The 72,089-nt window shown below is 36.6% G+C and overlaps 1 protein-coding gene across 3 annotated transcripts; it reads right to left on the bottom strand.

Annotated features, from left to right (window-relative positions):
* Positions 1 to 18,120: 18,120 nt before the first annotated feature.
* LOC104891339 (sesquiterpene synthase 2) lies at positions 18,121 to 69,810 on the bottom strand. 3 transcript variants are annotated; one of them, XM_010677020.3, is made up of 7 exons: positions 69,016 to 69,810; positions 65,707 to 65,977; positions 64,212 to 64,587; positions 44,237 to 44,455; positions 43,999 to 44,137; positions 21,806 to 22,054; positions 18,121 to 18,532 (listed from the first exon to the last, which is right to left on the bottom strand). In XM_010677020.3, the coding sequence occupies exons 1-7, from the start codon at positions 69,130 to 69,132 to the stop codon at positions 18,242 to 18,244; spliced, it is 1,662 nt and encodes a 553-aa protein (XP_010675322.2). In that variant the 5' UTR covers positions 69,133 to 69,810; the 3' UTR covers positions 18,121 to 18,241. The 3 variants fall into 3 exon arrangements, with proteins under 3 accessions (XP_010675322.2, XP_048498810.1, XP_048498811.1); XM_048642853.2 differs by having other exon boundaries at positions 65,788 to 65,977; XM_048642854.2 differs by lacking the exon at positions 21,806 to 22,054.
* Positions 69,811 to 72,089: the final 2,279 nt, after the last annotated feature.

Raw genomic sequence — 72,089 nt, 5'->3', positions numbered from 1 at the left:
ACTAAGAACTTGATCTCCAGGATGACCCAAACGATGGTGCCAAACTTTTTAGAAGAGAGAGGAGCAAAAGCAGATGCGGAAGATGATGAAGGTGAGGAAGTAGATGAGAATGGATAAAGATGACCCACACTATTGCACCTGGTCAGAATTTTCCCCGTCTGAAGGTCCTTCACAGAAAAACCAAATGGGTCAAATTCAACAGATACAGAATTATCAGTAGTGATGAATTGACGAACAGAGACAAGATTTTTAATGATTTTAGGAGCATAAAGAATATTTTTGAGAGTAAGTGGAGAGGATGAATATGTTAGAAAATATGTGCTTGAACCTTTAACTGGTGTATTAGAACCATCACCAACTATAATGTGAGAATTTAAATTAAGCCTATTGACAATAGAGAAATTAATACCTGAATTATTCATAAGATGAGAGGTAGCACCTGTGTCCATATACCAATTCGAGTTCGGGGATTGAAGAGACAATGCATTAAAAAATGTAGGCAGCTATGTGGGCTGGAAGCTGACAGGAGCCAAAAGGGCTTGTTGCTGGGCCGGTTGGGCTAGCTGTGACGGCAAATGAGCGGGGGCCAGAAACCCTTGTTGATGGGAAGGAAGTTGACGCCACTGGGCCTGCTGTGAGGGATAAGAACAAGGGGGAAAATGTTGTGGGGCCCATGGAGAAGTCCAAGAGGGGAAGTACATGGGCTGGGCAGCGTGAATATAAGGCTCACAGCCTTGAGAATTATGATCATTCCCATTATTGTTTTGTTTCCCTTTGTACTTACCTTTATATTTTCCATTCCCATGAGTTTTACCACTGCCATTATTAGATTTTTGTTGATGACCACCACCATGAACCGCCATGGAGGACTGAGTGGGGGATGGATCGCCAGCAAAAAGGACGGTGGTGGGGGCATTGTTGACGGCTTCGGTTTTCTCACGACTCACCCTATCTAATTCAACCATAGAGCATGCTTTTTCGAAAGAAGGTAAGGGAGTGGATTGCTGAATAAGAGTAGCAAGCATTCGATAATCGGAATTCAACTTTCCAACCAGTTGAAGAACTAAACGTTCTTCAGAAATAGGGTGATCAATAGTAGCAAGTTGTGTAGATATAGTTTTTAGTGCTTCACAATAATCACCAAGAGAAGGAAATTGAGAAAGGTGAATATTACCAAACTGATTTTTGAGATGAACCATGCGAGTACTTTTGTTGTCTTGGAAAATGTTACGCAAACGTTCCCAAGTGATCATGGCAGTGGACTTGTCATCCAAGATTTTGAGAAGAAGGTCGGTTGAGATTGTTCCATACATCCATTGACAAACAATCGCATCCAACCGAGCCCATAAACAGGCCTGGCTAAGGCCCTGTGCAGGGTGAGCAACTGCATAGGGCCCCAAAATATAAGGGCCCTATTATATTTTGTTTGCCCAGATATAGAAAAGAAAAATTAGTGGTTTTCATGTTTGATCTCAGTTCTCACGCGTGATTTCTTCCGATATCCAAAACTTCATCTCCTCAGTTCCTCCGACGTCCTGTTCTTAGCCTCCAAAATATTTAAATTTCTCAAGTCCAATTACAGCTATAAATCTCTAATCCCCAATTTCCAATGTGAAAAAAATAGCCTTTTGTAGTTTAATTGAAACTTTCATATTCTTTCTCTAATTCAATTGAACTTGCACACCCTTTTTTTCCACATCAACAAAAAGTGGAGTAAGAAAATGGTGATAGAGAAGAACAAAGTGTGTGGATGAACAAAATGGAGGAAGAACTATGCATGATTTGCTTTTACAAGAGCAAAGTGGAGGAAGAAACAGGGATACTTTCGCATTCTTCATCATATAAGGCAACTTCTTAGTCTTCTTCAATTTGGTATTTTATTGTCCAATTTTACACATTTTTTTTGCAATTTATGCGCATAATGTGGCATTAAACAAAATATTTTACTGTCATTTTGTAATATATTAAATTGTTGAGGATGTTGCTGATTTTATATTTTAATTATAATTTGTTGTTACTGGTGTTTTTTAGGTGACACTTTGTTGGTTTGATTGGTTTTGACTTTTGAGTGTCCTATAATTTGTATGTATTATATGTTGGATTTTTAATTAGAATTGTATGTAGTATAAGTTGAATTTTGTACGGAAAAAAAATTTATTAGTTGTATGAAAATTTGACTTATAATATTTATGGCGTCCGTTTTAAAACCTTTTAGGCCTCATAATTTGATTTAGTACAGGGCCCCTAAATTGCATAAGACGGCCCTGCCCATAAATCATCATCAACATCCGTAGGTTTCTTGATTGTCGGATCGATATGGTCCAAAACATTATATACCTTGGCGGTATTGCGGATAAGAGTGGCCCATGGAGTATATTGAACCTTGTCCACATCAAGAGCCAATGGAATGAGAGCTTTAACATTAGTGACGCTTAGCGCGGGATAGTAATGAAGGATTTATGTCCTCAATTTAAATACAATTACTAATATATAATGGATCGTATTATGGAGATAATAAATTCGTTATATTGGGTCGTCTATACGTCTTGCTAGAGAAAGCTATAGAACTTCGGATTAGTAAGTAATAAACCCGAAACCCAATGTAATGGATCCTACAAGGTCACATATTAAACTTGGATCAACGAAAGAAGCCTAGATCCCAAGAGTGGGCCCTAGGGTGGCCGGCCAAGAGCTAGTAAAGGGGAGAGGAAATTCCACTACAACAAAATGCTTCATCTACGACCAAAAATTACGACCACACACGTTTCTGGTCGTAAATAATTAGCAATAACGACCGGATCTACTAACTAGTTGTAAATAGAATAAATTATCTACGACGAGGTGGAATTCTGGTCGTAAAAGCTATTATCTCGTCGCAAAAAAATGAATAATTACAACCACACGGATTTCTCGTCGTAAATAATAAGCAATAACGACCAGATCCGGTAACTGGTTGTAAATACAAGAAATTTGGCGTAAAAACAGACAACCTTGAAATTTGGCTGAAAAACTTGAGCGGATTTATTCCCGGTCAATCACCAAATTAATGAAATTTGAAATAAAAAAAATTAACTATCTACTCACTTTTATATACATGTACCAATTACCTACCATATTAGATTAAAGAAATAACCCTTCCATTTTTTTTCCCCAAATCAGACATGCCATAGCTACCAAATCTTCTCTCCTTACACCCATCTCTCTCCTCATCGCTGTCTCCCTCCTCACACCCATCTGTCTCCTCATCACTGTCTCTTTCCTCATCGCCATTTGTCTCTTCGTCTTCCTCATATCCTTCATCTCTCATGTCATACTCTCAAATTTAAAGGTTTTTTTTTATCTCAAAATTGGGGTTTGGTTTGGTTTTTTTGGTTTTCTTGGGTTTGTTTGGGGGTTTAAGTTAGAATTTGGATTTTAGTTCGATTTTCGGGTTTGCTTGGATTTTAGTTTGATTTTTGGATTTCAGTTCGATTTTTTGTGTTTTAGGGTTTCAATTTACTGAATTTCTTGGAGCTCAGGGTTTGTTGTTTGGTTTGTTCTTTCAAAATTTGGTTTTGTTTTGGTTGTTCACTCGAAATATGGGCTTGTTCATTCGATTCTCTATTTTTTTCTTGAATTTTAGTTGGAATTTTGGGATATTTGTGTTGAATTTTAGGGTTCAATTTAAGGGGTTTTTGGGATTAATTTGCTCGAGAATTTAGGTTAAATTTGATGTTGCAGAAGTTTGTTGAATGTTCCTGTTGAATTTGGGTCGAATGTTCCTATTGAATCTCAAATTCATGGGCTTTTTTAGTTTAATTTTGCTGAAATTTCTCCTTTTTGGTTTTTAATGTTCATGTTTGTCTGTTCAATTTTCCTGTTTCGTGTTCAATTCTCTGTTTTTATTGTTTCAGGTTGAAGCTGTTGTCCGTCCCGCTGATTGAAGATTGTTGTTTGAAGATTTTATTTGTATTAGGTTCCTGTTTGAAGATACATTTTTAATGTTTGAAGTTGATTGAAGATTTACTGATTGAAGCTGATGTTTTTCTGTTGTTTGAAGATTTTATTTATATTAGTTGTTGAATGTTCCGGTTAAATTAGGTTTTAAGGTTTTAGTTTTTTTATATTTTAATTCTTATTTGTATAATTCTAAATAAGATCCCTGGAAAGTTTTTTGTATCTTATATGTACTAGCCTTTTATGCACGCGATGCGTGCGATGATATTTTTAGGCCTAATACTAAGTAGTAAACAAACTAATAATGCAAGTTAGTATTTAAGTTCACCTCCATTTTGTGAATAAGATTCTTCCATGTTCTTTTTATGTTGTTATTCATTTTTGTGATTTTGAATAGTTTTTTGTTTCTCAAGTCTTATATGCGCATGTTCTTTTATAATCAGTATGATGTTCTTTACTAAATATCGTCATGTTCTTTTTGTTTGTTTTATTCATTTTTGTAATTTATAGTAGCTTTTGATATGAATTTCAGTAATTTCTCTATGATCCCAAAATTGTAACCGAAAAGTATAACACAATTTCAGTTTTTTTTCCTTGTCTAACTTCTAAAGTCTGATTTCACAAATTGATATTTAAGAATTTTCCTCATTTTAATTTTTTCTCCTTTTCTAAATGTTCACACTTTGAGTTTCAGTTATATTTGAAAGGAATTTTAAGTTTTTCATACACAATCTGATTTCGTATGAAATGGTCATTTTTAATTTTTCTCCTTTTCTAAATTTGAACACTTTGAGTTTCAATTGTAGGTGAAATGAAATTTCAAAATTTTCATACACAATTTGATTTTGCAGGAAATGGTTTTCGCAAATTGATGTAAATTTTTTTTTTCTGAAAATGGATTTTTACAAAAGTTGTTCGCAAAAAGGTTTGATATTGTTTTGTTTTTCAAAATTTATTTCTAAACATGGATATTCTGCAAAAGTTTTGGGCACAAATTTTATTTTGGAATTTTAAAAAAAGAACTAAATTTGTAACTTTTTCATCAGTGTCATAAATGAATGAAATTTCATACACATCTTGTTTTCTGATTTTATATGAAAATGAATCAAATTTAAGTCTAATTATATAAAAGACCTTTTCAACTAATTGCTATTATCTCCATTTTTTCAACTACATAACAGTCGACTAATGTGAAATAACTTTGAAGATTAAAAGAATTATGTACCTATTTGAAAGTTCGCAAATCGCCGATGGACGAATGTGTGATATCACTGTCAAAATCTTATGTTTTTCTCAAATTTGTGTTTATAGGTAATTTTTGTGAGTATATAATTGTGAATGGTTATTAAGAACAATGATTTATAATTGAATTTTGTGAATGTTTTTGTATGTATTGACGTCCTAGTATATTAATTTTAATTTGTAAGTTAATTTTTAGTTTTTGTAAAGTTTCCTGATCATTTGAGTGGTTTGTGTGATTTTTACAACGTGATTTTCTCAATTCTATGAGTGTTATGTAAAATTTCCTAATATAAGTGATTTTTGAGTGATTGTAGAAAATTAATTTCCGGTGGCTTTGTTTGACCCCCATTTTGGTATTGAGATTTCTTTTGTAATTTAGAAAGGGAAGGGGGGCAAAAAAGTCAGTTCAAAAGAGGACACTATTGCTCCCCCCTTCCCTTATGTAATAGAGATATTGAGACTTCATGCTTATAGTAGTAGTAGTTTGTAATAATTCCAAGTGTAGGAATATAAATATTGGAATTTCTATATCTAATTTTTTGGGAATTGAAATGGTATCAAATTGTGTTATTGTTCTATTTTTTCGAGTTAAACCTTCAATCTAGGCTTTGGAATGAAATTAGCAACTCTAAATAGTTGCTAATTTCTTTTTTTTTAAATACTTTTATTAAGAAATTACGACGAGAAAACTGGTTGTAGATGATAACTAATTGCGATGAGAAGTAAATCTGGTCGCAAAAGAGCAATTGTGACGAGTGACTAAATCTGGTTATTAAGTTATTTGCGAGGAAACCTTTTACGACGACTGACGACCGCACGCATTTCTCGTCGTAAAAGGCTTTTAACGACGAGAATTGGCCCTTATACGACGAGAAATCTGGACGTAAATAATAGTTTTTCTTGCAGTGTTCTGACCTAAATACTTTTATATATTAGGTTAGGTAGAAAAGAAAATACATCAGTTTTCTATCATTATTTTCTCTCTCCTATTCTCTCTCTAAAAAGTCACGTAATACTCCATAAACGTTAAAGAAGTTTTTTCTTCCTTTCCAACTAGCATTGGTGGAGTGTTGATCCAGGTTGGTGGACTAAGCAGAGGAATCGCATCTGAGGTTCTTTATCTGGATTATTCAAAGCTTTGTGGAATTCACGCCGCAAAGGTTAATTCTAAACTTATAATATGTGATCCTTAATTGTTTATGCATGTGATCTTGATTTAAGTGCTTATGAATTAGATTCATGAAATTCCACTTTACAGTATTTATAGATTCCTACAGTGGTATCAGTTTTAGCCTCTTGCATATAGAATTTTGGTCATAAAGTTTAGTTTATGTATGATTAATTTTAATTTGATTAAGGGGAGGAATTAAATTATGTATTGAATAATTAATTGAAATTGATTAAAAGGAGTTTTAATTACTTGCTTTCTCAATCTATAATAGCCGAAATTTTTCACCCTATAAACCCTAATTTCGAAATTTATAAAAAATTCTGATTTAGATCACTAAATTCCGAAAAATATATTCATGTTATTAATCTAATTTTCATGTTTAAAATCGTTTATGTATGAAAATAAATTCATGTGAAAGGTGTTTTATATGAATTAGTGATTAATCATATGAATAACTGAAAATTAATTAAAATAGCGATTTTAAGATTTAAATTTCTGTATTAAGCATAAAGAGTTATGTTTAATTTGATAAAGATAACTAAATTAATTTTACAATAGGTTGTAATTTTAATTTCCTTCAAATAAAATATAAAGAAAAGAAAAGAAAATTGAAGGGGGAAAGAGGAGCAGCCACGTGGCTGCTCCGGTGGTCAGCCGACGAACAGCCGAATGGGGGGGTCGCAAACTGCCGGCGAGCAGTCGACGTCAGCGCGCAGTGGAAGTCGGCGACTGAAAATATATGCAGCAGCCACGCGTGTGACGTGCGGCTGCGGTTCGGTGTAGTGGGCTGGCGCTGGTGGTTCTGCTACTGGCGTCAGCTCACGGGGAATAAAGCCGGCGAGTTGTCGGCGAGGTCGCCTGAAAAGGTGGCCGATTTCTGGGCTTGCGTGAAGGCTGGCAGCTTCCTGCTGTTGGTCTTCACATTTTCTAAAACAATAAAAAAAAAATTAAAAAAAAGAAACGTGCCTAAGATCAAGGTAGCAGCAGGTTTTTATTTATTTATTTTAGAAGATTTGTTTTGAAAATAGAATTTTGAGAAAAATAAGTGAATTTCAATGATGTTGACTTGGTCATAAATTTCAATCCATAATCTGATTTTTTAATCTAATTAAAATTAATTAGGATAGTTTTAAGGGATAGAATCTTTAGGTGATTATATTACTTAAAATTTTATTTCTTGCTTTAATTAAGAATATTTGATATTTTAATTGATTGGCAAGTATAATATGTGATATTATTATGTGGCTTTTATATTATGATATATTTGCTATGTATGACTAGTATGACCCAAATTAAGATAGAAAATACGATTTGCGTATCATGGTGTATTCTTGTAATTTTAAATACGATCTGCGTATCGTTGAGTATTTTTGTAATTTATTTAATTTAGTTATTATTTAAATTATTTTATCCAATGAAGAGCCCATCAAGAGAAGGCCTATGGAAAAGGTGGATGGAGATCCATGAAGAGTCCAAGAAGGAGCCATTGATGCTTAGTTCTTAGGATTAGGGGCCATACTAGATCATTTTATTTTCGCATTTTATTATTCTTTAAAATGCTTATAAGTTTATTGTATGTTGGTTTATTGATGCGCTAGAGTTCACTAATTCATAACAACATAATAAACTTAGGCCCCGTAAATATTAAGGTTTGCTTTTCCAAACATAAAGTACTTATAAAACCCTTAATTAATAGTAATAGGTCATGCCTCCGCAGGGTGTTATCATTAATTTTGGGATATAAGGTAAAATTGCGAATTTTACAACTTAGTTTGGTTGTCCTTAACAAAATTATCAAAAGCGTTTTGAATTTTGAAGCAAGAGATAGTTAACATGCGATGTTTATCCATCTAAACAAGAGTTATAAAGTGTTATAATTAGTAAAAGAGTTTACTTACCTTGATAATGTAACGTTAAGATAAGGCCTCCGTCTGCTTAGTGTTACATGTTGATAGGATCTTGTAAACACTTATTCATAGGGGACTTTAATTTTAATAGGTGGTCAACCTAGAAACCTTTTACATGTTTTAGGTTGCTTTATAAACATAAAATTGAACTTTGCCTTATTTTTCTGTCTGTAGATATATGTCTAATACAAAACAACACAACTCCGGTTTCAACATTCGTCCTTTTCTGGAAAAGGACAGACTGAATGGTGAAAATTTCCTTAATTGGGAAAGGACCTTAAGACTCGTTCTGAGGTTTGAGGGTCGAGAGGACGTCTTAGATACCCCGCTTCCTGTAATAACTGATGAATCAACTGACGCTGAAAAACGTCGTGCAAAACAGGCTAGTGATAAGTCTATACCAATCACTTGTTTGATGGTAGCAGCCATGGAGCCAAACCTCCAAAAGAGGTTCGAAACCAAGGATGCCTACACGATCATGCAAGAGCTGCGGGCCATGTTTAAAACTCAGGCCCGAGTTGAGCGGTATGAGACTAAAGGGAGATTCTTGAATGTCACTTGAAGCCGGGTCAAGCTGTTGGCCCCCATGTGTTCGAAATGATGGGTCTTTTCGAAAACATGGAAAGACTTGGGTTCCCTTATAGGCTCGAGTTGGCTACTGACATATTCTCCACTCACTACCTGAAAGTTTAATCAGTTCAGAATGACCTACAATATGAATGAGTCTGAAAAGACTTTGCAAGAGCTGCATGGATTGTTGGTCAATGCTGAAAGGAACATCCCTAAGGTTGAACCAAAGAAAGAGGTTCTGTTGGTTCAAAAGGGAAAGGGTTTCAAAAAGAAATGGGCAGGAAAGAAGGACAAAGGCAAGCAAGTTGCCACTGTCGCTGAAAAACCTAAGCCAACCGCCAAGCCAAGGTTGCTGCGGAAAGCAAGTGCTTCCACTGTCACAAGATTGGACACTGGAAGAGGAACTGCCCGATATACTTGGAGGAAATAAAGAAGTCTGGGGCTTCAACTCCAGGTATATATGTTATAGAAATCAATTTGACTTCTACTTCTTTATGGGTATTTGATACCGGTTGTGGTTCTCACATAGTTAATGATGTGCAGGGACTAAAAAGAAGTAGGAAGTGGCAAAAGGCGAGGTAGAGCTACGCGTTGGAAATGGAGCACGAGTTGCTGCACTTGCCGTCGGGAGCTATAGTCTACACTTGCCATCTGGGCTTATTTTAGAATTAAATAATTGTTATTTCGTTCCTTCAATAACTAAGAACATAATTTCGGTTTCAGTTTTGGATTCTGAAGGTTTTTGCTTTGAAATAAAGAACAAATGTTGTTCCATTTCTTACAATAATATGTTCTATGCCAGAGCTAATTTGATAAATGGTTTATATGTGCTTGATAAATCATTACAAGTCTATAACATAGATAGCAAGAAAAGAAATCAAATGATTCTAACCTAACCTATATTTGGCATTGCCGAATGGGTCATATAAACCAAAAGCGCATTCACAAGTTACAAAAGGACGGTATAATTCCATCATTTGATTTCGAATCATTTGATGTATGTGAATCATGCTTAATGGGAAGATGACAAAATCACCATTTACTGGAAAAGGTGAAAGGGCCAGCGATCTTTTAGGACTCATACATACAGTGGTCCTATGAGCACAAAGGCAAGGGGAGGGTTTAATTACTTCATCACCTTCACTGATGATTTGAGTAGATATGGCTATATTTACTTGATGAAACATAAGTCGGAATCTTTTGATAGATTCAAAGAGTTCCAAAATGAAGTACAGAATCAACTTGGTAAGACAATAAAAGCACTACGATCCGATCGTGGTGGTGAATATTTGAGCCAAGAGTTTGATGATCATCTAAAGGATTGTGGAATTCTTTCACAATTAACTCCACCAGGAACACCCAGTTAAATGGTGTATCTGAAAGGAGGAATCGAACATTCTAGATGTGGTTCGATCAATGATGAGTCTTGCTGATCTTCCAATTTCTTTGTGGGGATACGCTCTCGAAACTGCTGCACACACACTAAATAGGAGCCCGTCAAAGGCTGTAGAAAAGACTCCATATGAGTTATGGAATGGAAAACCTCCCAACCTGTCTTTTCTTAAAATCTGGGATGTGAGGTCTATGTAAAGCGGTTACTATCAGACAAACTCGCACCCAAGTCAGATAAATGTCTCTTTGTGGGATATCCAAAAGAGACAAGGGGTTATTACTTCTATAACCGTCAAGAGAACAAAGTGTTTGTTGCTCGTGATGGTGTCTTTCTTGAAAAGGAATTTGTTTCTAGAAAGACAAGTGGGAGTAAAATAACACTCGAAGAAATTCGAGATGAGCAACAACTGGACGTGGCTCACACCATGTCAGAGACGGCCCAACAAGACGAAAGTCATGTTAGGAGATAACGTATTCAACGCGTGAACCTCCTACCGTCCATTCAAAGTTGAATCAAGCGAAAATCTTCAAACTGTTGAAGAGAACGTTTCTCTTGATGTTGAGGCCCCGCGTAGGTCTAGTAGACCAAGGATTCCAAACAAAAGGTTGGTTGATTTCCTAATGACTGAAATTCTGAAATTATGATTTTGGAAAATTCAGAACCTACTACCTACAAACAAGCTTTGACGAGCCCAGACTCTGAGAAATGGCTTGAGGCCATGAAATCCGAGTTAGACTCCATGTCTGAGAATAAAGTTTGGACACTAGTTGACTTGCCTGATGGGGTTAACCCTATTGGATGCAAGTGGGTGTTCAAATTGAAACAGACAAAGATGGAAATGTCTATGTTTACAAAGCAAGACTGGTTGCAAATGATTCAGACAAGTTTATGGTATAGACTATGATGTGACCTTTTCACTAGTAGCAATGCTTAAATCAATTCGGATAATTTCTAATAGTGCAGTTTAAATGTTGGTGATTTGTGATTGTGACTCTAATTATTATTGTGTGAAACCTTATTGTGGTTTAGATGCGTCACATAACTTGTTATTGGATACGTATTTCATTTGAATAAAGTGGTTGCATTAGTAGATCATAATTGATTGTGATATAAGATCATTTTAGTTCAATAATAATATAGAATGTGAATCCTAGTTCTAGGATGCAGTTTGATTTTACGAAAGAAAGGAATTTCACTTTAGAGCTTATCTTAATTCAAGCTTGGCATTACTTAACTAGTTTGGAAAGAATTACTTGTGTGTTTGCAGTTTACTCATTTTGATTCTCAGAGTAGTTTCGAAGTGATATTTGTAAAAGAATCGAATTAGTGTGATTTGAATTTGATGAATAATACTAATTAGCTATGTTAATTCATGTTTGGTTAGATTGGACAGTGTCACTCTTAGTGTAGATGTATTAAGAAGAATTTGCTGTTTTAGAAGACTCAATCTATTTATGGAGTTAGAATGCTACTAGTAAGAAAGAGGTAACATGAGTTCTGTTTATGTTAATTTTAATTTATCAAGATTATTAGAAGGAGTGAATAACTCATAAAGTTTATTAGTGAGGTTAATATGTAGATATATCCGAGTAATGTGATAAGGAGATATCCTATAAACGGATTAATATTGTAAAGTTAGAACACTTATTTAGAGTTACTAAAAAGGGGTTAAGATGATTATTTCTTTTAATAATAGTCACTCAATAAAGCTAGTAGTCCAGTAAAAGTAAATTACTCATATGTTGGTTATAAAGTAAGACATTACTCATTTCTTCATTAATGATTAAGAGTTAGTTAATCAAAGTTAACTTATAAGATATTCAATTTGATTGACTTGTAAATAAAGAATGTGAGTTGGTTGGAGCTCGGAGTAGTTCTAAAATAGTTGACCAATGTTAAGGAAATGGAGAGTATTGAAGTTAGCTTACCTAGTAATGTATCAAGGATGCGCTTTATAAAGAATTTACGTTTAATGACTATAGATGAAGTAAAGTAATAAAGTTAGATTATCAGATTAGTATCTACTAGTTTATATTAATGCTTGAGTTCAACTACATAATAAATATAAGTTGTGAAATACCTTAAAGAGGCCTCAGATATATGTTTGAGTCGTACTCTAAGGACATGAGTTGGACTTGGCCTATGTGATTATGAGTACATTATTGTGAGTAAATACATCGTTGATTCACTAGTGGAAAAATGAAGAAGGGCTGCGCTAAAAAAGGCATGTAGGGCTGCGCTTTTTGACAGCAGCCCTTTCAGTCGCAGCCCTTCACTTTTTAAGTAGGGCTGCGCTAGAAGCTAGAAGGGCTGCGCTAGTTAGGAAAAAGCGCAGCCCTTCTGGGCCAGAAGGGCTGCGCTTTTTCCTAACTAGCGCAGCCCTTCCTACCAAAAAAAATAAAAATAAAAAAAAATATTTTTTTTTTTTTGTCATTTTTTACTCATAATCTCACATTTTCTGAAATTAAACAGAAGAGAAGAGAAACGAAACGAAAATACTAAACCCAAAACAATAAAAAGAATGAAACGAAAATGAAAAAAAGGAACAAAAACTAATATACAAAGAGAAGTATACAATAAGTATACAAGAACATTAATCAAAACAAAGATGAAAATACAAGAAATTATATACAAAGAGAAGTATACAAGAACATTAATCAAAATAAACAAAGAGAAGTATACAAGAATAACATTAATCAAAATAAACAAAGAGAAGTATACAAGAACATTAATCAAAACAAAGAGAAGTATACAAGAACATTAATCAAAATATATAAACAAAGAGAAGTATACAAGAACATTATAGATCTGAAAATACAAGAACTACAACCTAATAATGTTTAAATACATAAAACAAAACCCAAATACATAATTTAAGGGGAAAAAAAAATTTCAGAAAAACTTAAAATGGCTATTTGGAGGCTTAAACGAACTCGGATGGCTTAAAAAGCCTAAACGTCACAGCATTGCGGTGTGTTTGACTCGTTGGCTCGTTCCGCTTCCGAAAAGGTATCACAATAGGCAATCGGACTCCGTCGCCATGTTTAGTGCAAATCATTTCAAGGTTTTTGTCGCAAATGTTTATGGGAGTTTTTGAGAGAGAAGAGAGGATGAGAGAGAAGGAGGAAAGGAATAATGAGGGACGTGAGAGAGGAGAGAGAATGAGGGATAATATATTGGACGAATCCCCGCTCAATATTTCAAAGCCCGCGATTCCGAAATTTCAAATTTTTTCAGAAAGGGCTGCGCTTTTTTAAAAAAGCGCAGCCCTTCTTACCTACAGAAGGGCTGCGCTTATTTAAAAAAGCGCAGCCCTACTAGTGAAGGGCTGCGCTTTTTTTAAAAAGCGCAGCCCTTCTGCTTAGTAGGGCTGCGCTTTTTTAAAAAAGCGCAGCCCTTCACTAGTAGGGCTGCGCTTTTACGAAAAGCGCAGCCCTTCCTGCGCAGCCCTTTATGTTTTTTCCCCTAGTGATTTTGTAATAAGTATTTAGCTAATAGTAACTACTTCATATCAATACTGTCCTAAGAACCTCAAGTTGGGATGTGTAAGTTAACTCTTCCTAGTTAATTCTAGGTGAGAGACCTATTGCCAGTATGGTTGATGCTTGATAATCATTATTATCATTATTGAAATGAGTCTATATAGATATTGGTGAAGTGAAAAAGAATATGAACTATCTATACGCAAAAGTATGCGTTGTATGGAGTTGGTTTAGTAACTCTTGTTAGTTAATTCTAGCTGAGAGACCATTTGCTATTGTTGTTGGTATTGACCAGATATGATTGCTTATGAGTTGTGGTAATTTATAAGTATATGGATTTGCTTTGTAGTTTAGATTAATTTAAGGATAGTTATTAATTATTGTTATTATTGTGAGGTTATTATTGGAGGGTGATTATGGAATTAAATCTCATTTGGAGATCAAAGATTAATGAAGGAGATTATGTTGTTGGAATCTGGATTGCATTTCAGGTAACTTTTATGTTCAGTAAAATTATTTACTCATGCCCATGTGTGTGGATCTTTATTCTGTTTTTGATACTTAAGTTCGTACTATGGCCATAGTTATGAATGTGTGGATTGTGGAAATGTTATTCGATAATATGAATATGCAAATGTTTTGCTGGCTTAGTTTATGAACTGAAAATAGTAAGTGGGCAAGATATGGGTGGAGGATGGTTACTCTTTTGACCTGATACGGTCGGCTACGCTCCACAACGAACCTTGGGGGTAATATTGCTGGGCTCCATAACGAACCTTAGAGGCAGCGTTTGTCCTTTGTCCAAAGCCTGTACTTGCCACTGGTTGTTTAAGAGAATGAGCTATGCCAGCGTTGTAATGAAAAGGAAATGATTTGAGAAATAAAACGTTTATCACGGGCTGAAGTAAAGGTTACGAGTTTTCCACTCATTTTGGAATTGTGTTTGTTTTGTATTTTCTCCCTGAATTTGCAGGTTTGGTATCAAGAGCTCGAGAATGAAGTGAAGCAAGATTATGATGCCGTCCTAGATTAAGGATTGAGCTTGTATCTAGTTAGTTGATTGGAGAACAGTTGTTTATATTTCATTGTATAATATTTTGGGAATTTAGTTCAATTGTTGGTGCAATTAAGGATATTTTTTCGCTGCGAAATAATTTAATTAAGAGTTAATTATTGCTTATGGATGTTGAGTGTATTTCGCTAGCAGCTCGGAAGAGCGGGCTGTTACAGATCTTTTAGCGATTGCTGCATTTCACGATTGCGAAATTTGGCAAATGGATGTCAAAACCGCATTCTTGAATGGGTTCTTGAATGAGGATGTGTACATGACACAACCTGAAGGTTTTGAAGATCCAGACAATCCTAAAAAGGTCTGCATGCTTCAGAGATCCATTTATGGATTGAAGCAGGCATCTCGGAGCTGGAACCTTCGGTTTGATGCGGCAATCAAACAATTTGGTTTCATCAAAAGCGAAGAAGAATCTTGTGTTTACAAGAAGTTTAGTGGGAGCAGCTTAGTCTTCTTGGTTCTATATGTAGATGACATACTAATTATGGGAAATGACATACCAATGCTTGAGTCAGTCAAGGAATGGTTAAAAGTTGTTTCTCTATAAAGGACCTTTGGAGAAGCTGAGTACATACTGGGAATTAAAATCCATAGAGATAGGTCTCGAAGGATGATTGGGCTAAGTCAAGAAACTTATTAAGGTTCTTACAAGGTTCAACATGGAAAACTCGAAGAGAGGTTTCGTTCCCATGTCACATGGCATATCGCTTAGCAAGAGTCAGTGCCTGACTGAGCCTGATGAGTTAAAGCAAATGAATAGCAATCCTTATGCTTCGGCTATAGGGTCTATCATGTATGCGATGATAAGTACTCGACCTGATGTTGCATATGCCTTGAGCATGTGTAGCAGGTTCCAAGCAATCCAGGAGAAGCACACTGGACTGCAGCTAAGAGCATCCTTAAGTACTTGAGGAGGGCTAAAGGCATGTTCTTAGTATATGGGGGGACAAAGTGAGTTGGTTGTTGAAGGTTACAGAGATGCAAGCTTCTAAACCGACAGAGATGACTACCGCTCTCTGTCAGGGTATGTCTTTCATCTAAATGGAGGAGCAGTGAGCCGGAAGAACTCAAAGCAAAGCACTGTAGCAGACTCTACGACAACAGAATCAGAATATTTAGCAGCAGTTGAAGCAGCCAAGAAAGCAGTTTGGATAAAGAAGTTCTTGACAGAGCTGGATACCGTACCTAGTGTTCTGAAAGGAATTGAGTTGTTTTGTGACAACAATTGCGCAAGCAAAAGAACCAAGGTCACATAACAAGTCCAAACATGTGATGAGGAAATTTCACCTCATTTGAGAGATAGTAGACAGGAAGGATGTCAGAATCTACAAAGTTCATACGGATGAGAACGTGGCTGATCCGCTAACTAAACTGCTACTCAACCCAAGCATGAGTGTCACGCTAGGGCTATAGGCTTGAAGCAAATGTTAGAGTGGCTTTAGATTGTACTAGGTTTAGAGAAACTTATTACAATGTAAAGACATGGTTTTGCTATTTATGTTTATGATAATAAATTTTGTCTTATTTAATTATTGGTTTGGTATTAAATAAAATGTCCAAAATATATCTTGAATTCTATGGTTTTGTCAAATATTTGATTTAATGAATGAAACACCATAAGTGAACAGAATTCATAGAATATTAAAGTTCCTAATCTAAGTCATTAAACTGGACATAAATGACTTATTAAAGGGATTAGCATATAAGATTGATTGATAGCGTCGTTTCATGGGCTATGGAAACATAGAGATGTTTAATAAATCATATGGATATGTATAGTTGATACATAGTCGAACTAGACCTACTTAGAAGATTTGTAACTTCGAAATTATATTAGTAGATTCCTGAGACATGAGTGGGACATTACTTAGCCCAGATTGTATAATTTGATACTGTCAAACGTCATGCCGTAAAAGGGGACTATAAAGGCAGCATTCAGTGTGTGCTAAAAGTTGAGTGGGAGTATTGGTTACTAGCTACAAGATTGAAAAGGTCCTCCTATATGAGATAGGATAGGTGTCTTGGCCCCTTGAAGAGTGAAAATTGAAAATGCATGGCCATGCTCAAATGGATCATTTGATGATCATTTGTTTGACAATTTGAACTCGGATTTTAAAGAATAATTTGAAAGCTAGTATGGATGATATAGAAATATGATCATACTATCAAATTAAGACATTAAGAGACTTGAGGAATTAAAACATTGCACACTCGTCTCGGACAAGTGGGAGATTGAAGGATTTATATCCTCGACTTATATGCAATTACTAATATATAATGGATCGTATTATGGAGATAATAAATTCGTTATATTGGGTCGTCTATACACTTGCTAGAAAAAACTATGTATAGAACTTCGGATTCGTAAATAATAAACCCGAAGCCCAATGTAATAGATCCTACAAGGTCACACAATAAACTTGGATCAACGAAAGAAGCCTAGAGCCCAAGATAGGGCCCTAGGGTGGTCGGCTAAGAGTTAGGAAAGGGGACTGACCTAAATACTTTTATATATTGGGTTAGGCAGAAAAGAAAATACATCAGTTTTCTATCATTATTTTCTCTCTCCTATTCTATCTTTCTCTAAAAAGTCACCTAATACTCCATAAGCGTAGAAGAAGTTTTTTCTTCCTTTCCAACTAGCATTGGTGGAGTGTTGATCCGGGTTGGTGGACCAAGTAGAGGAATCGCATATGAGGTTCTTTATCCAGATTATTCAAAGCTTTGTGGAATTCACGCTATAAAGGTTAATTCTAAACTTGTAATATGTGATCCTTAATTGTATATGCATGTGATTCTGATTTAAGTGCTTATGAATTAGATTCATGAAATTCCGCTTTACAGTACTTATAGATTCCTACAAGTAAGCGTGAGTGACTGGTGGAGGGGAGTAGCATCCCCAACCATGGTGAGAAGAAGAAAAGAAGATGAAGGAAAGAAAAAGAATGGCGATGTCGAGCCGAGGTTGAAGATGCACGACAAAGATGGCCTGATACCATGTACGACTTAGGAGGCTTAGGTTTGCTATTAACCTTATATACCAATAGTACAGTATAACCTACGGAACATCATTACCATGCTAACATCAAGACATGGCTCCAAATATGGACACTAAATATATTACATATATTTACTCTAATATTCACTTTAATCTTAATTTAGATATTCTTCACTCGTGCACAACTGTAATCTTTAATAGGAACATATATTAATAATTAAAACTAGTTTATTTTTTGTTTCCAAGTGATCTTTAAAACCAAGGGTTAACTTCAACAACTATTTCCACACCCAGAACAAGTATACGATGTTGGACTATACTATCTTAAGATTCATATACTTAACACCTTAGATAAGTTCCAACCTCCCAACCAATACTTCAACATCAATTGTTTTTCGTATATTACATTTTATTAGTAGTCATTTGATAAAGCTGAAATTTAAATGAGGAAATTTGTAACGTTACAAATACTCTTATATAGCAGTATCTATAAGAAGTGCTTCGATTTTCTCTTTCATGCATTCACTCACAGTGAAGCCATCTGCACCGATGTGATACACATCGTACAATGCCCTTGACATGTTAAGTATTTGCATCAGCAAGGGCATTGGAACAGCAGTTGACCTAAATATTTCTGCTTTCAGATCCTTCCATGCTTCTTCTACTTGTTGCAGAAGCTCTTCATAGGCTTCTTCCTCTGAGACACTAAAGTTTGCCATATAGCATTCGACAGCCGAACTAACATGTTCTCTCTTTTGCTCAAACTGTATGATGTAAAGTGTGTATATGAGTCAACCATCATAAACATAATATGTTACTGAGGTTAAGATATTTGATTACCACAAAATATGTTACTGAGGTTAAGATATTTGATTACCACAATAAATGTTAAAAAGATTGGCTTTTAAAATTCATTTTTCTAATAACTAAAAAAAATAGATATAATTGAGGTTAGCTCCCTGTCCCTCCTCTTTATCTTTTCATGCTTGCCAATATCAATATCTTTAAATTTGCATTTGTAAAAATTAGAAAATTTTGATCTTAAGAAAAACGCACTTAAACCGAAAGAGGGAAGATCTTAAGGAAACGGAGGGAGTAATATATATATATATATATATATATATAATATATTATATATATATATATATATATTGCGTGGAGGTGACACGTGTGTATACATTGTCACGCACGCCTTTTAATATATTTGCATAGATCAGTGTATACGAAAAGTCCCATACTACCTCCGTTTCAAAATAGATAACACAATTTGACTTTTGCACTATTCACACACTCTTCTTTGACCATGTTTTGTGATTTGTATATACAGAAAAATATATTTATGTGGGATCTTGTTGAATTCGTCTTGATATATACTTTCACAATATCAACTTTTATAATATTTACATTTAGGTAGTGTTTGGAAACTTGTATTTCATTTCAAATAATGGAATTCAAATCTGAAATTTAAAGTTTGTATTTCAATTCCTAATTACTATTTTGTAAAGGGGGTTTGATAGAGGAGATAGAAATGGGGGTTTGATGGAGGAGAGAGAAAAAGTATGGGTTTAGTAAAGGAGAGAGAAATGAGTGAAGTTGGGATATAGATACTCATAGAGTTGGATATGTATGAGGAGAGAATTTCAAATGACAAGGTAATAACTTGAATTTCAAATTCTACTAATAGAGGCTTTTGATAAGAATTTGGACAAATTCCATAATTTCAAATTCCATGCCATCCAAACAATAGATTTCATCCAAATCCAGAATTTGAAATGAAATCTTGCTATCCAAACATAGCATTAGGAAATTTGAGATATTAATAGTTAAATTTATATGTTGGCAAAGGTATTCATAGAAATGTGTCCAGTATTTTGAAACATAGGAAGTGTACATGTACATCATTGTCATTTCCTATATGTTTGACAATCGTTTTCTTAATATGAGCACTTTTCTTATTGCAGACATATGTATGATGGACTTTGATAAGGAGTATTACATGGCGTGTTGCCGTTATGACAACGCCTTTACATGTAGTATATATACTAGTGTTTTATATATGCGATGCGTGCGTTGATTGTTTGTGTTTATTCTTAATAAATTTCATCAAAATATAACTATAGAAGTGTGATTTATAATTATTGTCATACAAATTACTGTAATTTATAAAGTTTTTAGAAATTGAAATAAATATTTAGCTGTAAAGTTTTGTAGTCATGTTAAATTTGTAATTTCTTTTATTGAGTAACCATTTTTCTCATTATGTCAAGTTTATTATTGGAATTTTTGACCCATCTTTAAATTAGGAAATGATATAATTGTACAAAATCTAAATATCAAATTATATATATATATATATATATATATATATATATATATATATATATACTACATCCGTTTCTTTTTAATTGTTACACTCTTACTTTTTCTACATAAGGTAAGTTTGCAATCATTGTTGCCCACTATTGGTCCCCTTGTGGTCCCCAACCTTTAATCCCAACCTAACCTTTAATCCCAACATTACCCCCCACCTACCCCATTTAATAAACCGAGCCCTAATTAAAGCCCCCTAATCCCCCTAATCTTCCCTCCATCTTTCCAACTTCTTTTTCAGCTCTCTCTCTCTCCTCCAAGTTCTTGAACATTCTGGGTCTCTCTCTCTCTCCTCTAAATTTGTTAAAACCCTAAAAGATCTGGGTAAAAAATCATCTTTCATTTTCGTAATTATCAATACGCAACATAAATTCGGTTGTTAAAATCATTTTCAGATCTCTCTCTCTCCTCCAAGTTCTTGAACATTCTGGGTTTTGCTCTCTCTCCCTCCTCTAGATCGGTTCGAACCCTAAATAAAGTGGGTTAAAAGTCATCCTTCCTTTTCGTAATTTTCGGTTGATCCACAAACTTACATTTCTGGGCTTGCAAAATTAATTTTCGGGGCTCTCTCTCTACTTGAAGTTCGCTAATTTTGGGTATCACTCTATCTCCTCTAGATCTACACTAACCCTTACATTTCTGGGTTAAAATCGTCTTTTTTTTTGTAATTTATGCTAAACAACATTTGCGTTTTTTTTACCAGTTGTATTCAGATCTCTCTCTCTCTCTCTCCTCCATGTTCTTGAACATTCTGGGTTTCTTTTTTTTTTCTTGGGTAATTGTTGAACTCAGTTGTTTTTCATGAAGAGTTCTTCAAGATCTAAGCGTCGGAGTAGTGGCAAATCTTCATCCTTTCTTTCCATCTCTGTTCCTGTTACTGAATCGCCATTATCTTGGGATTTTGCTCAAGATACTGAAGATTCATATGATATGGGTCCATATTATGCTCCAGATACTCCTGATGCAGAAACTGGTGGGTTGTGTGGATTTTCTCCAAAACTATCCCATGTGCTGATTATTTCTCTCTCCTCCATAATTTTTTATTGTTATTTTGTACTTGTCTCTTTCTACTTTTCAGAATTTTTACCCCCTCTCTCCTACTTTTAACCTTTTGCTTTGGTTCTAATGAAAAGTAAAGTGTAACAATTAAAAAGATTCGTTATATATATATATATATATATATATATATATATATTATATATATATATATATATATATATATATATATATATATACTCCCTCCGTTTCCTTAAGATCTTCCCTCTTTCGGTTTAAGTGCGTTTTCCAAAATATCTTCCCTCTTTTACTTTATTCCCTATTTCTATTTTTTTCCGTTTTTACCCTCTCATGTCTCTATCATATGGTCCACCATTAAATTATTAATTCAATTTTACTCCATTTCTCTCTCCTACTCTAACCCCTTTTTATTTGTTTATTTATATTAACTCCTTTCTCTCTCCTACTTTACCCACCCCACACCTCACACAAAAGGAATCTCCTTGGTATTTGTAGGAACAATAACAAGGAAGATCTTTAGGAAACGGATGGACTATATATAAGTATATATATCTATAGCTAAGGATAAATAAGACATTTCATTGGGGGAGATCATAGCTCCCCTTGACTTATATAATAGAGATATATATGTATAATGTATGGTTGTATACCTTATGTCCAGCCATGTCATCCAAAAGCCTACCATGTATACATGATGCTTTAATAGCCTTCGAATTCTTGAGGATCCATTCAATGGCATCCTTACTTGCGATTTCGCCCATGCCCTGGTAAGTTGCCATGAGCATAAAACAGTAGACCGAGCTTATAGTTGCATTCTTCATGTACTCGTCATATGTTGGGACATACTTTTCATGACACCATCTAGCTTCTTGTAGGTAGGCTTGGCATGAAACTAGTAACTATATGAAAAAATTAAAGTGTTGTCAACTTTTCTAACATATAACTAGTATTTGGACCCGAACGTTGTCCCGGGTCGGTATTGTGTGTCCGAACTTGATATGCATTTTTTCCATTTCCACTAAAATATATTAAGGAAAACTCAACATTTAAAAGGTACAAATATAATAATGTGCATACTTAAAGCATGATTAAAAGCTGGTTGAGATGATAATTGTGTCATGTATAATTGCAAGACGTCGCGTGTTCAAATCTTGTTGCAAGTTAATATTACTTTTGTTAATTGACATGATTTATGTGCACATTGGACAATTTTAGTGGAATAACAGAGGTGTCACGTGGCGTGTATACATTATCACTCACGCCTTTTAATATATTTGTATAGATGACACGATTGTTGGGCTTGGGTCCTTCCTACTTGGAGAAATTCATTTCAGGTTGTGATTTTTTAGGGCAATCATAAATGAATAACATGATTCTTGGCCCAAATAACTTTAGCTTCTTTGAAACGTTTATTTAGTTGAACTTTAGGATGTTTTAACAAATATGGTTGGTATCGGTTGGATCTGGATCAGGTTCATAAAGACCCAAATTCAGATCATTTCATAGATACTAGATCTAGATTCGCTCGGATCCGACTGGCCTAAAAAATTAGGACCCATTTTCATATATTGCTGATTCGATGGACCCGATTCCATAATGTATTTGTCTGTTTTTATGATATTTTGCCCACTTAACTAGAAATTCGCCAAAAAATTAAGCATCTCAATCCCCAATTCGCCGCAAAAATAATTCACAAATTCAATCACCAAATTCAACAATAGTAACACAACTTCAGTTAAATACATTGGCCAAAATGACCTCGTATCTAAAGCAAATTTACAACTTTGAAAATGTTGATAAACAAAATTCACTTCTTCCAAATGTGAAAGTTACGGAGCCTAGTGGCCGTCGTGGCTGGTGGTATTGTATTCATGGATGGTTGTCGTGACGAGAGAGAAGTCGCGGTCAGTAGCTCGTGTTGTGGATGGCGGTTTCATGATGCCTGGTGCAGGTTGAGAAAGAAGGAAAGAGAACGAGAAAGCGAGTGAGAGAATGGTGGCTGGTGGTCGTTCGATTGAATTTCTGACTAACAATGTCACGCAGTATAGTGGATGGCCAGAAAGAGGAATGAGTGTTGGCCGGTAGGCTAGATACTTGACAGACGGAGAGAATGGTGAGGCGTGGTCCTGGTTGGAGTAAGGTTTTTTTAGAGAGTTAGGATTAGAGAAAGTGAATGCGTGATTGTGTTTAAAATTAGACTTGGAGTTTGGACTAGAGATGGCAATATCCAGTGGATCACCCGTCCACCCGGTCCACCCGCCTTAATGGACGGGTGAAAAACCCGGTTTAAACGGATGCTAGACGGGTGACCGGTTAACGGATGCGGGTGACGGATCGAATTCGAGTGGACAATTTTCATCTGTCACCCGACCCGTTAACCCGACCCATCACCCGTTTAGTTCAAAAAAACTTTATTTTTTTTTAGGTCAGCCTAAAGGGCAAAGGCCCACAACCCACTATCTAATTTCACAATCTCACTTTCTCTCTCTTATGCCGCTATTTCTTACTCTTCAATGTAGAGATGGCAATATCCAGTGGATCACCCGTCCACCCGGTCCACCCGCCTTAATGGACAGGTGAAAAACCCGGTTTAAACGGATGCTAGACGGGTGACGGGTTAACGGATGCGGGTGACGGATCGAATTCGGGTGGACAATTTTCATCCGTCACTCGACCCGTTGACCCGACCCATCACCCGTTTAGTTCAAAAAAACTTTATTTTTTTAGGTCAGCCTAAAGGGCAAAGGTCCACAGCCCACTATCTAATTTCACAATCTTACTTTCTCTCTCTTATGCCGCTATTTCTTACTCTTCCATGTAGATCTCACTCTCTCTCTATAATCTATCATCTATCATCTATCATCTATGGCTGAAATTTCAAAGGATCTACTAATGGTTGAAATTGATCAACCTTCGAGAAAGATGCAGCTTCATCATCGCAAGCTTCCAACAAATCCGACGACGTCGCTTTAACTAGGATTCACACTGTTATTCCTAATCTCCTCAACGCGTCTGTCGATTTCTCTCTCTTCTCTTCTTCTTCTTTCTCAATTCGAATTTCGCCGCAATTTATGCATTAATTATTTTGATGTTTATAACAGTAATTATTGTATATTGATAACGTATTCTTGCTGAATTATAATTATTATTTTCATAATTGTTGTTCTAGTGTTGTGTTGTTGATGTTTTGTTGCGTTGCAGTTGATGTTTTTGATGTCGTTTTTTTTTTTTTTATGTTGGTGTTCATGTTCTTATATTTGAATCTAGGGTTTTGAGATCCGAAATCGATTTTGGGTTTTTTGTTCGAACTATGGGTATATGGGGTTAATATCTAGGTTGAGACTTGACTTTGGACAATTAAAGTGAGTCAGGCCAGCTCTTTTTTTAAAAAAATGGATACGCGGGTCTGGGTCGTAAGTCAAATCAAGTATGGGATTTGCAATCTAATGATAAGACCCGGATTCACCGAGTCTGAAATTTTAGGATCCAGATGCAGAAAGACGGATTCCGATCGGGCTTACACAACAAGAATCCACGTCTTTACCGATGAATTTTACCGTCGGCCACCCTCTCCGTTGGTAAGTTTAAAATTTACCGACGGATTTTCCGACGGCTACATTACCGTTGGATTATTGAAATTACCGATGGGTCTTTGGGTGGGTCGGTAATTACCGTTGGCTTGTTAGTTAATGCGTTGGACAAACCGTCAGTAAAAAGACGCGAATTTATCAAAAATGAAAACTACGGTTTTTTAACCAAATACCCCCGACAAATCAACAAATTCACAATATACCCTCAACATTCCAGAAACGCTCCATATACCCCTAAGTTGTCGAAAACGTTCACCAAATACCCTTATTCTAATTGTCGTTAAGTCACCGTAAGCTTTATTTACGATTTTGCCATTGTTAACCCTTAATCCTAATTCCAATCTGACCCTAACCCTAACCCTAACCCTAACCCTAACCCTAACCCTTACCCCAAACCCTAACCCTAACCCAGCCCAACACCACTCCAACCCCCGCAAATCAACAAATTCACAATATACCCTCAATATTCCAGAAACGCACCATATACCCCTAAGTTCTCGAAAACGTTCACCAAATACCCTTTTTCTAACTGTCGTTAAGTCACCGTTAGCTTTATTTACAATTTTGCCATTATTAACCCTTAATCCTAATTCTAATCTAATCCTTACCCTAATCTAACCCTTACCCCAAACCCTAACCCTAACCCAGCCCAACACCCCTCCAACTAGGCCTAACCCCCCCCCCCACCCAGCCCCACCCTTCCCCCTTCATCGCCGCAAACCCCTCCCTTCAACCGCCAGCCTCCCCCCTCCCCGGCAACATCCCTCCCTCTCCCCCTCCCCCTCCCCCTCTTCGTTCACCATTACATCAACTGTTCGCGCAGGGTGGTCGGATTTTCGCGCAAGGTGGGGGATTCTCGCTGGGTGGGTTAGATTTTTGCGCAGGGTGGTCGGTTTTTCGCGCAGGGTTGTCGGATTTTCGCCCAAGGTGGGTTAGATTTTCACGCAGGGTGGTCGGTTTTCGCGCAGGGTTGTCGGTTTTTCGCGCAAGGTGGAGGATTTTCTCGGGGGTGGGTTAGATTTTCACCGCAGGGTGGTCGAATTTTCGTGCAGGGGGCGGGGGATTCGACGGAAAACGAAGAGGGGGTGGGGGAGTCCGGCAAAGAACGAAGAGGGGATGGGGGATTCCGGCGGAGAACGAAGTGGGGATGGGGGACGCCGGCGGTGAACAAAGATGGGGTAGGGGCAGTGAAAGAACTAGCGGTGGGGGAAGGGGAGGGGTAGGGGCTGGGTTGGGGTGGAGGGGTGGTGGGCTGGGTGGGTTAGGGTTTGGGGTAATGGTAAGGGTAAGCTTTAAGATTAGGGTAAGGGGAAGGGTTTGATTAGGGTTAAAATTAGGTTAGAATTAGGGATTAGGGTTTAAATGATGTCAATATTGTAAATAATACTAACGGTGAGATAACGATAGTTAAGAAAAAGGGTATTTGGTGAACGTTTTCGAAAACTTAGGGGTATATGATGCATTTTGGAACATTAAGGATAAATTGTGAATTTGTTGATTTGTCGGGGGTATTTGGTGAAATAACCGTAAAAAGTAACAATTACCGACGGCCTTTGGATAGTACCGATGGCTAGGCCGTCGGTAAAGTAGATCTAAATAAAATTCCCAAATTCGACGACTTCAGTCCATCACTCTTAAACCACTCACGACGCAAACACTTTTAAACCTTTGCTTTCTCTCTAACCGCGACACCGTCGCCGCTCACCGCCGTCACCGCTCACTTCGTCGCCGTCACCGCTCACTTCGCCGCTGTCACCGCTCACTTCGCCGCCGAGCTTCTGCCGCCAACCACTCTCATTTTTCAGGTTGATTTTCCACCTTTTTTAACTTTTTTATTTTATTTTTTATGTAATTAATTAATTTTGTTGTTGAATGAATAATTTACATAGTATAATTGTATGTTATTTGTTATTGTGAATGAATTACTTGTTATTGAATTATATGATATGATATGCTAATTATATAATATAATTTATTGCTGAATTATATATATATGAAATAATTGTATGTTAAATTATATGAGATGACTTGTTGTTTAATTATATTACATGATATGATAATTTTTTGTTGAATGTATTATACTATTTGCTAATTTTTATGTTACAGTTGTTATATTTACTATATATATTATTGAATTGTTCTTGCTAAAGTTTGTTGTAGTTGTAGTTGTAGTTATAGTTGTAATTGTGGTTGTGGTTGTAGTTGTTGTTGTTGTTGTAGTAGTAGGTTTTCGAGTTAAGATATGTAGGTAGAAACTTGTTGTTTAATTATATTTATATAAATTCTTATGTACAAAGCATCCAACATTACACAACACATCAATTTGAAAGATAATTACTATTTGGTTTTATAAAGTATATGATTGTTTAAAAGTGTATGATTTTGTTCAAAGTGTATGAATTATACTAAAGTATATGATTATGATTATTGTATCATTAAAGATTATGATTAAATAATAAACATGATTGAAGATTATGTTATATATTGATTATCATTAATGTATATGATTATGATTAAAGTGTATGGTATTATGAATATATGATTATGATTAAGATTGAAGTCTTTTTCTATATGATTAAATTATGTGATTATATGATTAGGAGTTTTAAGTATATAGGAATTTAAAGTATTAAATTTTAGAAATAACATATACAACACATCAATTTAAAAAAGATAATGACTTTTTGCTTATTTTAAGTATATGCTTATTGTTTATGATTATCTTACATGATTATGAAAAGATTATGATTATAATTAAAGTATGATATTGATTAAACTATGATAGTATGAATATATGATTATAATTACGATTGAAGTATATGGTTATATGATTAAACTATGTAATTATATGATTACGGCTATAAAGTATAGGAATTTGAAATATTCAATTCTAGAAATCACATGCACAACACATCAATTTAAAAAAGATAATGACTTTTTGCTCTTTATATGATCAATCATCAAGGGTATCATAGCGCCAATATGACCCTTATGAAGTATTCATTATTGTGGTATAAGTAGTGAATGTTATGGAATTGATGCTTATTAGTTGTGTGTAGAAGTTCCAATTATGAAAAGAAAGGAGCATAGCTGGATGTACAAGAGACTTGATGGGTGTTGTCTGAGGACTGAGTTTGTCAATGGGGCAGATGAATTCATTGAGTTTTGTCTACAGCATCTCCAATTAAATGACAATGAGAAAATAAAATGTCCATGCGTCTGGTGTAGAAATATGCGGTATTTGGATGTGGACACGGTCAAAGTACATTTGCACAAGAAGAGTTTTACCCCGAATTACTTTGAATGGTTATGTCATGGTGAAAGTGCCACGAGCTCCACCTCCTCTACTCAGTCAAATCCATATCGGGATATGGTTGTGGATGCGTTAGGGAATATTGCAGATTGTGCCATGTTTGAAGTGACAAACTCAGACGAAGAAGTTGAAGAAGAACCCAATGCTGAAGCTAAGAAGTTCGTTCTTTGACCTTCTCAAGGCAGCAGAGAATCCCTTGTATGAAGGGAGCAAGATGTCTGTGTTGGAGATGGCTGCTAGAATAACAAGTTTGAAGTGTGAATACAACCTACCACACAAGTGTGTTGATAGATTTGCTTCCTTATTGAATGACGTGATCTCGGACAACTACCATATGGGTAGAACTTTCTACGACACAAAGTAGGTTCTAAATGGCTTAGAACTTCCACATGAGAAGATACACACATGCCCGAGGGGTTGTATGTTGTTTTGGAAGGACAATGCACACTTAGAAAAGTGTAGCGTATGCGGAAGTGATCAGTAGAAGAAGACTTCTAAGGACAAACTTATTCCCATAAAAGTCCTAATATACTTTCCAATAACACCGAGGTTGCAAAAGTTGTTTGCAACTAAGAACATTTCGAAGGAAATGACATGGCACGCCAACAATCCTCGAGTGCAGGGTACCTTAGCACATCCGAGTCACAGTGAAGCTTGGAAGCACTTCGATAGAACTTTTCTCGATTTCGCCTTAGAGCCTCGAAAAAAACCAAAATAAGCCATTTTTAGCCTCCAAGTGACTTGTGATCCATGTCTTTTGCTTGATTCCTCTTGGAATGATTCATGCAAGTATTAAAAACCATAAATGCACCACAAGTGACATGTTTAAAGCTTAGAAACAAGAGTTAGGTTGAATGGTAAGAGATTGAGAACGAAAGAACCAAAACAAGCCTAAATCACGCCCTTTTTGACTTAAGTTTCAAGTCTTTTGCTTGTATGCCCCTTGAATGAATTCATCAGAGTCTTAGAAACCTCATATGCACCAAAATTGACATGTTTAAAACTTAGAGATAATAGTTAGGTTGAATGGTAAGAGATTGGGAAGGAAAGAACCAAGATAAGCAATTTTTAGCCTCCAAGTGACTTGTGATCCATGTTTTTTGCTTGATTGCTCTTGGAATGGTTCATGAAAGTCTTAAAAAGCATAAATGCACAATAAGTGACATGTTTAAAGCTTAGAAACAATAGTTAGGTTGAATGGTAAGAGATTGGGAACGAAAGAACCAAAACAAGCCTAAATCATGCCCTTTTTTATTTTTGTTTCAAGTTTTTTGCTTATATGCCCCTTGAATGATACATCAAAGTCTTAGAAACCTCATATGCACCAAAAATTACATGTTCAAAACTTAGAAGTAATAGTTAGGTTGAATGGTAAGAGATTGAGGACTAAAGAACCAAAAAAAGCCATTTTTAGCCTCTAAGTGACTTGTGATCCATGTGTTTTGCTTGACTGCTCTTGGAATGATTCAATCAAGTCTTAAAAAGCATAAATTCACCATAAGTGACATGTTTAAATCTTAGAAACAAGAGTTAGGTTGAATGGTAAGAGATTGGGAATGAAAGAACCAAAACAAGCCTAAATCATGCCCTTTTTTACTTTTGTTTCAAGTCTTTTGGTAAAATAAAATGTTTAATAGGGGAAAAAAGATTGGAATGATTCAATCAAGTCTCTTGGACGGATTGCGCCTAGGCTGGAGTGTGGGGTGAGGTAGTGAACTAGGCAAGGTGATGAATAAGATAAGGGGAAATCCTATCATCCAAAAAATCATAGGAGGAGGAGATTGGAGTGTGAACTTTAGCAAACGGGGATTATCTCTCATCAAATAGGACATAATGGCTTATAAAGATTTTTCGAGAAGAAATATCATAACACTTGTAACCCCTATATATGATTAGGAGGATATCCTAAAATGACACATGGGGTGGAACAAGGTTGAAGTTTATTGATGGTGGTAAAACCAGAAAAAGGGTAACTTATGCACCCAAAATGCCGAAGATGAGAATGTTGAGGATCCCGTTAGTAAAGAATGGTGAGTGGAGATTTGTAGTTTAATAATTTGCTTGGATGAATATCCAAGACTATGACAAAGGCATGATGCCAAAAAGATGGGGGTAAGGAAGCATGAGCCATCATAGTACGAAATGTGTTATTAATGATGCAATTTTAGTTTCGGCTTTTCCATTTTGAGATTAAGTATGGGGACAGAAAGCCGGAAAAAATAGCATTTGGCTTATAATTTTTTTGAAAAGGACCATTATCAAATTCTTTCGCATTATCACATTGAATATTTTTGACCTCCTTTTCAAATTGAGTATGGATGAAAGCTCTAAATGAGAGAAATGTAGAGAAAATATCATATTTTTTTAGAGCGAAAAAGTCAACAAAAAATTACCACGCCAAGTTGTTGTGTCATCAAGGGGTGTGGGTGATGGACATGAGATGATTGCACCAAGGGCATCCTCATCAATGGTGGTCGTGGAGTCAGCTGTCGATGTCGAGGGTAATATTACCCACCATGTAAGTCTCCATAAGGCTTTTATTTTTGCCTCTGGTAGTAATAGAGATAGTACCAAGCATGAAAAAAGTCTTCTAATATAACTGTGAGTAGAAGTTCGGTGAAAAAAGGATTTAATGTATGTGAAGTTTTCGATGAGGGTGATTGGTCAAGGTGTCAATGGTAAAGCTGTGAGTGTGGTGGGAGGGGAGTTAATTGGTTCGATTACTAATGAGGTGAGTGTCCGAGCAATAAGTGGTGAGATGGGTACTAATTAAGGGGATTGATGGGGTTGCACTAGTGGAAAAAACCTTACATGTCACTTAAAAACAGATGCGGTTTTGTAAAATCGCATCCGAAAAAGCAAACAAAAAATAAGAGGGAAAGTTTGCAAAAAAAATCTGATGTCGTCCTCAAAAAACCGCATCAGATTTAAAAAAATGTTGCGGTTTTTAAAAAATCTGATGCGGTTCTTGGACCGCATCAGAAAATCTATCCATGAAGTGATGAAATAGTCCAATATCCGGGGCCCAAATCTCATGAAGTATATCACGCCTCCCTCCTAAATCCCTTATCTCATTTCTAACCTAAATCCCTTATCTCATTTCTCTCTCTTCACTCCACGCCCCCATACCTCTTTCCTCCTTCCTCCCTCATTCTTCCTCCCTCCTCTGAAACGACGAATATCTAAACCCTCCTCTGTTCTCCCTCCTCTGAAATGACGAATATCACTTACTTTTTTCGTATTTCTCTATCGAAAAATTTGCCGAACTTTGTTCGTGTTCGTTGTTCATCGAAAGCTCATCGATTTCGTTCGTTGTTCGTCAAAAACTCTATGCCATTCGTTTCGTTTGTGTTCATTGTTCGTGTTCGTTGTTCGTTGTTCTCTTCACCATCATCGTTCGTTTTATAGATCTAGGGTTCTCTTTTAGATTATGTTATATATATTTTTGTAATTTATTATTTTTTTTACAAGTTTGTCAGATTTTTATATTTTTTGTACACAATTTCATTTTTTAATTTAATGTGTAACTTTTTTTTTTTCTATATTTTGTATATATATGTAAAATTATTGATTATATTTTATATGAAAAATTATTGTGAAATTATTGTCTGTTGTTAGTAGTAAAATGCTTGACTTTGTTTTGGCACTGCTTCATGCTTGTTGTGAAAACCTGATGCGCGACACTATTTTTTATTTTTCAACACCCACAATCTGATGCGATTATTGTAGAAAACCGCAGCAGATTCTCACTATACTAATGCGGTTTTTAACCGCATTAGTTTCTTTGGGCGAGCTAATGCAGGCCCATCTGATGCGGACCAAAACCGCATCAAAAAAGCTCGATTTTGACCACATCATATGGGCTTTTTTCCACTAGTGTTGGTCAGTAGAGTAGTCCACTTTTGCATGAGAATGGAAGGGGGAACCGAGGGGTCATTAGGGGCGGAGATGGCCGAGTTGGAGGCGAACGAAATAAGGGTGCTGCGCCAGGAGGGTGTAGGAGTCGGGAGAGTGTGGGAGTCGTTTGTCCATGAAGGAAGGGGTTACACTAGTACCGGGGGAGGTGGGGAAAATGCGAGAATGGGCAGAAGTGGAGAAAATTGGCTCGTAAACAGGGAGATGCAATGATGGCGAATCGTGGGGGTGAGCATAATAAAGAGGGAGGTACCAAAAGAGGGGGGAAGAGGCAGGAAGAGGTGTTGGAGGTTTCGAAGGTGTCTAAAATTGGTAGCCTGAGTTATGATGTTATAGGATGGCGTGTGGCGAGGTCTGACATGGAGCAGACCCGATGAGCCCAATGAGTATTTTGAGCTTCAACTGTAGAGGGCTTGGTAACCCCTCTTTAGTTAATATCCTCTGTGATTTAATCAGAAGCAAGGCCTCCTTTTTTATTTTCTTGTCAGAGACGAAGTTAAGTTGTGTTGAGTTTGGTAGAATAAAGGAGCGATTGGGTAATTTTCATTCCCTAACTGTTGATTCGGTGGGTCGGTCAGGTGGTCTTGCATTGCTGTGGAGGAGGGTTATAGTGCTTGATCTCAACTCTATGTTTATCCACCATATTGATGTGAAGATCAGTGAAGGTTTAGGAGATGAGGAGTGGAGATGTACGAGGTTTTATGGATGGCCTGAGGTTCACAACAAACATCTTTCATGGTCCCAGTTGGAGTCTCTTGCTACTCATTCTTTTCTTCCATGGTTGTGCATTGGGGATTTTGACGAGATTTTCTTTTTACATGAGAAAAAGGGTGTCAATGAGAGAGTTAATTGGCAAATGACAAACTTTAGGAGGGATGTGGATGTGAGTGGGTTGCATGATGTGTCGTTTAGTCGTTATGAGTATACTTATGATAATGGGAGAGAGCTTTATAATAATATTCAGTGTCGATTAGATCGGGCTCTGGTTTCTAGTACATGGTTGGATTTATTCTCGGATGGTCATTTGTGGCATCTAGATAGAGAATGGTCAGATCACGCTCCTATTAAGCTTTTTCTGTGGAAACGTGCTATCGATGTTCAATTGGGTCCGAAGCCGTTCAGGTTTGTGATGCAGGAGCATCTAGCTTTAACCAAGGTCTTCTTATTCAACATGATCACAAGGAGAAGATGGTGAAGGAAGTACAATTCATAAGCTTAACTAGCTCGGTTTTTCCTAAAACTCTTCTTAAGCATCTTAATTAGGTTAATCTTTTGCTAATCTCCTTTTAAGCAAGATTAATTAGTACTAATGATACCTTAATCATCATTAAGTATTGATAATCAAGTTTAGTAGGTGATTAACTAGCCTAATTAGGTGCATTAGTTAAGCTAATCTTGTTTAGAGCTAATCTAGCTTAATCTCCTTGTAATCCGATTTTGTTAAGACTTAGGGAGGTGTATTTTTTGAATTTCCAAGCCACCTCAAGCTTGATGATGAGCTCATGGATGATTAGAAGAACCATGTGAAGTTCACATGGGCAAAGAAGCTTCATCAAATGCCTTGAACTTTTGAGGATATTTAGTTTAAGAAATGTATTTTAATATTCCATTGGTTGTTTTTCTGATTTTTAACTTCCAATAGGGTAGCTTAGATATTTTGTAGGAGGTGTGATGTAACAGTTGTAATATTTATTTCTCTTAGTTTATTGTCCTAGTTGGCATAGCAAATGAGCTGAGTTTTGGACATGTTGTAGATATATATGTTAACTTCGTAATCCTTTTGAAATTAGACCATTCTAGTTGAAATTGAAACTTTTATGACAAATATACTAAGCTGTGTGCATAGTGTATCTTTGGGTCAGTTTTGACCATTTATCAAACCTTTACTATTTTGATCATCTAAACGTTGATTTGGTGATTGAAACTCAAAGTGGACTCAAACTAGAAGCTCATTGTTATAGTTTGGTCTTGATTGGTGGTACTTTGGCTTGTGGAAAGTGGTGGTTGTTCGAGTTAATCGAACCGGTTTGATACATTGTTCCTATCTTTGTTCTTTCTTAATTCGAATGCTCTTGTTGTCTAAACCTATATGTATCATTTGGTATCAGAGCTTAAGGTTGATTAAGAGCATTCAATTCATCCCATAAACATCCTAAAAACACTCCTTAAACCCAAACACAAACCCCCCCCCAAAACCGAACCTATTCTATGCCCAAACACAGTTCTTTTCTTTCTTTCTAGCCTAAATTCATTGTGGTTGTATTAATCATGAGTGGAGGTGAAGAAAATCAGTTTAGGAGAGGTATGAACATGAATGAAGCAAGGTTGGTTGGAGTAGAAAATCAAATAGCTACCTTATCAGAACAAATGGCTAACATGATGACAGTTCTGAGAGATGTGGGGTTAAGAGGACAAATGAGGAGAGAAAATATGGAGGATGAAGGTGTGGCTTATGATAGTAGTGAGGAGGTTGTCTCTGAGACTTCTAGGACTAGGAGAAGGCCACGAAAAGTTGATGATTTTAGGGACATTAAGTCAAAAATTCCTGAGTTTGATGGAAACCTTAATCCAAATGTCTATTTGGAGTGGGTTTCAAGATGTGATCAAATTTTTGAACTTGAGGAGTATGATGATGCTAAAGCTTTCGAGGTTGTTGTAGCTAAGCTAAAGGGGTATGCATCCCTTTGGTGGGAGAATGTTGTATTAGCTAGAACAAGAAAGCATAAGCCTAAAATCAAGAGTTGGATAAAACTTAAGAAGAAGATGAAAGAGAAGTTTTTACCTTCCACTTATACTCTTGATTTATATAACCAATTAGCTGATTTGTCTCAAGATCATAAAGGAGTTGAATATTACATTCATGAGTTTGAGAAATTGATGATGAAACTAGATGTTCAAGAGATGGAGGAACAAACCATGTCTCGTTTCTTAGGAGGATTGGACAAAGACATTCGAAGGAAGGTGGAATTGCAACCTTATTCTACCTTAGATGAACTCTTCAAGCTTGCCTTAAAAGTGGAGAAACATCTAAAGGAGAAGAAGAAAAAAACATTTGTGAGAGGAACTTTCCTACACTAATGGAGGTTCGAATGTGAAGCAACCATATACATCTCCTTACACTCCAAAAGGGGATAGTTCGAAGGTGTTAGATAAAGGGAAGAAAGTGGTTGAAGAATCCTCAAAGAAATCTGATGTGAAGTGCTTTAAGTGTCATGGTTATGGTCATTATCAAGCTCAATGCCAAACAAAAGAGTAATGACTCTACTTGACATTAAAAACATTGAAGAATCACTTGAACATGAAGGAGACAAGAAGAGGAGTTGAAGAGGAGGCCGAAAATGAAGAAGAGTTGGTTGGAGAAGTGACTCAAGGAACATTTAAGCCTTGTTTTAAGAAAGTTCTTCATCAAAGAAGCTGAATTGATTCCATCACAAAGGGATCAAATCTTTCAAACAAATGCTTGATTGGAGGGAAGATATGCTCGATGATCATTGATGGAGGGAGCTGCACCAATGTCGCCTCATCTTCTATGGTGGACAAGCTCAATCATCTACTTTCCAACATCCAAAACCTTATAAGCTTCATTGGCTTAATGATGGCAATTGTGTGGAGGTAACAAAACAAGCTTTAATTAGCTTTTCTTTTGGTGATTCTTATAAGGATGAAGTTTTATGTGATGTATTACCTATGGATGCATGTCATGTACTTTAGGTAGACCTTGGCAATCTGATAAAGAAACTTGCATAATGGTAGGACTAATACTTACACTTTCATGCATATAAGAAGAAAATTGTGCTTAGTCCTAGTAGCCATGGCCGAAATTTCTAAACCAAAAACACACCACCTAAAACACAAAACAAAAAAACCTTAATCCTTTCTAAACCTCAATTGATAAAGCTGTAGAAAAGGGGAAGGTTATGTATTTGTTGTTGTTATTGGATGAAAATGATGAAACCTTAATGAAGTGCACGAAAAGGTTAAGCCTTTAGTGATGGAGTTTGGTGATGTTTTTCCTAATGATCTTCCATATGGTTTACCCCCTAGTAGAGGAATTGAACACCAAATTGACGCACCTTTACCTAATAAACCAGCTTATAGATGTAATCCTGAAGAAGCTAAGGAGTTGCAAAAACAAGTTAGTGATTGTTAGCTAAAGGATTTGTGCAAGAAAGTCTTAGTCCATGTGTGTGCCTGTCTATTTTGGTTCCAAGAAGGATGGTTCTATGAGGATGTGTGTATTGCGGCTATTAACAACATAACAGTAAGTATAGGTATCCAATACCTAGACTTGATGATTTGCTTGATGATTACATGGTTCCACTATATTTTCGAAGATTGATTTGAGAAGTGGTTATCATCAGATTAGAATCAAAGAGGGTGATGAATGGAAAACAGCTTTTAAAACTAAGAGTGGTTTGTATGAGTGGCGTGTGATGCCATTTGGTTTGACAAATGCTCCTAGTACTTTCATGAGACTTATGCACGAGGTACTCAGGCCCTTCATTGGTATCTTTGTTGTTGTTTATTTTGATGATATTCTTGTGTATAGTCAAAGTGAACAGGAACATCTAGTGCATCTCAAGAAGGTTTTCCTTAAACTAAGGGAAAAGAAGCTTATGCAAAGATGGAGAAGTGTGAGTTCTTTACTTCAAGGTGACATTTCTTGGATTCATAGTGTCATCTAATGGCATTTCTATGGATGAATCTAAGGTGGAAGCAATCAAGTCATGGCCAGTTCCTAAATCTATCACTGAGGTTCGAAGTTTCCATGGTTTAGCTTCTTTTTACAGGAGATTTATCAAGAACTTTAGCACCATATTGGCGCCATTGACTGATGTATCAAGAAAGGGTCCTTTATTTGGACTCCTGCAGCACAAGAAGCATTTGACAATTGAAGAAATATGCTTAGTAAGGCTCCTGTTCTAGCCTTACCTGATTTCAAGAAAGTGTTTGAAGTGGAGTGTGATGCAAGTGGCGTGGGCATTGGAGCTGTTTTGCAACAAGGAGGGCGTCCCATAGCTTATTTCAGTGAGAAAGCTCAATCAATCTACGCTCAACTACAGCACTTATGATAAGGAGTTATATGCTATTGTTCGTGCCTTGACTCATTGGACTCATTATCTCATACCAGCTCAGTTTGTGCTTCATTCAGACCATCAAGCTTGAAGTACATAAATGGACAACATAAGCTCAGTCCAAGACATGCAAAATGGGTGGAATTCCTTCAGTCCTTTGATTTTGTTTCAAAATATAAAACTGGAGTTTCTAACATTGTTGCAGATGCTTTATCAAGGAGGCATTCTATGCTTTCTCTTATGGAGGCTCGTGTACTTGGCTTTAGTCATCTTAAAGAGCTATATTATGGATCCAGATTTCTCTTTATTGTTAGAAGCATGCAAAGAAGGATCTCATGGAGCTTATTCATTGCAAGATGGCTTTCTTTTTCGAAACAACAAGCTTTGTATCCCTAAATGCTCATTAAGGGATTTGCTAATCAAGGAGGTTCATGGAGGAGGACTAGCAGGACACTTTGGCATTAACAAAACTGTTGATGTATTGCAGGAACACTTCTATTGGCCGAAACTTGCAGGAGATGTTCATTTAGTTCTAGCTCGATGTTCTATATGTCAGAAGGCTAAAAGTTCTTTTCATCAAGGACTTTACACGCCTCTTCCTGTTCCAGTTCAACCATGGGAAGATGTGAGCATGGATTTCATTGTTGCTCTACCTAGAACTCAAAGGCAAAAAGATGCAATCATGGTGGTGGTAGATAGATTCTCTAAAATGGCTCATTTCATTCCTTGTAATAAAACTGATGATGCTATTCATGTTGCTGATTTGTTCTTTAAAGAAATAATTAGACTTCATGGAGTACAAGTCTATTGTTTCTGATAAAGATGTAAAGTTTCTTAGCTATTTTTGGAAGACATTGTGGAAGCTTTTAGGTACTAAGTTGCTGTTTAGTACTACTGCTCATCCTCAAACTGATGGCCAGACTGAGGTGACCAACAGGACTTAACTATGCTGCTAAGGACACATTGTGAACAAGTCTCAAAGAGGATTGGGATCTAAAGCTAGCTCATGCTGAGTTTGCTTACAATAGATCACCAACTTATGCTACTAAACACTCACCATTGGAGGTAAATTATGGGATTAATCCTTTAAGTCCTATTGATTTACTTCCATTTCCTATTGATGACAATGTAGCAAGGAAGCTGAAGTGAAAGCAAAAGAAATGAAGCAACTTCATCAACAAATTCGAACCAGAATGAGAAGGTGAATGAAGCATACAAGTTCGAGCAAACAAGCAAGGAAAGAAGTTTTTACAAGCCAGGTGATCTAGTGTGGTTACATCTAAGGAAGGAAAGATTTCCTACAAGGAGGAAGAACAAGCTAATGCCACGAAGTGATGGATCCTTTCAAAGTGCTAGAAAAGATCAACAACAATGCATACAAGATAGAATTGCCAGATGAAATGGGAAACATCTCATGCACATTCAATGTTGGTGATTTAGCTCCATATTGCAGATGAATTGAGTTACAAGAAGACCTTTTCGAACCTGAGGAGAATGATGCAGGAGCATCTAGCTTAACCAAGGTCTTCTTATTCAACATGATCACAAGGAGAAGATGTGAAGGAAGTACAATTCATAAGCTTAACTAGCTCGGTTTTCCTAAAACTCTTCTTAAGCATCTTAATTAGGTTAATCTTTTGCTAATCTCCTTTTAAGCAAGATTAATTAGTACTAATGATACCTTAATCATCATTAAGTATTGATAATCAAGTTTAATAGGTGATTAACTAGCCTAATTAGGTGCATTAGTTAAGCTAATCATGTTTAGAGCTAATCTAGCTTAATCTCCTTGTAATCCGATTTTGTTAAGACTTAGGGAGGTGTATTTTCTGAATTTCCAAGCCACCTCAAGCTTGATGATGAGCTCATGGATGATTAGAAGAACCATGTGAAGTTCACATGGGCAAAGAAGCTTCATCAAATGAGAAGAGAGAACTTCATGGCAAGGAAAGCAAGCTGCCAGTTCCTAGGCGTCCCAGCAGCCTTCCCTTTGAAGCTTTTGGGCAATCATTTCTTCTACTGCAAATGCCTTGAACTTTTGAGGATATTTAGTTTAAGAAATGTATTTTAATATTCCATTGGTTGTTTTTCTGATTTTCAACATCCAATAGGGTAGCTTAGCTATTTTGTAGGAGGTGTGCTGTAACAGTTGTAATATTTGTTTCTCTTAGTTTATTGTCCTAGTTGGCATAGCAAATGGCGTCCAAATGAGCTGATGTTTGGACATGTTGTAGATATATATGTTAACTTTGTAATCCTTTTGGAATTAGACCATTCCAGTTGAAATTGAAACTTTTATGACAAATATACTAAGCTGTGTGCATAGTGTATCTTTGGGTCAGTTTTGACCATTTATCAAACCTTTGCTATTTTGATCATCTAAACGTTGATTTGGTGATTGAAACTCAAAGTGGACTCAAACTAGAAGCTCATTGTTATAGTTTGGTCTTGATTGGTGGTACTTTAGCTTGTGGAAAGTGGTGGTTGTTCGAGTTAATCGAACCGGTTTGATACATTGTTCCTATCTTTGTTCTTTCTTAATTCGAATGCTCTTGTTGTCTAAACCTATATGTATCAGTTTGAGTAGCTATGGGCTACTGATGTTGAGTGCGAAGGTGTTATAGAGAATGCTTGGATTAGGGGGGGTTCGATGGAGGCTAAGAGGGAGATGTGTGCGGGGGATTTGCGGGAGTGGAGTAATGGGAACTGTGGGAAGATTTTTGCTGAGGAGAAGAACAAGAGGAAAGCTCTGAAGAAGTTGAATTGGGGAAGGTTGACGGAGTCACAGTTGGATCGGAGGAGGAGATTAATTAGGGAGATTGCCGAGCTGGTGGGTATAGAGGAAGTGTATTGGAAGCAGAGGTCTAGGGTGTTATGGCTTGCTGAGGGGGATAGGTCGAAAGAGGAAAATTTCGATTAGCAGGATTAAGGATGATGATGGGGTGGAAAATGTGGGGGATAAGGTGGTGGCTCGTGTGGCAATGGACTACTTCCATCATATTTTTGCTACTTACCATCCTTCTATGATTGATGAAGCTTCGTAGGATTTTGAGGCTCGTGTGACTGATGATATGAACAATGTGTTGCAGCAAGCATATAGAGAAGAAGAAGTTCGAGTAGCTGTGAGTCAGATGCACCCTATTAAGGCCCCAGACCCTGATGGTATGTGCCCTATGTTTTTTCAGTCCTACTGACATATAGTAGGGCCCTCTATCACACAGACGGTTCTGAGTATTCTTAATGGGGACGCCATTCCTCGGTCTTTTCATCGAACTTTCATTACTCTGATTCCTAAAAAGGGTAATGCTGATCATATATCCGACTTTCGACCGATTTCTTTATGCAATGTGATCTATAAGCTTCTTTCTAGAGTGTTGGCTAATCGCTTGACGATTTTCCTAGACAAGATTGCGTCTGTTAATCAGAGTGCTTTCACTCCGGGGCGCTTGATTACCGATAACATTTTGATGGCTTTTGAGCTATTTCATCATATGTAAAATCTCAAGACTGTAGAGGGGTGTATGGCGATGAAGCTTGATATGTCCAAAACCTATGATATGATTGAGTGACGTTTTTTGTGTTGATGAATGGTAAACCGTCATAAGATTTCTCTCCATATAGAGGGATAAGGCAAGGTGATCCTCTTTCACCTTATCTGTTTATTCTGTGTGCTCAGGTGTTTTCTAATTCGTTGAGAAGAGCGGAGGAACGAAATGTTTTGAAGGGGGTAAGAGTGGCGCCTATCACTAGTAGAATAAATGCTACTTGCTGCGGTTAAAAAGTGCCCTATTGCTGTGGTTTGGGGCGCGCAACAATTAAGGGCGCAGCAATAGGTATTAATTATATTGCTGCGGTTTTAAACCGCAGCAATATATACCAATATTGCTGCGGTTTTTTAGGCCAAACCGCAGCAATATATTAATTTTTTTTGTACAACAGGTTTTTTTTAATATTAAAATACAGGTATATTGTTGCGGGTTTTTTCTCAAAACCGCAGCAATATACCAGGCAGGTAAAAAAAAAAATTTTTTTTTTCATTACTCAAAGTTAAATTTTTGGTAGTTATACTATAAACATTTTTAAATCTAAGAAGACTATTATAGTACAATAACAACACAAAATTAATTAATCTAAACTGTCATATATTTAACAAAAATAATAATTTTACAAACCCTAGGTACAAAATATATAAAAAATGAAAACAGCATATTAATAAGGAAAAATTTAAAAACTAAAAGGAAAAAAATACATATACAAAGATCTTGAACTAGAATACAAAATTAGATCTTGAACGAAAATACAGAGAATTAACAAAAAAAATTAAAAATTAAAGAAGAAATCGAAAAAATCAGTAGATCTTGAACGACGGAGAAATCACGAGAGGAATGATTCGAACGACGGGCCGGTGGTGGAGACGAACGCTGGCGGTGGAGATACGAACGACGACGAACGATCTGGTGCAGACTAACGACGCCGGCGATAGACTCCAGACGAACGACGGAGAAATCGTAACTTATGGAGGGTTTTTGGACGTCGGTTTTTCCGGCAAAATGTGATCGAAAACGAGAGGAGAGAGAGAAGGAAAACGAGAGGCGTGATACTGCTGGGCGAAAACGAGGAGAAAAAAGAGAGAGGAAGAGAGAGGAAGCGAGAGGAGAGAGAGGAAGAGAGAAGATGGAGAGGCGTAAGAGGAGAGAGAGAAGATGCTGGGTAAGAGAGGTGTGATATTGGGTAGAGGAAAAGTGAAACCCTAACATAACAAAACCCGCCTCCTTTTTTTTTTTTTTTGCTTGCGAGCAAATATTGTTGCGGTTTCCACGTGGAAACCGCAGCAATATTTGTTGTTATGGGCCCACATGTTTTTCAAAATTTGTCCGTTGAATAATATTGTTGCGGTTTTTGGCGGGAAACCGCAGCAATATTGTCATTTTCAAATTTTTTTTTCCTTTTGCGTGTTATATTGCTGCGTTTAGGTAAAACCGCAGCAATATCAGCGCAGCAAATAGCATTTATTCTACTAGTGTATAGCTCCATCTCTAAACCGTCTCTTGTTTGCCGATGAATGTATTATTTTCTCTAGAGCTTCTATGCAGGATTCGGAGGCAATTCAGCAGGATCTTAGTACCAACGAGTTATCTTCAGGGCAAAAAGTTAATTTTGAGAAGACTAACATTTCATTCAGTAAAGGAGTCTCGGAGGAGAGTAGGAGAGTTATTGCGGGGCAGCTTGGGGTGCATGACGTGGATATTCATGACAGGTACTTGGGTCTTCCTACTATTATGGGGCGTTCTAAGAAGGTTATTATTAGGGGAGTTAAGGAGAAAATATGGAAAAAGTTTTAGGGTGGAAGGGGATGGTGCTTTCTAAAGCTGGTAGGGAGGTCATGATAAAGGCAGTGGCCCGATCTTTCCCTACATACGCTATGAGTGTATTTAAGGTTACATCATCTTTTTGTGATGAGATAAGATCCATTATTTCCAAGTTTTGGTGGGTCAAAAGGGGGGAGAGCGGAAAATTCATTGGGTGGCTTGAAAAAACTGTGTAGGTGTAAGATGGAAGGCGGGTTGGGTTTTCATGATATGAAGCTGTTTAATTGGGATCTTCTGGGGAAGCGGGCTTAGAGGTTGGTTATGAGCACCGGTAGCTTGGTTGAGCAAATTATTTAGGCTTGTTACTTTTCAAATTCCACTTTTATGGAGATTGGGTTAGGTTCTAACTCGAGCTACACTTGGAGAGGGATTTGGGAAGCTAAATGGGTGTTGAGGAGAGGATTGTGATGGCGCGTAGGAGATGGTAAGACAATTCGAGAGTGGGATGATGCTTGGATCCTGGGGACTCAAACACACAAAGTGTTATCTCCTAGAGGTGAGTCTAATGTTAATTTGGAAGTGGGAGCTTTGATTGACCAATCTCAAGGTCGTGGAATGAAAACCTTGTGATACAAATATTTCTTCCTTTTGAGGCCGATCGTGTGTTGAGCATTCCTTTAAGCCACCGACTCCCGGAGGATAGTTTGTGTTGGGACCTTCAAAAAGATGGTCGATACTATCTTCAATTTGCGTATGAAGCGTGGCAGCTTAGAGAGGAGAGCTCGTCGTCGGTAAAGGATGTGTGAAAGGTCATTTCGGGAGCTCCTATATTACCTAGAGTAAAACTGTTTGCGTGGAGGGTATGCTTAGATGCTCTCCCGACTCGACTAGGTTTGCATCAGCGAGTGAGGAGTATTGATGTGAGGTGTAGCGTGTGCGGTAGAGGGGAAGAGACGGCGAGTACTAGGTGTAGAGCTTCTATGGAGGGCGAGTTTGACAGCCCATCTTCGATATGGTCTTATGCATTGAAGACATTCAAGGAGTGTCAAGAAGCAGTGTCCAAGACCTCGAGCTCCATTGCGGGAGTGCAGGCTCCTCACCAATTGTGATGGACGCCTCCCGAGGCAGGCTGGACGAAGCTTAATGTGGATGCAGGTATGTTGGGAGAGTGTGGCTCAGGGTTGGGGCTGGTTCGTAGAGACAACAATGGTCGTGTGGTGGGATGTGCTGCAGTATAGGTGAGGGGAAAGTGGGAGACAAAGGTGGCCGAAGCCATAGCGGTCCAAAAAGGGGTGAAGTATGTTGTACGGTGGGGTTGGAGGAAGGTCGTGGTGGAGAGCGATTGTTTGCAGGTGATACACGCGTTCCAAGCTCGAGCTATAGGTTCTAGCGAGTTTCATGATGTCATTTTATCTTTGAGTAGTAAAATGGTATTGTAGTTTGGTCTTTTCTTAAGCGTTCGGGTAACAAAGTAGCTCATGTTCTAACTCATTTACAATATTTGAATTTTGGTCATAGCTGGGTGGAAGATATACCTGACAATATTGTTAGCATTGCTTCTCTTGATTTAATAAATTAGTTCCCTTTGAGGTTCTCCTTTAAAAAAAAATGTTATATCTTAAAAAAAAAAGTTTGACTTACTTCGTTTTGGAGGTAGAAAACAGCATATGACCTTCCTTCATTAGCCAAATCTTGTTGAAACTCTTGAAATGTGTCAAGTATGATCTGGTAAAGCAACTTCATGTAATCTGGGAGCTCATTCATACAACTTTCGTCCCACCTAAAATTCAACCAGGTGATGCTTAATTCTTCCAATTAATCATTTGATAGAAAAATAGATGATGCATTCATTAATTTAGTGTTGTTATGTTCCACAAACCTGAGAATTGCTTCAGTAAAAGCTTCCAGCTCATCGATTGTACCATATGCATCATACATGTCATCTACTACAGTAATCAACTTGAAGACTTTGTTGACTATCATTCGAGCAAATGAATATTTAGGTTCATAATATATTCCCAACGACCAAATGTAGGGCTCCGCAACTCTGTCCCTCGCAAACGAGAATTTTCCTTTGAAATCCAAGCGTCTCGACCACCTGCTTAATAAAGTTATACACAACAAATAATCCTACTAATTAATGAGCTATCCCCTCTGTCTGAATAATAATTTCCATTTCACTTTATAAAAAAACTAAGGGCTGCATATATAAGAAGTCAAAAATGGAAATAAGTTACATTAATTGGTCATTTATTACATTGGTTGATGCAAAATTTTTTCATAAATTCACAACTTATTTCTATTTTAAGTAGTGTATTTATGTCTTATATGCAACCCTAAGGGCTGCATATAGCATAACCCAAAAACTAATATGAACCGTGCACACTAATTAGTGTGCACCCGATCCATATCACGTGAGTTTATGATAGTGTATGTTAAAATGATATAGTATATGTTAAAATGATATAGTGTACCTATGTATAATATAGTATATCTATTTTTGATATAGTGTACCTATTTATAATATAATATATCTATTTTTGATATAGTGTATCTATTTTTGATATAGTGTATGTTTCTGTAATGCGTTTAAGTAAATATTTTCCTATAGGATATAGTGTACCTAGTTATGATATAGTGTTCCTATAGAATATAGTATACCCAGTATGATATAGTGTACCTCTGTATGATATAGTGTACGTAGTTATGATATAGTGTATCTATTTTTGATATAGTGTACCTATGAATCATATAGTGTATCTATTTTTGATATAGTGTATCTATTTTTGGTTAGTAAAAGTGAGTACTTCTTAACCGGTCACGTGTCTGGACCTGGTCCACACTATTTTTAGTGTGAACCGGGTCCATGTAAGACGAATTATTCACTTTAAGCACGAGAATCAAGATCATGATTATTATGTACTTGTATTATGAGTTGTTGTGTTCTTTGAAATTACTATTACCATAAAAAAAATAAAGATAAATAAAATATTAAATGAATGAACATTTGAAAAGAGTAGAGAGAAATTAAAAAATGTTTTTTTTTTCTTAAACCCAATTAATGAGATCGAAGGAACAATAAATGAGGGTATCAAAAATCCATGTGAAAAGGTGGAGAGGGAGAGAGTACAAATGATGTTAAAAAATAGAAACAAGAAAAATGACAACAACATTTTGAAATACCCAAGATGAAATATGGAAACTATAATATGAGACGGAGTGAATATTATTTATATTATAAATAAATTCTATAGGACATTTTGGTTTGAGCCAACTTTTGGGGTCAAATATAAGAAAATTTACAATATCAACATATTATACTTATTTTTTTAATTGTGCCACTCACTTTTTCACATAATCTAAGAAACAAAAGTAAATAGTGATATTCTCAAATTTCCCCCACTTACAAGTAATATTAATTTTACTTAAAAAAATACCTTCATAAGCAATTCAATTCTTGTAATAATTTGAACTTATTTACCTTTATTATAATTCAACCAACTACAAAAAATAGAATAATTTATCTTTATTATATAAGCGGAGGGGGGAGGAAGATGGTGTCTCTTTGCAAAAAGTCTTATACTCCCTCTGTTTTTTTTAATCTTTCTCACTTGGAATCTTGACACTATTCATGCATAAAGAGAATCTTCTCAAATGTTCTCAATTTATAAGAAAAAACATAGTCATGTGTGGTCTTGTTTGATTCGTCTCAATTAGTACTTTATTAATATTCAATCGTTATAATTTTTACTAATATATAATGAAAGATATTTAAGTTTTAAAACATGCATTGGAAGATGCGCACAAGATAGTGAGAATGATAAAAAAAAAATGGAGGGAGTATATCCTTAATGAATTTATAATGCCATATATATTAAATAATATTTTCTTCATCGTACTTGCCATATATATCAAACAAGTTAGCAATGAAATTGAATTTGAAATTTTAATTAAATATTTAACGAAAAAAAATGATTTTCTCTTGTTGCATATATGTGAAAGCCTTTGATTAAAAATTCAATTAACAATATAATTTGATTGACACAATAGAATAAAAATTAAAAACTTGAATTTCATATTAATAATTATACTAGTAATATTTTGAGCACAAGTTTTCTTCTGCTTTATATGTCCTTATCTCGATACTATATTTGAATAAGGGTAAACAAATAACTAAAAAAACCAATAAAACATTAATTTAACAAAAACATATAAAAAATAATTATAAATGTTTATTCAAATCAATTTTATTGAGCACTGATGAATAACTAATTGTAAAAACAACGTTAATATGACATGCATGCATAGCGTGTAAAAAATGCTAGTTTAAAGAAGTGTAAGTTGTCAGATTTCCAACTAGAAGTAGATAAAAAAATTATTTCCTCTGTTTCAATTCCGATACTTCATTGATTGTCAAAAGAAAAAAAAAGATGCTACATAGAGTTAGTGAAGAGCTTTTGAGATGTAATAATGTAATAAAGTATATCGTATGTGATAATGTAATAATGTACTACCTCCGTTTCCTAATGATCTTCCCTCTTTCCGTTTAAGTGCGTTTCCAAAAGATCTTCCCTCTTTTACTTTATTCCTTATTTGGAATTTTTTTCCCTTTTTTTCCTCTCATGTCCCTATCATATGGTCCACCATTACATAATTAGTTCAATTTTACTCCCTATCTATCTCCTACTTTAACCTCTTTTTATTTGTTTATTTATATTAACCCCTTTCTCTCTCCTACTTTACCCACCCACACCCCACACAAATTAATTTTCATTGGTATGTGTAATAAAATAACAAGGAAGATCTTTAAAAAACGAAGGTAGTATACCGTGTAAGTTATTCTTCGTAATAAACCCTAATGAACTTATGGTACTTTAATTTTATTATACCGACTTATGTGAGCTTATATTATTGTGTAAGCGAATTTTATTTAGTATAACTTTAAAGCCATTAAACGTTATAGTGTAATCAACTAACTAATACAGGACTTATTGAACTATGTTAATACTAGAATTTTTTACACGCGGTGCGTGCTTGAATTTTTTTTCGAAACAGAAACTCGATTTTCTTCGGCATAAGAGTCAAAATTTAAACATTAGGCATACGAAGTATAATTGTTTTTAGTTGCAAAATTTGATTGGTTTAGTTTCTGTCACTTAAGTCTCTCACCATTCTTTTTGTTTTTTTTTTTTTACTTTTAAAAGTTAAAACAAAATAGAAATTTTATTGAATTTATTTATGATTTCTAATATCATAATTTTTTAGTTGATTTTTTTAATTAAGTATAGTACTTCATAAATTGTAAAGAAAGTGGACACTTTGATTTCAAGTCAATTTTTTAATAGGTTGTAGTTTGTAAGTTAATTTTTAAGTTTTTGTAAAGTTTCCTCATTTTAGTGATTTGCATAACGTAAATTATGCATTTTAGTTGACTTGTGAGTGATTGTTATAATTATATTTTTGGTATTTTTGTTTGAAACCCCCTTTGATTTGTAAGGAATTTGTAATTTAGAATGGGAAGGGGGTAACATAGTCTCTTCATTCAGGGACACCATAGCTCCCCCTTCCCTTATATAATAGAGATATGTTGTACTTTAATTCTTGAATGATATTTTACATAAACATATTTTACCTTGATAATTAATCGCTATTATATAATAGAAAAAGATAGGTCCAAATACATGTAAAAGTTTTATTATATATAGGAAACACTATAAAAATGTAAATAATTTTTTTCCTTGTCTAACTTCTAAGTTTTGATTTCACTACAAATACACCTTTATCTTTTATCATGATCCACCATTAATTGTGAATGGTTCTTGAGAATAATGATTTGTAAGTAAATTTTTGTAAATGTTTTTGTATGTATTGACGTTCTAGGTTATTAGTTTTAGTTTGTACGTTAATTTTAAGTTTTAATAAAGTTTCCTGATTATTTGAGTGATTTGCGTGATTTTCTCAATTGGATGAGTGATTTGTAAAGTTTCTTCTTTTATGTGATTTGTGAGTGATTTGTGAGTGAGTGTCGTAAATTAATTTTCGGTAGTTTTCTTTGAGTGTCAATTTTGATTTTGACATTCCTTTTGTAATTTAGAAAGGGAAGGGGGTAAAATAGGCATTTCAAAAGAGGACATCATTGCTCCCCCACTTCCCTTATATAATAGAGATCAGTTATTATTCTGTTTTTACTTATAGTATCATGATATAAGTGTCTAACCAACAAGTAATAGCTAATATAATTATTTTGTTTAGCTTAATAGTTTTTTTCACATAGTTATTTAAACTTTTTTTAGGAAAAAGCAAGCTAGTATTAATCTAAACCAATTGTCCAAGAGTACATTTGGCTCTGTTTGGGGGGAAGCATTTTAGCTACCTTAAATGGTAAGGTGTTAACATATTTTAGTTGCTAAAATGATTAGTAGTGTTTTGGGAGTACCTAAAATAAAATTTCAGGTTACTAAAATGACTTAAATGATAAGTTAAAAATTTTACCTTTTCAAAATCAAGTGACTAAAATTTTCGGAAAATCTTTCCAAAATTTTGAGAAAACTAATTTTGCTAAAATAATTTAACAACTTAATCAACTAATATTGCCAAACACTTAAACTAATCAATTACCTTATCAGTTCTAGCACCTAACCAGTTTCAGCTTTATCTTATCAGTTTCAATTAGCTTATCAGTTTCATTTTATTTTCAGTTAGTAATGCCAAATGGTTGTCCCAAATCTGCTCTACAACATTAAGAACTAGTTTAGTGAGATGATGAACCGTAAAATTACAAACTTTTATCACATGAGACCGAGTATTGGAAGAGAAAAAAAATAGAGGAAGATAAAATCTCATGAAGGTATCTAGACCCGAAAGAAAGATATCACTCCTTAAAAGACGATTTATCGTAAATTCACAATCCGACTCCAAAATAATCTCCTGGAGTCCATACCTCTTCCCCAATTTTACTGCTATGGCAATAACTTTTGCCTCCTCTATTTCGGGTGACCCAAATGCTTTAATAATACATGTCTCGACGCCGCACAGAGAACACCTCCTACGGAGTTACGAGCGATGAATAATTCCAAACCAATCCACCCATCAACCGCTTGAGAAGCATCAACATTTAGCCTAACCACTGGTAATGGTGGCACCAATGTTTCAGACTTGGAGCGCAGAACTTGGCAGCGTTTGCAGACAAATGAGAGAGGCATATTTACCATGCTCATCCACCCATCTCTCGACTCATCACTTCAAGAGCACTTTTTTATTGTTAAAAACCATCTGATTACGTTCACCCCAAATGCACCATAAGCATGAAAATCACCCTTCAATCTCACCTTTTGATCAAGCTTCTGCCAACTAACAAGGAAGTCACACAATGAAGTGTTTGGATCCTATTTGTACATCTCCTCACAACCACTGACCCCTGTCCACCCAAAGGGTTTACACTTTACAACACACAAGCACCCCAAATATAGCATGTCCATCGGTTTCTTTCTCTCCACACCCCCGGGCACGTTTCATCATCAATAAGGTGTTGGTACTTTAGTAGCAAATCTACAGGAAAGAATTGGTACACAACCTCCATAAAATGTCTCGGACCTTGGGGCTCGTATTTAGGCTCCAAATATCTACCCATGCTTGGTGAAAATTAGCAAGATTACATCCTTTACCAATTATATAGGCAGATAGTAGCCATTTTTTTGAAAAATCCCTAGTTAACTCATCATTAATAGCTTCAGACTCAAGCGAATTGCAAGGATACAAAGCACATCTCGCTCATAAAAAAGATCTTCAATAAACTCCAGCCTTTACACCATGCTCTCCGTATCAATAAGATCACGTACTAACTCCACCTCCTCCTACGGATGGTGTAAGAGTTTATGCCTTGAATGTGTTTGATGAAATGCGTCGAAGTGCGTCGACAAGCATCTTTGGTGTACCGCCCGATCGGGTCGGGCGACGCCGCCCGATCAGGCTCGTAACGAGCTAAAGAATGGAGCTGTTGGGAAGTAAAATCCGCACGATCGAGCGGATGTCGCCCGACCCGATTGGGCGGCTGCCCGGTAAACGAGGAAACGCGTTTTCTGAACGGGATATAAATATATTATTTATATTCTATGTTTTAGACTATGAAAAACACTCTATTCTCTCTGTAATCTGTTCTACTCACATAATAAAATATTCTCCCTCTCTCTGCCGTGGACGTAGCCAAATCGGTGAACCACGTAAATTTGTTGTCTGATTTTATTATTTTTGCATTCATAATTTGTTTCTCTCTCACGTCCGTTATAACAAATTGGTATCAAGAGCTTTGGTGATCGATCTGTGTGAGAAAGATGTCTGGGATGAATGTCAAAATTGATAAATTTACTGGGAGGAATAGTTTTAGTCTGTGGAAATCAAGATGCGGGCTTTACTGAAGCAACAGGGGGTGTGGGCACCGTTGGCCAAGAAGGCAACGGATTCAGTTACCGCTGAGATGGAAATCTGGAGGAAAAAGCGCATTCAACAATTATGTTGTGTCTGTCTGACGACATAATTACTGAAGTTGCGGAGCAGGACACTGCTGCTGGTCTGTGGTTGCAGTTAGAGAGTTTGTACATGACGAAATATCTAACCAACAAGTTGCTTTTGAAGCAACGTCTGTTTAGCCTACGTATGCAGGAAGGTACACTTAGATAAGTTAAATACTATCTTGCTAGATCTGCGAAATATTGATGTTAAAGTAGATGATGAGGATGCTGCTTTAATATTGTTGGTATCTTTGCCTGTATCATATGAGAATTTTGTGGATTCCTTTATTGTTGGGAAAGATAGTATGTCGTTAGAAGAAGTAATATCTGCTCTGCATACTAGAGAAGTCCGTCATCAGGCTTCTGGGTCTAGTACAGAATCAGGCATCTGGATTAGTAGTTATATGGGAAAGGGACAAAAGAAATCTGGTAAAAAGAAACGAACTTTAAAAATTCGAATTCTAAGGGTCCTAAAACTACTGATATCTGTAATTACTGTAAGGAGAAGGGACTGGAAAATGAATGTCCTAAGAAAAAGAAACGCAGGATAAAATGAAGGATTCTGCTGCTCTTGCAGAAACTGGAGGTGATTCTGAGGAAGATCTGGCCCTAGTAGTTAATAGCAGTCACATTGTAGGGATGTGTGGGTTCTTGATTCTGGGGCATCGTATCATATAGTCCATGCAGGGAGTGGTTTTCAACTTACAAGCAGATAGATGGAGGCAATGTTTCTATGGCCAACAGTGCTGCCTACAAAGTATTGGAATAGGTCTATCAGGGTGAGGACTCATGATGGTACATTGTACTTGAACGAAGTTAGGCATGTTCCATTAATGACAAAGAATCTGATATTTGAGTCTTCTAGATAGCAAGGGTTCAGTTTTCAAGGTAAGGTGGAGTATGAGTGTCTACAAGGGTTCAAAGGTGGTTCTGAAAGGTATTAAAGTTGGTACCTTATATATTCTTCAGGGGTCTACTGTGACAGGTTCTGCTGCTGTTGCATCATCTGAGATTCACAAGGAGGAGTTGACCAAGTTGTGGCATATGAGACTTGGGCACATGGGTGAAAGAGGGATGCAAATTCTGTCAAAAAGGGATCTTCTATGTGGGCACAAGGTGCAAACCTAGAGTTTTGTGAACACTGTGTGTTTGGGAAGCTTCATCGCAGCAGTTTCCAAAGGCGTTCATACAACTAAAGGTACTCTTGATTATATCACTCTGATTGTTGGGGACCTTCCGAGTTGCATCTATTGGAGGTCACAGGTATTTTGTGTCATGATTGATGATTATTCAAGAATGACTTGGGTGATTATGATGAAGCATAAAAGTGATGCTTTCAAGAATTTCAAACAGTGGAAGGTTTAGTGGAAAATCAAGTTGAAAGGAAGTCAAAAGGCTGCGTAACTGATAATGGTCTGGAGTTTGTGGTCTGAGTTCGATGAGTTCTGCAAAAATGAAGGGATTGCTCGCCATCATACTTTAGAAATACGCCACAAAGAATGGAGTTGCAGAACGCATGAATCAGACATTTTGAGAGCAAGGTGCATGCTCTCAAATGTGGGATGGCTAGGAGGTTTTGGGCAGAAGCTGTAAGTACAGCTTGCTATCTGATCAACGGGGACCCATACAGGTATTGACTTAAGACACCTTATGAGGTGTGGTCTGGTAAGCCTGCAGATTACTCTTTGCTGAGAATTATTGGTTCTACTGTCTATTATCATGTAAATGAGGGAAAATTAGAACCTAGAGCTAAGAAGGGTGTATTTGGGTTTTGGAGTGGAGTTAAGGGCTATAGAGTATGGTCACCTTCTGAAAATCGTGTCATACTTAGTAGGAATGTAATATTGATGAAAATTCATGCTTAACTCTCTTTGAAAGTCTCTATGTGTCCGTCAGTGGAGATGTTGATAAACAGGTGGAGCTGCAAGTCACTCAGGCTGAGAGTGAATCACAGCACCAAGGTGGAGAAGATCAACATTGATGAAGAAGGCACATCATATCTGAAATTCATCAACCAAGCATAGCACTTGATAGAGCTAGAAGAGTTGGTGTGGGGCCTCCAAAGAGGTATGGTTTTGAAGATATGGTGGCCTATGCACTTCAGGTTGCTGAGGAGGTGGAGGTTGAAAATCATGAGCCATCCACCTATAAGAAGCTGTTTCTGGAAGTGAGTCTACTTTATGGCTTGCTGCAATGGGAGATGAGATGGAGTCTCTCGATAAAAATCGACTTGGGAGTTAGTCAAACGTCCTAAGGAGAGGAAGATTGTAACATGCAAATGGGTCTTCAAGAAGAAAGAAGGGTCTTCACCTACTGAGGGGTTAAGTATAAAGCTCGGGTTGTTGCAAGAGGGTTCACACAAAGGAAAGGGTAGATTATAATGAGATTTTCTCACCTGTAGTCAGACATACTTCCATCAGGGTGCTACTAGCAATGGTTGCACATCAGGATCTTGAACTTGAGCAACTAGATGTGAAAACAGCTTTCCTACATGGGGAGTTGGAAGAGGGTTTATATGACACAACCAGATGGGTTCCAAGTTCCGGGAAAAGAAGACTATGTTTGCAGATTGAAGAAGTCCTTGTATGGGCTAAACGTGCTCCTAGGCAGTGGTATAAGCGGTTTGACAGCTACATGATTGAGTTGGGCTACAAAGAAGTGAGTATGATTGCTGTGTGTACCATACAAGCTGAGTGATGGTTCTTTCATATATCTGGTTCTGTATGTAGATGATATGCTTATAGCTGCTAAGGCTAAGTCTGATATTCAGAGGTTGAAGGGTCTTCTCAGTGCTGAGTTTGAGATGAAAGATTTGGGTGCTGCAAAGAAGATTTTGGGGATGGAGATCTATAGGGAAAGAGTCAGAAGAAACTTTTCTTGTCACAGAAAGGTTATATTCAGAAGATTCTGTCAAGGTTTGGCATGACAACTGCAAAGCCTATAGACACTCCAAGTGCTTCAAATAATCATTTGTCTGTGGCTTTTGCACCCAAACTGCTGAGGAGAAGGAGTACATGAGTCGGGTTCCTTATGCTAGTGCAGTAGGGAGTTTGATGTATCGCTATGGTTTGCACTAGGCCGGATCTTGCACATGCAGTCAGTGTGTTAGTAGGTTCATGGGTGATCCTGGTAAGGAGCATTGGCAGGCAGAAGAGGATTTTTCGGTACCTAAGAGGTACTTCTGATGTTGGTCTCATTATGGGAATGATACCAGTTTTAGTCACTGGTTATTCGGATTCTGATTATGCTGGAGATGTTGACAGTAGGAGGTCAATGACTGGTTATGTATTTACTCTTGGTGTTCTGTCGTTAGTTGGAAGGCAACTTTGCAGGCTACAGTTACTTTGTCTACTACTGAAGCAGAGTACATGGCATTGACAGCAGCTGCTAAAGAGGAAATATGGCTAAAGGGACTAGTTAGTGATCTTGGGTTACATGACGATCAGGCTACTGTGTATTGTGACAGTCTAAGTGCAATATGCTTAGCTAAGGATCAAGTCCATCATGAGAGGACTAAACATATTGATGTGAGATACCATTTCCTAGGAGTGAGACTAGGATTAAGGTGAAAAAGGTAGGAACTGCTGATAATCCTGCTGATATGTTCCCAAGCCGGTTCCGCAGAGTAAGTTTCAACATTGTTTGGACTTACTAATGTTCGTGATTGTTAATTGCCCTCCTTGGGCAATTCTGGGGTCCTTAGGGACTAATCTGTCTGGTTGTCTTTTGGGACAAATCTGGTGTTTGGGAGATTCTGGGCGTTGTGATCAATGCATCTGGTTTTCTGGTTATTTTGAGAGGATTCAAGTCAAGGTGGAGATTTGTAAGAGTTTATGCCTTGAATGTGTTTGATGAAATGCGTCGAAGTGCGTCGAAAAGCATCTTTGGTGTACCGCTCGATCGGGTCGGGCGAGGCCGTCCGATCGGGCCCGTAACGAGCTGAAGAATGGAGCTGTTGGGAAGTCGCCCGATCGGGCAAAGTACCGAACAACGACTCGGGCAATTCTCGCCCGACCGGGCGCGCAACGAAGTCTGGGAGAAGTAAAAACCGCCCGATCGGGCGGATGTCTCCCGACCCGATTGGGCGGCTGCCCGGTAAACGCGAAAACGCGTTTTCTGAACGGGCCGGGATATAAATATATTATTTATATTCTAGGTTTTAGACTACGAAAAACACTCTATTCTCTATGTAATCTGTTCTACTCACATAATAAAATATTCTCCCTCTCTCTGCCGTGGATGTAGCCAAATTGGTGAACCACGTAAATCTGTTGTCTGATTTTATTGTTTTTGCATTCATAATTTGTTTCTCTCTCACGTCCGTTATAACAGATGGCTTCTAATAAACTTACCACTCTGGCACTCTCATCAGCCACCCAATGAGCGAGCATCCCAAATATTAACATTCGCACCATTCTTACTCTCCGAATAACACTCTCCTTAATAAGAGCTTTGGAACTCCATATACTTTTTCAGAGTGGGAAAATATTTTGCTTTCATAACTCACCCAAATAGAGAATTGAGCTTACGAATCAAAGCCAAGTTTTTCGGCCTAATAAAGCATCACTAAAAATAGCAAGATCTTTAAATCCCATACCCCTAACACATTTCAGAGTGCACATTGAGTCCCAGTTCTTCCAGTATATTTTTCGCTTAGAATTCGTGCTACCCACCAAAAAGGGGCTCTAATTGAGTTATTTTTTTGAATAATAAGTTGTGAAAGTTTATAAATACCCATGAGATAAGTAGGAATGACTTTAATGACAAATATTAACATTTCTTTTTCGGCTCTAGATAAATTTCTCCTTCCACCCATTGAGTTTCTTCCAAATTCTTTCAATGAGAGAGTTAAAGAGAGTTGTCTTCAATCTTTGCAATAAAAAGGGATGCCAAGTATCTTTCATGCTTTTAATCCCATCTCATTTTCAGAAATCTCATCAACACTTCTTTTTTCTTAGTGCACACTCCTCTACTAAACAAGCTTCTAATTTTTCATAATTAATTTTCTTTCTGGATGCTTTTGCGGATAAATGAAAGAGACATATCCAATTTTAAGAATTATCCTTGACATTTTATGGATACATAGTAATAAATATGTAAATGTGTTAGGAATATATCATATGTAGGACTCTCAACAACTTAATTTGTTTATGATTAATTAAGATTTAGTTATCTACTTAGATTAGTATTTATCTTCCTACTTGGTTTAGGCTTTGCCTATGTACTATATACACTTCCTCCGTTTCATAATAAGTGAAACACTTCTCTCTTTTATGTGAGAGCTTTTTTAGAGAAGTGTTTCATTTATTATGGAACGGAGGAAGTATGTAATGTTTCTCATCAATAATACAAAAGAAATCATTTACACTTCATAATAATTTGTCATGGTATTAGAGCACAAATATATGATTGATTTCAGATTCAAGGTTTTAAGGTAGCCGAAATTATTCGAAGCAACTGGAAATCCTGATCTGTAAAGTCCTTCCACCATTGAAAAGTTAATAGGAGGCTTCATCACATCATCTTCTTCATCTTTAGTCTCCTGTATTCCGCTGCTTTTTCCACAAAATAATACTCATCCTTTCAAGCATAGTAGGAATTCACAAACTATTCACAAACCTAAAACTAAACAAAAAAAATTCACGTAAAAGCTCGATCTTTTCTTTCACGTAAAAACCAGCACTTTTCTTTCACGTAATAGCCAACACTTTTCTTCGCATACTCATGGCAGGCGACGGTGATCACAATACATCGCCCCCACCCCCTCCTCCCACGCAAGCACCACACCTTAACATCGCCTCTCCCTTCTAAGTTCTACCTTGGTACTGGCGACAGACTGGGAGACTTCATCACCCCCACACGACAAAAAACCAAAAACTACGATTAATGGGATGACATACAACTCGCGCTCGAAGCATGACGCAAGTTTGGATTTTTGGATGGCACCATCATTGCCACCCAGCCGCCCTTTACCGCCTCTGACTGGACTACCATTAATGCCATGCCTATATCCTGGATCATGAACACTATTGCTCCCGAGGTTAAAGGTATGTTAACTAAATTTAGGGAGGCCAAACACCTTTGAGATCATCTAAAAATTTATTTTGCTACCATTAACGGTCCCCGTTAGGGATGGCAGTAGGGCGGGTCAAGTAGGAGACCCGCCCCATCACCATCCAATTGGGGCGGGGATGGGTCTAGGTTTGGTGGGGATAGGGCGGGGATGGGGACTAAAATTGTACCCGCAATGGGTGGTGGAGCGGGTGTGGATTTTATGTTATACCCGCCCCATCCCCGCCTCGCCCCACCCCGCCCCGCCCCACCCCCGCCCTCCCCACCCCCACCCCGCATATTTATTATTAAAATTCTATTTATATACATATATTACTAACGTATTTGAAGACACTTTTGAAATGTAATAAAACATTTGCCTTTGTTAATGTATTTTAGCCTTTCTTTTACTATGTTATATTGTGATTTTGTGAAGTAGACAACTATAATGGGCTTATGGTAGATTTTTTGGTGGATTTTTTGCGGGGATGAAGTGGGTATGATGCGGGGGCGGGGGTGGGGCGGGGGTGGGTCTAGAATTTCCCCCCGCAATGGGTGGTGGGGCGGGGATGGGGATGGAATCTTTTCCTGCAATGGGTAGTGGGACGGGGATGGGGATGAGAATTTAATGCGGGTGTGGGTGTGGAGGTACCATCCTCCGCACCCGCACCCGCCCAATTGCCATCCCTTGTCCCCGTATTCAACAAAATGTAAACAACCTAAATCTATCCCCGAGTCTGATTATTATGGCAAACTTAATGCTTTATGAGAGGAATTGTTCCATTATCTTCCCTTAATCTTATGCACTTGTTTTTATTGTATTGCTGGCTCTACTCATGAACATCGTTGTGCTATTGAAAAGTTGCGCAATTTTTTAATGGGATTAAATTCTGAATATTATTCTCAACTTCGTACTCAAATCTTATCTACTGAGCCACTCCCCTCCATGCTCCTGTCGCAAGCTGAGAGGGTGCGTCTTGCCACGTCTGAGTCGGCCCAGCCCAGTGAGGCTATCAGTTTTGTGGCTCGCACTGACACGACCCATTCACGAGGCCCAGCATATCGGTCGCTATGCTCCTACTACCACAAACCGGGCCATGATACCTCGGTTTGTCGCGGCAAATTACTATGTTCAAACTGTAATAAAACGGGATACAAAATTCACACATGTTACGAGCTCATGGGCTATCCCGACTCTGAGCCCAATTCAGCTCGTCAACCCCGCGATGGACGAGTCTCTACAGGTCATGGCCGCGGCCCACCCAAGTCTAATGTCGTCGCCTCCTTTCCCGCCTCGGCTCCTTCGAATGTCCCTTCCACACTTTTCACGGCTGATCAGTGGAAGGCTCTTGCTGGACTTCTTGGAACTGCTCAATTACCTCCCGAGCGACTTAATGGTATGTTTGATTCCAGCTCTTGGATTATTGATACAGGTGCTACTCATCATGTCACAGGTGACTCCTCTTGGTATCCTGAATTAATTTCCATTGATCCTTGTCCTATTTGTCTTCCAAACAGTGATTCTGCAATTGCTATCAAAAAGGGCTTTGTGTGCCTTTCTCCCACTATCACTCTTTCTAATGTCATGTTGGTACCAAAGTTTGATTGCAACTTACTTTCTACTTCTCGACTCACTAACGATTTGCACTGTATTGTTCATTTCTTCATCTAGGTGTGCTATACATGACCAACTGAAGGAGTTGATTGGAACAGAATGTAGAAAGGATAGACTTTACTACTTCAACGGAAGCGGTCATGTGGCTCCTCCAGTTTCTGCTAATGTTGTTGTCTCCACCTTCGAGTTATGGCATCGTCGTATTGGTCACTCTTCTGAAAGAGTAGTAAAGTTACTTCCTCCCTTATGTGGTCATACGGGTAGATTAGATCATACATTTGAGATTCTTCATGCATATTTGCCTGCTTATGAGACTATCAAAACCATTGGTTGTCTCAGTTTTGCTCACAATCATAAAACTAAAGGTGATAATTTTGCTAGTAGGAGTCGTAAATGTGTTTTTGTGGGTTATCCTTTTGGTCAAAAGGCTTGTAAATTATTTGATCTTGACACTAAGGAGTTTTTTGTTTCTCGAGATGTTAAGTTCTTTGAGGATGTTTTTCCTTTTCTTACCCCTGCTGATGTTAATATTGATCCTTATCCCCTTGTTCCCAATTCTGATATTTCTATTCGTCATGATTTTTCAAATCTTGAGTACTATGCACCATCACCTCCACAAACTAAACTTCTACCAACTGACCCTTTATCTACCTCCCCTCATGCGCCCACATTCGACCTTTCACCCCTTTTCGTCCCAGCCCACCTTCCTCTCACATTCCTCTCAAAACAACCCAGTCAGCCCCTACTCCCTCTCACAATGGATCCAAGTTCCAGGCCCAATCCCCAAACCCAACTGGCCCTCCTTCACCTTCGAATCCCCACGTCCGCTCCCTCCCCCGATTCTCTTTGGCCTACGTTTGTGGGCCCTCCTCATGGCCAGCTCAGTCGCGCCCTTCCCACATTCTGTCGATGACTATCAAGAATCTCTGGGTAGGGGCTTTCGCGAAAAACAACGTACTGTCTATCTTAGTGGGTTGTCCATCCTCCTTTACTGCTCTTTCCCCAGTCTCTTCAGGTACTCCCTATCTGATAGCTCATCATATTAATTATGCAAATTATTCGGTGACATATAGAAAGTTTCTTGTTGCTATTCTAACCCATACAGAACCCAAGTCTTTTAAGGAGGCTATGAAGGATGCCAAATGGAAAACATCTATGCACGGTGAAATAAAAGCACTTGAGGACAATGACACTTGGACTTTGGAACCCCTACCTCCTGGTAAGCGTGCTTTGGGGAGTCAGTGGGTATATCGTATCAAGTATCTCGCTAATGGTGAGGTCGAACGTTTCAAATCTAAACTTGCCGTTTTTGGCAATCATCAGGAAACATGTATTGACTATAATGAGACATTTGCTCCTATTGCTACAATGACCACTGTTCGATCCTTTCTTGGTATTGCTGCTTCCAAAATTTGGGAGCTTCATCAGATGAATGTACATAATGCCTTTTTGCATGGCGATTTAGAAGAAGAGGTTTATATGAAACCTCCTCCATGTTTTACAGGTACTAACTCCTATCTTGTCTGCCGATTACAGAAATCATTATATGGCCTCAAACAGGCTCCTCGTTGTTGGTTTGCCAGACTTGTCACAGCTTTAAAAGACTATGGCTTCCTTCAATCTTACTCTGATTACTCTTTATTCACATATTCTCACAAACATGTTCAGATCAATGTTCTAGTATACGTTGAAGATTTGATTATTTCTGGAAATGATTCCACTCTGTTACACACCTTCAAAACATACTTGAGCTCTAGTTTCAAAATGAAAGATCTGGGTTCCCTCAAATATTTCTTAGGCATCGAAGTGGCCAGGAGTGCCATGGGCCTCTTTCTTTGCCAATATAAGTACAGTACTCTTGATATTATTTCTGAAGTTGGATTATTAGGTGCCAAGCCTAACAGTTTTCCAATCGAACAGAACCATCATTTGGCTCAAGCTACAGGCGAATTTCTTTAGGATGTCGCGGCATACCGCCGACTTGTTGGTCGATTAATATATTTGGCAGTCACCATCTTGCCTATTCTGTTTATATTCTCTCAGTTTATGCAGGCCCCTCACCTAGAACATTGGGAGGCTGCTTTGCGAGTTGTTCGATATTTGAAGGGTACCTAGGATCAGGGTATCTTACATCGAGCTGAAAGTGATATCTCTCTACAAGGTTGGTGTGATTCTGATTTGGCTTCTTGTCCTCTCACTAGACGCTCATTAACTGGTTAGGTTGTCTTCTGAGGTCATTCTCCTGTTTCATGGAAAACCAAGAAACAACAAACAGTTTCTCAATCTTCCTCCGAGAACAAGTATCGTTCTATGGCTTCTCTCACATGTGAATTAAAATGGCTGAAAGCTTTAATCTTAAGCTTAGGCGTTCATCATCCTATGGTTATTCCATTATTCCGTGATAGTCAGTCTGCTCTTCATATCGCGCAAAATCCTGTCTTTCATGAACGAACCAAACACATTGAGGTTGACTGTCATTTCGTTCGTGATGCTATTGTTGGTGGTTTGATTGCTCCTTCTTATGTCTCCACGAAGGGCCAGTTAGCCGACATTTTCACTAAAGCACTTGGCAAACAACAGTTTGAATTCCTGGTTTCCAAGTTTGGCATGCTTGATCCTTCTCATGCCCAACTTGAGGGGGGAGGGGGTGTTAGGAATATATCATATGTAGGACTCTCAACAACCTAATTTATTTATGATTAGGATTAAGTTATCTACTTAGATTAGTATTTATCTTCCTACTTGGTTTAGGCTTTACACTTCATCATAATTTGTCAAAATGGGTTAAACGGGTTATATGGCTAACCCATTTAATAAACATGTCGGATCAAGGTTGATTTTTTCAACCCATTTAATAAACGAGTTCAGATCGGATCGGGACATTTTCAATCCGTTTATTATTAACCCGAACACGACTCGACTTGATCTGTTAATTAGGCCTACTTCCAAGTAGTTATGGTGAAAAGTAAATTGTCATCGTCGACGGCATCCTCTTGTTATGTGGATAAGGTTCCGTGAAGTTTTTTATTTGGCTAGGTTTGTCTCGTGCGGTGGAGGTATCACTAGTGATAGGTTTTTGTTTGCCTTTCAATTATTAAGTAAATTGTTGTCAAATGCGTTGTGTTATGGAACTAATAGTCGGTTCTTTTTTGTATTTAATTTATTTTCTCTATCTTAGCGTTAGTTTAGTTTTATTCAGATCCAATTATCCTTGTTATTTTATGTATGGTGGTGCTTGGGTGATAGTTAGTAACGATAGATAATGGGCGATAAAAGTTTCTTGGTTTCCTATGACATAGGAAGATCTAGGAAATCTAGTCAATAGCGCCATTGCTCCTGAAGTTGGCCATTGTTTGGTAAGTGCAACTTAGGGTTCGAGTGTTGGATAAGATGAGAGTAGTTTCTCAATTTAGATATGTTGCGGTTCGATCTTCTAGTTTAGGGATTTCAAGGTTGGATCGTCTGATCGTAGGTTGGGTGAATTACATATATATATAATTCACCCTAATTTCATATGATGACTTCAGGTGATGCGTTATGGAAAAGCCTTATTAGTCCAAAAATATCCGTAGGTCTCTTTAATCTATGGATATGGTTAAGCTTATGGATCGATTAAGAAGGGAATTAAGGGCTTAAAGGGTGGAAGACAACCAAAGGAAGGGGAGATTGCACCATCCATTGCCTAAGAACGAGTGTTACGAGCTTTTGTAACAAGCATCCAGTTTTTTGTTGAAACATTATTAAGGGCATTAATTGAGATTAATTAGCACTAATTTTTTTAAAGTCGTAGTTGATTATTGTTAATTAATTAATTACTATTTAGTCTATTTTACATTCACTATTTAACTTAGTAGAAATTTTTAAGCATGCTAAGCAACAAAGGAAGAGAAACAAGGTAGGTCAAGCAAGTAGCTGCTCAAGGGTGTTGGTGAGGTGTGTGCTTGAGGTACTTAATGTTAATTAGTGTTAATTAATTCCTAAACATGTTTTACTTTCACTAATTGTACTCATTAGTCACTTAGCTCTTAAATCAATTTTTCTATTACTTGGGTTTGCACAACCGATTTTATTTGCTTAGTTTAGAAGTTTTTTGGGACGTGTAACATGTGATGAAACAAGCTCCAAGCTGACTCATAGAGGTGCTTCGGCTACTTGCAGTGTTGGAGCTAATTCCATCCTTTTTTCCTTCCTCGCTAGAAAAGTTTTTTATTTGCCGAACACAAAAAAGGCCTAAATTGGCATGTTTCTTGAAGCCTTTTGTGTTGATCTGGGCAGGTTGCACCAAAACAATGACTTCTTTTCTTGGTTTGAGATGTCTTCATGTATTGGAAAGGTTCCTATTGGTTTCATTCTTATACCCCACGTCCAAGGAGGAAAAGAAGCTAGCAAGTGTGCTGATTTCAGCTAGCTTTTAGGAGACATTGTGTAATTTCCTTGCTTTGTTTATTCTCCTTAGTGTATCAGACTTAGTTGCTTTTGTATTAAGTCTTTTAGTTCATGTACTATATATATATATATATATATATATATATATATATATATATGTAAGCTTGATTATCAATAAAGAAAGAAATTTTATGAATGAAAAATGACATTTTGGCTTAAGAAAAACCCGTCGTGTTTATAGATATAAAATCGAGTGTTTTATTTAATTTCTTTGTTTGAATTACTAATTAGGAGGTAAAACTACAAGTGTTCACCCCAATTATCAGAATTTGAGAGTGATTCTCTTATTTTGCTAATTACATTTAGTTGAGGTTGAAAGTGATTCACTTCCTATACTAAAATATCCGAATATCGAGCTTTAAGAGTGATTCTTCTTGTTTGAATTCATAAGTTGAGTTAAGCGGTTTAAGAACTAATCTTTCACTAATTATTCATCTTTAGTATTTAGGTTTGTAAGATAATCCTTCCTAACTACTAAAACAACCCAATTATTTTAGTTTTAAGAGTGAATCTTTCGATGAAAATTCTATATCCTTTGTTCGTTTGTTTTTCGCTGCATTGGGTCTTCTATACACATGTGAGAGGGGTCCCAATAATTCGCTCCATCAGGAGTTATCATACTTCAAAAATGCATCTTATGGGAGACCCTCCAATTTGATTTGGAGCAAGTTTCGACCTCCATGCATTTTCAGTTTCAGTCTCGTGGGAGACTAAACTTTGTATACCCTTGTTGAAAGGTCAGAAGTCACTAAAGGACGTGATTTCTTTGTTAGTTCAATCAGTGGAATCCCAAGAAGATGTTTCCGTTCAGGACCTTGGGATTTATTATATGGTGGATATTGGGTTCTACGAGATGAGATGCGACAATCTATCTCTGAAAATCATCTGAGTTTAGTCAGTCAATAGATTTTCTCTTATTATATCAGTCCTTTTCCACCAAAACATATAACCCGACCCCACCAAACATCGCACATGACAAGTTTCATTTGAACTGAACAAGTAATATAACGTTTTTCCTTCATAGAATATGTAAGAGCAAGCGGAGCTCAACTTGGTGTAACTTTGCTTTCTATGTTATGTTTGGTTATCTTATCCTTATGTTGTAATCAGGTTTTTAATTAATGCAAATTTGTGGATGTCAAAAAAATATAAAAATACAAGCAATAATATTGGATCATGAAGTACATGATAAACTATTAATGTGAGTATGCACGTGATAGTACTAAGATAATTACCTAATGATGTCGCTCAGCTCCTTCTTGTGTAGTAGTTGAAGTAAGTTGAAATCTGATTTAGCAAGTTTTAGCAAAGCTTGGAAATGTGAGCCATTTGATTCCGACAGGGAGATTTGCTGATATTTGGCTTCTAGCCTCGTGGTACATTTGTAGAGGGGTCGCTTCAACGCATTAGCTATTTGTTCAGCCATGGGAGACCTTAATGTTGGAGCCAAGGATGATAAATGTGTCATGCTGAAAGCAAAGGCATCATCTAGTACACTCTCTCCACGTAATCTGAGATGGGAGGCTTCGTATAAGCTTAAAATCCCATGCACATTACTTGTTAAGCAGTCCTTGAAACTTCCATTCTCATCCTTATATTTGACGAAAACATCTAATTCAATTCATCAATAACGATATTGTGTTAATTAGTATCAATATAATATTTAGTCGATCCTGATAAAATGAATTAAATTAACTTAGCCAACCAAATTAGATCCTAAGAGACTAGTGTAAAGATAAAGAAACAAATTATGAAATTATAGCTTACAAAAACTTATTTCACTTTCTATGGTATATAAGTTACTTAATTAAAAATTAGACTAAGCAACAAAGATCATCAATCAATATTTATCAATATATAATATCAAAAAAATGTGTGGACAAGCTTTGTAAACCGCCAGATGTTCTCCTTCTTTCCGATGTTGACATGGTGCCATATCATCTATGACATCGCGTCAGCTTTGGCCATATGAAACTTCTTTCTCATGCCAAACTTATGTTATCAAAACTATGGACAATCATTATTGTCCACCACATATATATTGTCCCCAATTCCAGTTCTAACATGACGACATATCATTTGTGACATGGCAACTATGTCCGCTATATGACACTCCTCTCTCGTGCAAAAACCTTTACCTTACCAGCATTCAAAAACAAATTTTATCGTATGGGACTTCAGCCTCACAACCTTATACATAAAGTGTGGAGCTCCTGCTACCAATGACTTATCATGTCAATGATGCTTATTTACTATTAGGAAACTTATTAAACTATTTATCACATGTTTTTACCTTACAAAAGAAAATAAAAAAATAAATAGATTAGCTTAATAATAGAATAGACTAAAATATGATATTTTATATGCATGAAGTATAATATTAACAATATGAATTGTTCTTATTTTCCTAATACAATTAAGAAAAAAAAACCTAGGCATCGCCATTGATCCTCCTTATTTCTCTGAAAAATGTGTGTAGTCTTGATTCTTTAATATGAGAGTCATTATCCAACCATTATTAGCTATAATTTCTATCTGTAATATTATGTCAGTTGTCAGCATAAACAATAATATCAAAGAGCTTTATCAAATAAATCGGAGTTTCATCCAAGCTTAACCACTAATAATTTAGGTTCTAAAGTGAGACTGTCTCATTGGATCATTTCTTAACTTCATGGCTTAGCTTATAAGAAAAAAATTCGTTATTTTGCATGCAATAAATGGCTTTACCGCATGATTCATAAAATCCATGTTGCCTTAAGAGACGAAATCGTAGAGAAGTAAAGTGGAGATCATGTTTGTAACTATCACCAATCAATGTCTTGTAAAATTCTTTTAAATTGGCTTCGATTTCTTCTTCAAAGTAGTATGCCACCCCAAGTCTTTGAATTGCATCAACTAAGAGAAGTCTTTCTTTTGGGTCCTTAACGATTGTTAACAGCTCTTTCCGAACCTCCTCTATTAGTACGATGACCTCTTCCTCCTTTTTGTTTTGAGTTGCCTACAACAAGAAATCTAAAACTCATAGTTTCGTTCCAAAATAAAATTAGAGTATCGAAAGAAAATGTTCAACGAAAAATTGACAAGAACAATACTAACTGTGACCACCCTGTCATAAAATGTCCCAACTATCGAATAATCCACGACAGCCTCAATTATTTGGTGTATTTGACACACGTGATCTTTATGGTCTTATGGACAGGTGACCAGTTGAATCTATCTAAATTTTTCTTTTTCGTTTTTCCTTTGTCAGTTACACTTGTTTAACTTAATTCAGCCTGCTTCTCTCTCTTTTCTCAATAAAACACAAGCAGAGAAAACAAAATGAGGTAACTACTTCAACAATTATATCCCTCTCTTCAACTCACCTTGACTTCTCTTTCATCCGTCTTGGTTCCACTCCCATCACTCTTGAGTTATAGATTAACCACAAGCTCATCCCTACGTCCACCAACCACCTTAATCACATCCACTACCAGTGCTAGGCCAAGATTTTGCAAAATCTAGCCTCCCTTACTTTTGGCAAGTTTGCTACTTTTCTCTCTCCTCTCTTTGGTGATTAGAAATAGCGTGTTCTGGGATTTTGTGGGGTTTTTTTGCTCTGCTTTTTTATTGGTGAGAGAAGACAGAGAAATAGGAAGGTTGAGGTTCAGCATACAACACTGTGGAGGCTGGAGCTTGTAAAAATGGTGCCTAAGCAGTAAGCAACAACCTTATGTGTTAAACGAAAGTTGAAAAAAATGAAATAATTTATGAATAAATTCCCATTTTTTAAACAAAAGAATAATACCTAGATCATAGAAAATAGAAAGGAGGCACTTTTGAAAATTAATTTTTAAGAATAACGATTAAAAAAGTGAATTAATTGAAAAAAATTCAACGAAAGGGGAAAGGGGCGGGGGTTAAACACTCAAGTCTATAAATCAGTACGCCACATGATTACATAAATTAGTGATCCAACAATGAAATCAACTTATACAATTTCAAACTCATCATTAAATTCATCATAATATATTGTTTGACAACAGGTCACGAGTGAAGAGTATCCATAAGAAAGATGATCATGTGATGGTTCATACTTTAATTTGAAAGGGTCCAAACTAGAGGTGTGCATGGGTTGCCCTGCACGCGGGCCGACCCATTGTCCGCTATGTGGGCCGTGGGCATGTCACGGTCAAGAAATTTCATTTTAAGCCCACACGGGCACGAGCCCCTCTACATGGCCCGTGGGCGGAACGTCCCTTCATTTGTTTTTTAGCCTAAAACTGTAAAAAAATCCAAAAAAACAACATAAAACACGGGTCAGGCAAGCAGGAGACACGAGCTCGGCTCACGGGCTGTGGGCCTAGGCCGGGCCTGCAGGCCATGGACAAGATCTGAAAATTTCAGGTTCGACCCGTCACGTCCCCATGCGCGCGGGCCGAGCCCGTGAACAGGCTCAGCCCATGTCCAAGTCAGTCCACACCATGTGATATTGAACCTATTATCCTGTACACATACTACCCTATAGAGAAGCTACGACCTTCCACTCAAGTGACTTGTGCCAATAGAAATAAATCTTCCCATTTACATAACATTTTCAGGGAAGATGTGAAAAAAATGTAACAAGGAAAAGTGTTGCATTTCGTTCAATCTTTTCGAGATCGATGTTAATACGTACCTCATAACCAAAAAACCATATCCAAAAGGAGGTCCCAACAAACAAGATTTGAGGGAAGTAGAGGTCTCCAGTGTGGTGACTGCAATAGAGAATGTCACTTAGGAGCTGGCTCCATGAATCGTTCAAGATTTGAATAGGATATGGAGAAGCAGGAAGAAATTCCAGCTAATGAAGAGATCGAACAAAAATTATATACACAGATGTTCTAATTGCAGGTTCTTTAAGGAAATGTGTTGAACTCCATGTGTGTTGTGCACATGTGAGTTGTCCCACATTGGAGAATGATGAGAGAAAGTACCACAATATAAGCTAGAGGAGCTACTCTTACTATTGCCAATTAGTTTTACTATGGAACCTCCTTTGTGCTTGTATGTGGACCGAACTCTCCTCCTCCGTACTGGGTTGCCCAAGCCCATTTTCAGTCATATCAAATTTATCAAAATGTCATCATTCCATGAATGATTCCAATAACGTCAGCAAAAAAGAAAACAGCTAGGGACGCAAGGAAGAGAGCTCCAAGGATCACTAGGTCTAATAAGTAGAAGTCGTTACCAAGTGTCACCTCGAATCAAATCAGAAGTATGTCTCCACGAAAACCAAGATTCGGTTGCCGCCATTGTGAATGTTCCAGGGCGTGCCCTGCTCGAGTTGGTTGCAAGCGCAAGTCATAAAGTTCTATCTCTTTTGATGTTTTTCCCTCTCCGTTTAAGAAATTACTCCCTCTGGTCTTTATTAGTTTACCCGTTTCTGTTTTAGGAGAAACAATATTTTGGGACATAGAAGAAAAAAAAACTATTATTTTATGTTAAAATTGAATGTATGTGTGATGGAAAGTTAGTGGTCTCATTGCAAAAAAATAGAAACAAAAAAATTGGGTAAACTAATAAGGAACATCTCAAAAAGGAATACGGGTAAACTAACAAAGACTGGAGGTAGTAATACTAGTAGAATATCATGTATAATACTTCATCTGTTTAGAAATAGTTGCACCATTTCATGTTTTCACGCTTGCCGATGTATGTTTTATACCATTAATATCCTTGATTATCAATAAGTAAAAATTATTAAAAGTTGATATTAAGAAAATATATGTTGAGACGCATCTAACAAGATCACGAGACCATATTTTTTCTACAATATAAATCACCAAAGGCAATAAAAGTGTAACATATGAATAGTAAAAATACTATGCAAACGATGCAACTATTTCTAAACGAACGAATTATATAGTAAGTTTAAGCCTTTAAGTTGTCGACCCATGAAAAGACTCCACCCGTTAGAAATCACGGGTTAACTTGTACTCGTTTTAACCGTTGTTAAAAAAAAAAAAAAAAACAACACTTGACGGGAATGAAAGTTGCTGCAACAGCGATAATCACCTGATCAAGGGGAGTGTAATCGGAAAAAACGTCGCTCCAGATATCTGGGTGATAGTTTGCAAGGGGAACAGCTTCTCCGTTATCAGTATGGCCTTGCAAACTAGCAGATGGATCCATATCCGTGCCGATATCTGCGACTTTGTAGTGAAAAAATAAAAACTTCGAAGCCTCTCTTATTTGAGTGATTTTGGTGATTGGTGAAGTTGCTCTGCAGACTGCAATTAGATTTCCCGAACTTGGTTATTTATAGGCTGGGAATGGATAAATGGAAGCTCAGATAGTGTCGAGAGTCGAGACTCTCGACCAATAGTATTCTTCACGTGTATTTTTTTTAATTTTCGTAGCTAATAATCTGTCTGATGTTACTAAGAGCATGTACATGGTTGGTGTCTCTCCAACTAGCTCTCCACACTCTCTCTCCTATTCTCTATCTTCAAGCTACTCTCAAGAGCCATGTCTAAAAACACCCAACAACAATAAAACCCTTTAAAGAGCTCTCCATTCAACTTTTCATTATTTTGTGGTCCCCATGTCAATAATTGAACCTCATTTCATATTATGATCAAAGTTATATACATTAAGTTATTCATGTAAATTAAATATAATTATAAATTAATCTTTTTCATAATTTAAGCAAAGTAGAATTTTTAAAAAACAATATAATTATGAGTGCTAATATTTAATTTTCATAAATTTGGCATGGAATGAAGAATTAACCTACAACATGAAAAACTAATTTTTAAATATCCAATATTAGGCTCATTTTATAGATAAAGGAAAATTATACTTGTTGGCATAATATTATTACATCTTTTTTTTAATTTTTATAGAAAAGATCATTAAATGGTTGCATGAGAAAATAGAATTGAAGTAATTACAATAAAAAGTGGGTCCCACACATTGGAGAGTCATCTCTCCATCAACCCAAATGGTATCTCCCCCAAGAGCCCTTTTGCAAAGTGTTTTCATGGAGAGACACCCAAGACACACCCAAGAGCCCCATTGTTGGATAAGAGGTGGCTCTCCATTTTTTCTCTCCTTGAAGAGCTAGTTGGAGAGCTAGTTGGAGAGCTAGTTGGAGAGCCCCATTGTACATACTCTAATAAGGAGTAATAAGTAATAAATGGTTACCATTATGGTAATTGGTAAATGATGACAAAATGAAGAGCTCTACTCCAAAATACTAGGCAAAGTACAATAATACCATGCATATTCTTTTCACATTTCTGTTATAATAATACTATTGAAGATATGATTCGATATGATTTTGGTTGTTGTTTTGGACTCAAGTATATTCTTTGTTAAGTACAATAATACCATGCATATTCTTTTCACATTTCTGTTATAATAATACTATTGAAGATATGATTCATGGTTGTTGTTTTGGACTCAAGTATATTTTTTGTTTAGTTCCTATTTTTCTAACCTAATAATTGAAAGTTTTTAAATGAGACGGTCTAATCGCAAAATTATCTCACTTAATATCTTAATGTAATCATATTTCATTTTATTTACACTACTTTTTAAGTGGCCCAATCAATTCAAATAGTAAAGTAATAAAGTCACACAACAAGAAAAATGCGATTCAGCAAATGAATTTAGGGACTACCAGATTTTAGTCGCTGGTGTCATTTTGTAGACCAACTAATTAATAATTCATATGTACTTGATCCATACAAAAAAGACACTCTTTTTTTTTATTATGGTAGACGATGACATTTGGTGACAAGCTCTACAACCTCTAAATATACTTCTTCTATTTTTCAATAAGTGAAACACAAAGAAGACAAGAGATAAAAAGTTGGGAACACAACAAATTAAGTCAATTCGTGAAACAAAAACTTAGGGCCTGTTCTCTTCGGCATACAATAACTGAACTGAACTGAACTGATTGCAACTGAACTGAACTGAACTTATTATATGTAATAAGATTATGTAATTCAATATTTGTTAATTAAGTTTGTCAGAGAAAATGAGGCAATACATGGTAGCCTGAATCACAGTATGCCATGTGAAAACAATAGTATATTATTTATTGTATCCATTAAGTTTGTAATTTAAAACTTCTCTGTTTTTAATTAGGTCAAACTAAACTTTTAAAACAACATTAGAAACGAAACTACATAAGAAAAACTACTTCATTGAAAATGAAAGTACACGAGAAAAACAACTTCATAAGAAAATCCACCCTTCTCAAACGTTTTCTTTTTATAAATTTATATGTTTTGAAAGTTGAAGATAAAAGTTGACATAATGTTAGACCCTCTCAATTCAATTACCGACATGCTTCTTGTCAAAATGTAATTGAGATGGTTTTTGCGGTTCTCAAAAATAGGTGGAAGGTGCTAAAATCGATGCCGCAAATGGACGAGGCTAATCAGTTGAAAATTATTGTAGCTTGTTTTACCTTACACAATGTTATTCGTTTACATGATCTAGGGATTCCTTTCATACACCAAATTGAAGTCATGGAACAAAGAGCTGATCATAATATGTACGATGATAAAAGAAAAATAGTTATGGATAGTGTGCGACAACAAATAACTAAAGCAATATGGGACTCAATGCAGAATAATCCCGAGGTGATGGAGCAAATATTTGGATAAGAAGAAGATGAAGAATTAACCGATTATGAAAACTAGTTAATGTTTGATATTATTATTATCTTGCCTAGTAATTCAACTATCAAAACGGGTCTTTTTTTGTCATTTCAACAATGACAAGTATTATTGTTGTTATTATTAATATTATTAGTGTTGTCATCTATTAAACAGTTTGTACTTTGAACAATGACAAATAATATTGAAATGAATACTTCTTAGGCTTGAATTATCATTTCAATATAATTAGCCGAATCATATAAGAAAAAAAAAGTATTAGCAAAATAATAATTAGCAATATTTATATAATAAGAATATTATTATTATTATTAATAAAAATAATATTAAAAGCAATAGTAACAAGGGTAATAATAACAATAATAGTAATATAATAATAATTGTAATAATGATATTAATATTTATAATTGTGATAATAGTAATAATAATAATGATAATAATAATAATTATCATTGT

The sequence above is a fragment of the Beta vulgaris genome, chromosome 4 (genome assembly GCF_026745355.1).
Source record: "Beta vulgaris subsp. vulgaris cultivar EL10 chromosome 4, EL10.2, whole genome shotgun sequence".
In the NCBI taxonomy this organism is placed as follows: Eukaryota; Viridiplantae; Streptophyta; class Magnoliopsida; order Caryophyllales; family Amaranthaceae; genus Beta; species Beta vulgaris.
This window is presented reverse-complemented; position numbering and strand designations above follow the sequence as displayed.

Coding starts and splice junctions, on each gene's coding strand:
- LOC104891339 (XM_010677020.3), bottom strand. CDS start 69,132: ATGGATCCATCTGCTAGTTTGCAAGGCCATACTGATAACGGAGAAGCT. Junction 64,588..65,706: donor TGGATTTTATGAATCATGCG/GTAAAGCCATTT, acceptor GAATTGAATTAG/ATGTTTTCGTCAAATATAAG. Junction 44,456..64,211: donor GAGCTGAGCGACATCATTAG/GTAATTATCTTA, acceptor TTTATTAAGCAG/GTGGTCGAGACGCTTGGATT.